The sequence below is a fragment of the Rattus norvegicus genome, chromosome 5, assembly GCF_036323735.1.
Source record: "Rattus norvegicus strain BN/NHsdMcwi chromosome 5, GRCr8, whole genome shotgun sequence".
In the NCBI taxonomy this organism is placed as follows: Eukaryota; Metazoa; Chordata; class Mammalia; order Rodentia; family Muridae; genus Rattus; species Rattus norvegicus.
This window is the reverse complement of record NC_086023.1, coordinates 162,893,507-162,965,595: the sequence shown is the minus strand read 5'-3', so window position 1 is coordinate 162,965,595 and position 72,089 is coordinate 162,893,507. Positions and strand designations below refer to the sequence as shown.

The 72,089-nt window shown below is 40.5% G+C and overlaps 1 protein-coding gene, 1 non-coding gene and 1 pseudogene across 8 annotated transcripts; 2 read left to right on the top strand and 1 right to left on the bottom strand.

Annotated features, from left to right (window-relative positions):
* Positions 1 to 13,681: 13,681 nt before the first annotated feature.
* On the top strand, positions 13,682 to 15,001 carry Envl-ps9 (MLV-related proviral Env polyprotein-like, pseudogene 9; annotated as a pseudogene).
* Positions 15,002 to 20,626: 5,625 nt separating this feature from the next.
* Positions 20,627 to 20,733, top strand: LOC120103192 (U6 spliceosomal RNA). Its single transcript, XR_005505287.1, has one exon. It is a non-coding gene; the product is annotated as a U6 spliceosomal RNA (small nuclear RNA).
* Positions 20,734 to 27,305: 6,572 nt separating this feature from the next.
* On the bottom strand, positions 27,306 to 57,997 carry Rex2 (reduced expression 2). 7 transcript variants are annotated; one of them, XM_006239358.4, is made up of 5 exons: positions 57,905 to 57,997; positions 56,103 to 56,195; positions 46,547 to 46,655; positions 29,591 to 29,717; positions 27,306 to 28,700 (listed from the first exon to the last, which is right to left on the bottom strand). In XM_006239358.4, the coding sequence occupies exons 2-5, from the start codon at positions 56,138 to 56,140 to the stop codon at positions 27,424 to 27,426; spliced, it is 1,551 nt and encodes a 516-aa protein (XP_006239420.1). In that variant the 5' UTR covers positions 56,141 to 56,195; positions 57,905 to 57,997; the 3' UTR covers positions 27,306 to 27,423. The 7 variants fall into 7 exon arrangements, with proteins under 7 accessions (XP_006239420.1, XP_006239419.1, XP_038967273.1 ...); XM_006239357.4 differs by having other exon boundaries at positions 57,825 to 57,992; XM_039111345.2 differs by lacking the exon at positions 46,547 to 46,655 and having other exon boundaries at positions 57,825 to 57,991.
* Positions 57,998 to 72,089: the final 14,092 nt, after the last annotated feature.

Below are 72,089 nucleotides of genomic sequence, written 5' to 3'. Positions count from 1 at the left end.
AAATGGAGAGAGACTTGAAGGAATCCCACTAAATCAGGGACTAGACAAGGCTGCCCACTCTCTCCCTACTAATTCAATATAGTTCTTGAAGTTCTAGCCAAAGCAATCAGACAACAAAAGGAGATCAAGGGGATACAGATTGGAAAAGAAGAAGTCAAAATATCTCTATTTGCAGATGATATGATAGTATATTTAAGTGATCCCAAAAGTTCCACCAGAGAACTACTAAAGCTGATAAACAACTTCAGCAAAGTGGCTGGGTATAAAATTAACTCAAATAAATCAGTAGCCTTCCTCTACACAAAAGCGAAACAAGCTGAGAAAGAAATTAGTGAAACGACACCCTTCATAATATACCCAAACAATATAAAGTACCTCGGTTTGAATTTAACCAAGCAAGTAAAAGATCTGTACAATAAGAACTTTAAGACTCTGAAGAAGAAATTGAAGAAGACCTCAGAAAATGGAAAGATCTCCAATGATCATGGATTGGCAGAATTAATTTAGTAAAAATGGCCATTTCACCAAAAGCGATCTACAGATTGAATGCAATCCCCATCAAAATACCAATCCAATTCTTCAAAGAGTTAGACAGAACAATTTGCAAATTCACCTGGAAAAACAAAAAACCCAGGATAGCTGAAACTATCTTCAACAATAAAAGGACATCTGGGGGAATCACTATCCCTGAACTCAAGCAGTATTACAGAGCAATAGTGATAAAAACTGCATGGTATTGGTACAGAGACAGGCAGATAGACCAGTGGAATAGAATTGAAGATCCAGAAATGAACCCACACACCTATGGTTACTTGATTTTTGACAAAGGAGCTGAAACCATCCAATGGAAAAAAGATAGCATTTTCAGCAAATGGTGCTGGTTCAACTGGAGGTCAACATGTAGAAGAATGCAGATCGATCCATGCTTATCACCCTCTACAAATCTTAAGTCCAATTGGCTCAAGGAACTCCACATCAAACCAGATACACTCAAACTAATAGAAGAAAAAGTGGAAAAGCATCTTGAACACATGGGCACTGGAGAAAATTTCCTGAACAAAACACCAATGGTTTATGCTCTAAGATCAAGAATCGCCAAATGGGATCTCATAAAACTACAAAGCTTCTGTAAGGTAAAGGACATTGTGGTTAGGACCAAACGGGAGCCAACAGATTGGGAAAAGATCCTTACCAGTCCTACAACTGATAGAGGGCTTATATCCAAAATATACAAAGAACTCAAGAAGTTAGACCGCAGGGAGACAAATAACCCTATTAAAAAATGGGGTTCATAGCTAAACAAAGAATTCACAGCTGAGGAATGCTGAATGGCTGAGAAACACCTAAAGAAATGTTCAACATCTTTATTCATAAGGGAAATGCAAATCAAAACAACCCTGAGATTTCACCTCACACCAGTCAGAATGGCTAAGATCAAACACCCATTTGAGAGCAAATGCTGGTGAGGATGTGGAGAAAGAGGAACACTCCTCCATTTTTGGTGGGATTGCAGACTGGTACAACCATTCTGGAAATCAGTCTGGAGGTTCCTCAGAAAATTGGACATTGAACTGCCTTAGGACACAGCTATACCGGTCTTTGGCATTTATCCAAAAGATGCCCCTACATATAACAAAGACACATGCTCCACTATGTTCATAGCAGCCTTATTTATAATAGCTCGTAGCTGGAAAGAACCCGATGCCCTTCAACAGAGGAATGGATACAGAAAATGTGGTACATCTACATAATGGAATAAATCTCTGCTATAAAAAAACAATGACTTTATGAAGTTCATAGGCAAATGGATGGAACTGGAAAATATCATCCTGAGTGACATAACCCAATCACAGAAAACCATACATGGTATGCACTCATTGATAAGGGTATATTAGCCCAAATGCTCAAGTTATCCTAGATGCACAGAACACATGAAACTCAAGAAGGATGACCAAATGTGAACATTTCACTCCTTCTTTAAAAGGCGAACAAGAATACCCTTGGGAGGGAATAAGGAGGCAAAGTTTAGAATAGAGTCAGAAGGAACACCGATTCAGAGCCTGCCCCACATGTGGCCCATACATATAAGCCACCAAACTAGATAAGGTGGATGAAGCAAAGAACTGCAGGCTGACAGGAACCGGATGTAGATCTCTCCTGAGAGACACAGCCAGAAAATGGCAAATACATAGGCGAATGCCAGCAGCAAACCAGTGGACCAAGAACTCAACCCCTGTTGAAGGAATTAGAGAAAGGACTGAAAGATCTTGAAGGGGCTTGAGACCCCTATATGAACAACAATGCCAACCAAACAGAGCTTCCAGGGACTGAACCACTACCCAAAGAGTATACATGGACTGACCTTGGGCTCCAGCTGCATAGGTAGCAATGACTAGCCTAGTAAGAGCACCAGTGGAAGGGGAAGCTCTTGGTCCTGCCAAGGCTGAACTCCCAGTGAAAATGATTGCTGGGGGAGGGCGGTAATGGGGGCAATATAGGGAGGGAACACCCATATTGATAGGGAGGGGGAGGGGGGATATTGGCCCTGAAACAGGGAAAGGGAATAACAATTGAAATGTAAATAAGAAATACCCAAGTTAATAAAGGTGGAGGAAAAAAAAAAAGAAAAGGAAAAAGAAATGTGGGAGAGGGCTGGAGAGATTGCTCAACAGTTAAGAGCAGTGACTGCTCTTCCAGAAGTCCTGAGTTCAAATCCCAGCAATTGCATGGTGGCTCACCACCATGTGTCATGAGATCTCATGCCCTCTTCTGGTGTGTCTGAAGACTGCTACAGTGTACTTCTATAGAATAAATAATTAAATAAATCTTTTTAAAAAAAAGAAAGAAATGCCACAGAAACTGGTGGTTAGGTCTGCTTTGATTTGTTAATTAGGCACCTCAGCATGACATCCCAGGGTTTGAATCTTAACAGTACAGAGTAGTGAGAAGGTTGACATGGTGTACATATGATCTCAAAATGTTGAAACAGGCTTTATAGTCTCATATTCTTCAGGGAATAGACATGTGAATTAAAGCATGCCTGGAACTCCTCACAACTTCTCAGTATCTGCACATTCATACAGGAAAAATTATATTTCTATTAGGCATAGTTTCATTGTTTAAACACAAACTTGGTTTCCAGGTATAAGTTCAGTTACTCATCCAGAAACTTGATTACCTTGTCCTATGTAAATGGTCAGTTTAGTCTTTCAATGATCATCTAAAGTTGATTACCTGACAGCAGGTTGCTAATGACAAGTAATGTCAGAGCAGGAAGTCTCTTACCTTCTTTTCTCCCAGTCCACTTGTGTTCTGTGAATACACCAATTTCAATGTTCCTAACTAAACTCAATTCTTACACAGGTCCTGCTTTGTTTGCAATTTCATGCAACACCCAGGAAGATTGTATGACACACAATCAGTGGTGAATTCTTCTCATAGATCATTGTGGGCCCATCCTGAGAGTAGTTGCAGGACTGTTTTCCAGGCACTGGGCAATAGAATCAGGATTAGGGATTCAAAGAAACTCTTAGCTACACAGCATGAGGAAGGTGGGGCTACATGAGGCTTTGCAGTAGAGGAGAAAAAGGAGTGAAATTTTTAGTTAATTAGAAACTCCCCCAAGTATATTTCTTGCTTTAGAGAAAATGCACTGTAAAATAATTTTATTTGCCTGAGGTTATCTTCTCTGAGGCATATACCCTCGGTTTGCTTACCTAGCCTAGTCATGAAAATTTCTATTCTGTGTAAAATCCTATCTAGACTTAGAATATATACAGATTCCAAGATCTGAGGATGAATAAGCTCACATTTCCTAGTGAAAGACCCTGGCTTAGCAGCAGTAACGCCATTTTGCAAGGCTGTACTTAAGATGACTGGTTCAGGGAAAGGTCAGAACACTGAGAACACAGCGGTTGCCAAGCAGGATGTGTGTGGTCGAGCGCCTGGCAACAGGATGATTGTGGTTAAGCGCCTGACAATGAAAATGAGGAATGTGGAAAGCCCCGGGAGAGGTGTGGGACCAAGTCAGCCGTTATGTTCCAGGAAGGCAGCTAGGGAACTTGCCCCCGGGCTGAACCCTCGCCTCATTAGAATCCACCAATTATATCCCTGCAACCATGCATCTGCTTCTGTATGCTTGCTTCTGCTCCCCAAAACCCTATAAAAAACCCATCCTTGGTTCCACTGGGCGCGGCAGTCCCCCGAGTTGACTGAAGCGCCCACAGGTGTCTGTGTATCCTGACAATAAATCAAATCCTCTTGCCGATTGCATCCTGTGGTCTCGGTCTGGTCATTGGTCTGGAGGGTCTCCTTCCCGAGGGAAAGTTCTCTGAGAGTTTTTCATTTGGGAGCTCATCCGGGATTCGAGATCCTCCACCCAGAGACCACCGTCCACCCCCAGGGAGGTAAGCTGGCCGGCGTCTGTCTGATTCTGTCTGTTCTGCCCTATTCTGTTTGTTCTATAAGCGGTCAGCTAGTTTGACTCTAATTTGGGTTGTTTTGAATCTGGGCGGGATGGAGAAGGAGCTGACGAGCTCGGACTTCTTGCCCTGCAGCCCTGGAAGACGTTCCAAGGGTGCTTGGAGCCCGGCTTTTCGGGGCTCAATCTGAGACTCTGGTTGGAGGAGAAGGATCTGGACGTACGGCACCTCTGTCTGCATTTTTGCTTTCAGAGGGCCTTCGTCACCTCCATCTGACTTTTTGCTTTCAGTTTGGTACCAAAGCCGCGCAGCATGCCTGTCTGTTGCTTGTTTAACTGTTGGGATTGTTTGTTTTCTCTGTGTTCTAATCTTCTTTAGAACTAACATGGGACAGTCTCTAACAATGCCCCTAAGTCTCACTCTTGACCATTGGAAGGACGTCCATGACCTGGCAAACAATCAGTCTGTCGAGGTCAAAAAAGGAAAATGGCAGACCCTCTGCACCTCCGAATGGCCCACTTTCAGAGCAGGATGGCCAGTGAATGGCACGTTTAATAAGACCATTATTTTACAGGTTAAAGATCGGGTCTTCCACGGACATCCTGATCAGGTTCCTTATATCATCACTTGGGAGAGTCTCACCTTGGACCCCACCCCCCTTGGGCGGAACCCTTCGTAGACCCGAATTGGCCTCCCCTCAACCCCCATCCGGTCCCCTCAGCCCCACCTGGCCCTCTGGCCACGTCTTCCTCTTTTTACCCCACTCTAACTAAATCATAGCCTTCTGAGAAACCTGTCCTCCCGGCAGATTCAAATTCCCCTCTTATAGATCTCTCTGAAGACCCTTCCCCATATCGTTTACCTACATGCCCGGTTGAAGTGGAGGAGGCAGAGCCGCCTGCCAGATCAGTTGCCGGGCCACAGTCTGATGAGGTTTTCTCCCCTGTCGCAGGGAGATTGCACAGTAGGCACGAGGTGATGCCGGATTCAACTTCCCAGGCTTACCCACTTAGACAGGGAACCGGTGGCCAGACCCAATACTGGCCGTTTTCAGCGGCCGACATTTACAAGTGGAAACAACACAACCCCTCTTTCTCAAAAGATCTGGTGGCCCTCACCGACCTAATAGAATCTGTTTTACTTACCCACCAGCCCACTTGGGATGACTGCCAACAGCTCTTACAGGCCCTCTTACCTTCAGAAGAAAAACAGAGAGTGTTCCTAGAGGCCAGAAAGCATATTCTGGGGGATGATGGGCACCCCACCCAGCTGCCTGAGGAAATTGGTGCTGCATTCCCACTCAAGAGACCAAACTGGGATTTCAATACGGCTGAAGGTAAGGGACACCTACGCCTTTATCGCCAGTTGCTCCTAGCAGGTCTCCGAGGGGCTATACTGAAAGATAAAAGTTTTAAAGTTGCCCCCCTAGACACAAAGTTTAGAGCAGAAAAAGAAAACAGGTTAGGCCCAGTATGTTCCAAGAAGCCTCTCCTAGGGCTATAGAATGGATAATTACATTGGCCAGCTCAACAGCTTTCTCCCAGAAACTAGCTGACCATAAATCTTAGAGAACAATCTTGAAAAGCAGGAAACAACTTCTCCTAAGAACTAGCGGACCATGAAGTTAAACAATCTGAGAAGTAAGAGACAGCTTCTCCTAGGAAACAATCTTGGGAGACAGAGAGTTCTTCCTTGTGATTTTTCACTGTTATTCTATGACGCTATCCCTGCCCCCTCGGGTTGTGGTTTCTCCCTTTAAATACCTCTTCTCCCAGCCTCTCGGGGTCGAACTCCACTGCCCCTGCGTGGGATACGAGTCTTGACCCCAGAGCACTGGTTGCTATCGATAAACCTCATGTGATTACAACAAGGACGGTCTTGTGTGAATTCTTGGGGGGGTTGCGTCATCCCAAGACTTGAGTGAGGGTCTCCCCACTCTGGGGGTCTTTTCATTTGGGGGCTCGTCCGGGATGGGTGACCACCCTCGTCTCCAAAGACCCACTTGGAGGTGAGATAGCGTCTGTGTCTTTGTCTGTGTCTGTGTTTTGTGCCGGCTAAACTCTGGGTCTGTATTTGCTACTCTGGGTCTGTATTTGCTCGCGAGTTCTGGAGTTCTGGTTTTGCAGTCACTCCCATCTCGGGCTGAGAGGGAGGCTTGTGTCTCAGGAGAGAAGCGAGTGTGAGTGGTAGACGTGCCTGGGGCTCACTGATTGCACTGCCCTGGGAGACGTCCCAGGAGGTGAGGAGGGACCCCAGGGACGCCTGGGAGATTCCCATCTGGGTGCTTGTGAGGATTCAGTGATTCTCCTGGATTGGAGAAAAGACCTGCCCTCCTGGCCATCTGTATTTCCAGAGTGGTTTTTGTCTGTGTGTCTTAGGTCTTTGTTTTGTGTTCTGGTTGGGAAAGAGGAGTGATGTGGAATCCGCTCCCCTTCATCTGTTTTTGGTGAGCTCACGGAAGCTCCCATCTGAATCAGTTTGGTTTTGTGGTGATCTTGCGGTGGCCACTTGTCTTTTGTTTTTGTGCACACTTTTTTTTTGTCTGTTAATCTTTTGATTGTCTTTCTGTGTGACTGAATGCTTTTGTCCTTTTTGGCAGACCTCTATTTTCTGGACTCTCTTCTTGTTTTCTCAACATCCCACTTGAGATGCTTGTTAATAGCTGTTACAGGAAATACAGAATCCAACTAGAGACCAGAAAAAAATGTTCCAGACATGGATGGAAGGCCCTCACTTCTGCCTGTTGGATTCAATATGCCTGGAGGTAGGGAGTGCTCCAGGTCTGCCCCCAGGCTCCAAAGGTGGGTCTCCGGGGGGCTGGAAAATGCCCCACCAATCTGGCTAAGATAAGGGAAAGATATAAAGAGAAAGTTACAGAAATTTAAAGGGTTAAGAAGTTAGAGAGCTAAAGAGAGATAAAAGACAAGAGAGGAACATATACTGGCCACAGTAGTTAGGGAACCTAAGAAGACAGTACCTGACAACAGAAGAGAATTCCTGGCTAAAGATCAGTGTGCCTAATACAAAGAAAAAGGACACTGGGTCAGGGACTGCCCCAGAAAGAACAAGAGGGGCCACTGGAGAGCCTCTTGGTCCTAGAGTGCTGGCTATGCGCAGAGATAGAAGAGAAGCCTGTCCAGTTGTTTTATGGATACAGAGACCCAACGCTCTGTGCTCCTATGCCCCAGTGGGCCAGTATCCAAAGACCTTGGGTACAGGGGGCTACTGGCAACAAACAATACTTATGGACTACCCGAAGAACAGTGGACCTTGGCATGGGCTGGGTAACCCACTAGCTCATGGTCATCCCTGACTGCCCCTATCCATGAAAAATTTGCTCTCCAAGATGGCTTGCGTGGGCTAAAATGGCTGGGTGAGGCCATGTGTATGCATATCTGCAGACTGTGTATGTGGAGCTTAAGACTGTCTCAGTGCACCAGTACCTGATGCTGGGAGATGTGTGGCTTAGTGCTGTTCTGCCTAGAACCCATCACTCCTGCCAGCTGGGCACTAACAACTGTCACCCAATCCAGGGTGATAGAGTGGCTGATGTTTTGCCTCTGAATAGAATGTCCCAAAAGATGGGACCACTGGTCAGCTGCCATGGACTAGATTCTCCACCGGTTGGGGGCAATCTGGTCACCTTGCTGCCCAATCCTGACCTGGAGCCACCATAGCATGAGTATCAAGTACTGGCAGAAGCCAATGGGTGGGGAAAAAGACCTCTTCAACTGGCTGATTGATCCCTGCTGAAAGCCGAGGCTACCTTGTCTACCGAAAGAAACAGTTCTCTTCATAAAGGTCAGAACAAAGCAGATAAAGTGGCTCGGGGAATAGCTATGCAGGAGCCTATCCTGCTTACAGGCCTACAAGAGACAGCCACTGGGAACTGAGATTAGACTAAGGAATGGCCTCACTTAGAATGTACAACAGAAGAAAAGGCCCAAATTGCTTATCTCCTAGTGTTTGTAGATACCTTTCCAGGAATAGATAAGCTCTAAAAGAGACCCTGACCAAATTAACCATGGAGATACTCCTTCCCTCTTGCTCTCTTCAAAGCAAGAAATCTCCCTTCTAGATTCAGCCTAACCCCCTTTGAGATCTTATATGGGGCTTCAGCTCCTCTGACTGTATTAGATGATGTTACTGAACCAACATGTCATAGTAATAATGATTTGTATGCCAGGCTAAAAGACCTACAGGTGATACAGAAAGAAATCTGCTCACAGCTGGCAACATATGCCCCGGGGACCCCTGAGACATCTCACCAGTTCCAGGTTGGAGACTTGGCTACATACAATGACACTGAGCCCAGACACTTGAGCCTCGCTAGAAAGGACCGTACCTGGTGCTGCTGACCACCCTGACAGCTGTCAAGTCTCAGCCTTCACCAGCCACACACTAGCCATTGGGGCTGAGAGCTGGGACCTAGAGAGACACTCAGATCTTCAAAAAGCTCCCTAGACTTACACATCAGAGATGGTTCGAGAGCTGGTTTAGTAGATCTCCTTGGATGACTACTCTGATATCTTCCCTTATGGGACCCTTCTTAATTTTGCTTCTGTTTCCGATTATAGGTCCCTGTGTGTTAAATAAGCTAGTTACCTTCATTAAAAAAAGATGAGTACTGTTCAGATTTTGATGTTATGTCAACAATATCATGTTTTACAAGGTTAAAAAAAAACAATATTATAAAGATACAAAAATTTAGTTCTAAGATTAGAACTAGCCACGAGAAGAAGTGGGGAATCAAAGATAAAAGTTTTAAAGTTGCCCCCCTAGACACAAAGTTTAAAGCAGAAAAAGAAAACAGGTTAGGCCCCAGAATTGTATGTTCCAAGAAGTCTCTCCTAGGGCTATAGAATGGATAATTACATTGGTCAGCTCAACAGCTTTCTCCCAGAAACTAACTGACCATAAATCTTAGAGAACAATCTTGAAAAGCAGGAAACAACTTCTCCTAAGAACTAGCGGACCATGAAGTTAAACAATCTGAGAAGTAAGAGACAGCTTCTCCTAGGAAACAATCTTGGGAGACAGAGAGTTCTTCCTTGTGATTTTTCACTGTTATTCTATGACGCCATCCCTGCCCCCTCGGGTTGTGGTTTCTCCCTTTAAATACCTCTTCTCCCAGCCTCTTGGGGTTGAACTCCACTGCCCCTGCGTGGGATACGAGTCTCGACCCCAGTGCACTGTTGCTATCGATAAACCTCATGTGATTACAACAAGGACGGTCTTGTGTGAATTCTTGGGGGGGTTGCGTCATCCCGAGACTTGAGTGAGGGTCTCCCCACTCTGGGGGTCTTTAAATATGACGCCCTACCAATTTGGCTCAGGTAAAGCAGGTTTTACAGGAAGCTGGGGAAACTCCCTCCGCCTTTCTAGAGAGACTCAAGGAGGCCTACTGTATGTATACCCCCTATGACCCAGATGACTCAGGAAAAATGACAAGTGTCTCTATGTCCTTCATCTGGCAGGCCGCACCAGATACCAGGACTAAGTTACAGAGATTAGAGAATTTGTAGGGCTATACATTACAGGATTTATTAAAGAAGCTGAAAGGATTTTTAACAAGAGGGAGACACAAGAAGAGAAAGAAGATAGAGTCCGCAGAGAGAGGGAAGAGAGAGATAAAAAAAAGAAACAAAGAGTTGAGCCGAATCTTGGCCACTGTAGTTCAGGGCCAGGAAAGGAAGGGATATAGGGTGGGAGCTCGAAAGGGGCCGAAGCTGGATAAAGATCAATGTGCCTATTGCAAAGAGAGAGGGCACTGGGCCAGAGAATGCCCCAAGAAGCCTGGCGGACCCTGAAAGCCTCAACCACGAACCTCCCTTCTGGCCCTAGATGAAGGTTAGGGAGGTCAGGGCCAGGAGCCCCCCCCCCAGCCCAGGGTAACGCTTAAAGTTGGGGGGCAGCCTGTTACCTTCCTGGTAGACACAGGAGCCCAGCATTCAGTCCTCACCCGAGCTTCAGGACAACTCAGTGCCCGGATGGCCTGGGTACAAGGAGCCACTGGCGGGAAACAATACCAATGGACTACAGACCGCCGGGTTCAGCTGGCTACCGGTAAGGTGACACATTCCTTCTTACATGTTCTGGACTGCCCATACCCTCTGCTGGGCCGTGACCTGCTCACCAAATTAAAAGCACAAATCCATTTTGAGGAAGGAGGGGCCCGAATAACTGGCCCCCACGGAACTCCCCTTCAAGTTCTAACCCTTCAATTAGAGGATGAATATAGACTATATGAACCGGGATAGGACAATTCACAATCCCTAGAAATAGACACTTGGGTCACGAATTTTCCACTGGCTTAGGAAGAGACTGGTGGAATGGGGTTGGCGCTCCAACAGCCCCCCTTAATTATCCAGTTAAAGGCCACTGCAACTCCAGTCTCCATAAAACAATACCCTCTGTCACATGAAGCTTATCAAGGCATGAGACCTCACATCACGAGGCTCCTGGATCAAGGCATCCTAGTCCCCTGCCGGTCGCCTTGGAACACGCCTCTTCTGCCTGTTAAGAAACCCGGCACTGGAGATTATAGGCCAGTACAAGATTTGAGAGAGGTCAACAAGAGGGTAGAAGATATCCATCCGACTGTCCCAAACCCTTATAATTTGTTCAGTACACTGCCCCCTACACATACTTGGTATACAGTTTTAGACCTGAAGGATGCCTTCTTTTGCCTTTGGCTGAGCCCAAAAAGCCAACCCTTATTTGCCTTTGAGTGGAAAGACCCTGAAATAGGGCTTTCAGGACAATTAACTTGGACAAGACTGCCTCAAGGTTTTAAAAACAGCCCAACGCTCTTTGATGAGGCCTTACATCGGGACTTAGCTGACTTTCGAGTTCAGCACCCCACCCTCATACTCTTGCAGTATGTAGATGACCTCCTCCTAGTTGCCACTTCTGAAACTGCATGCCACCAGGGAACCGAATCACTTTTACAGACTTTGGGACGATTGGGCTATCGAGCCTCTGCCAAAAAGGGTCAAATTTGCCAGACCCAGGTTACTTATTTAGGATATCAGCTACGGGATGGACAGCGATGGCTGACCCCAGCCAGGAAACAGACTGTGACCGGCATCCCTGCCCCCAAGAATGGCCGACAGCTACGGTAGTTCTTGGGGAAGGCGGGATTCTGCCGCCTCTGGATTCCTGGGTTTGCTGAGATGGCAGCCCCTTTGTACCCCCTCACTAAACTGGGGGTGCTCTTCCAGTGGGGACCAGAGCAACAAAAAGCATTTAATAACATCAAATAGGCCTTATTGTCCTCCCCTGCCTTGGGTCTCCCTGATATTACCAAACCCTTTGAACTGTTCATAGACAAGAAACAGGGGTATGCTAAAGGGGTCCTAACACAAAGGTTGGGACCCTGGAAGCGCCCTATAGCCTACCTGTCTAAGAAATTGGACCGTGTGGCCTCTGGCTGGCCACCGTGCCTGAGGATGGTGGCAGCTATTGCCGTCCTGACCAAAGACGCTGGAAAATTGACCTTGGGACAGCCACTCACCATCCTGGCACCCCATGTAGTGGAAGCCTTGATAAAGCAGCCCCCGGACCGCTGGCTCTCTAATTCCCGCATGACCCACTACCAAGCCTTGTTACTGGATGCAGAGCGAGTTCAGTTTGGGCCCATAGTCGCTCTCAATCCTGTCACCTTGTTTCCTCTACCAGAGGAGGCAGAACAGCATGACTGCCTACAAATACTTGCAGAAGTACATGGAACCAGGCAGGACCTATCAGACCAGCCTCTTCAGAATGCTGACCACACATGGTACACGGATGGCAGCAGTTTCTTGGCAGACGGGGAGCGAAAGGCTGGAGCCGCGGTCACTACGGAGGACAAAGTGATTTGGGCGAGAACCCTGGCTGCTGGTACCTCTGCACAACGGGCTGAACTCATCGCCTTGACTCAGGCGCTCAAGATGGCAAAAGGTAAGAGGCTAAATGTGTATACAGACAGCCGTTACGCCTTTGCCACGGCACACATCCATGGGGAGATCTACCGAAGGCAGGGGCTGCTCACATCCGAGGGTAAGGATATCAAAAATAAGGCCGAAATGCTGGCCCTCTTAGAAGCCCTATTTTTGCCCAAAAGACTGAGTATTATGCATTGTCCAGGACACCAGAAAGGGCACAACCCAGAGGCACGAGGAAACCAGCTGGCTGACACCACGGCGCGAGAAGTGGCCATGAGCAAACAAACTCTGCCCTTAAAAAGCCCAGATCAACCCACGTCCCTACCGGTGAGACAAACCAGTTGGGTTTATACCCATTAGGATATAGGGCTCCTAGAAAAAATGGGGGCCATCTACTATCCTCAAGTAAAACAGTGGGTCTACAAAGGAAAGACAGTTATGCCAATAAATATGACTTTTGAATTGATCTCCTTCCTACATAAATTGACCCATTTGGGGTTTAAGAAGATGAAAACCTTACTAGATCGAGAAAAGATAAACCTGTGTTTTTTTGAATAGGGACAAAGCAATACAAAAGGTGACTGAGAGTTGCAAAGCATGCGCTCAGGTTAACCCGGGAAGGACCATGATTGGACAAGGAGTTCGTCCTAGGGGACACCGCCAGGCATCCATTGGGAAATTGATTTTACTGAAATTAGACCAGGTATGTATGGATACAAGTATCTTCTAGTGTTGGTAGACACCTTCTCAGGATGGGTCGAAGCCTTCCCCACAAAGCACGAGACTGCAAAGATGGTCACCAAGAAGCTCCTCAAAGAAATCTTTCCCAGGTATGGCATGCCTCAAGCGTTGGGGTCGGACAACAGACCCGCTTTCGTCTCCCAAGTAAGTCAGTTGGTGGCCAAATTACTGGGGATTGATTGGAAACTACATTGTGCCTATAGACCCCAGAGTTCAGGTCAGGTACAACGCATGAATAGAACAATTAAGGAGACTTTATCCAAACTTATGCTTGCAACTGGCTCAAAGGACTGGGTGGCCCTCCTTCCCCTAGTTCTATATCGGGCCCGGAACACCCCGGGCCCCCATGGTCTAACTCCCTTTGAAATAATGTATGGAGCACCACCCCCATTTGTCCATTTCTTTGATTCAAACATTGCTGATTCTGCTGACAGCCCTTCTCTGAGGGCCGATCTGCAGGTCCTACAGATCGTGCAGAGAGACATCTGGAAACCTCTGGCTGCTGCTTACCAGGACAAGCTTGAGCATCCAGTGGTGCCACACCCGTTCCAGATTGGAGACACCGTGTGGGTGCTCAGACATCAGACCAAGAATCTCGATCCACGGTGGAAAGGACTCTACACCATCCTCCTGACTACCCCGACAGCCCTAAAGGTGGACGGGATCGCGGCCTGGATCCACGCGTCACACGGCAAGGCAGCCCGGTCTGAGGAATAGACTAATTACAACACTACACCCCAGACATGGAAAGTTCAGCGCACCCCAAACCCCTTAAAGTTAAAACTCCTACGTGGCTCCTCCTAGCCCTTTTGTGGCCCGGAGTCAGTAGGGGAATAAGCCCCCACCACATTTATAACATTACCTGGACAGTCACTAATCTCATGACGGGAGGGATGGCTAATGCTACCTCCATAAGGGGGACGCTGGCCGATGCCTTCCCTCCCTTATACTTTGACCTTTGTGATGTGGTGGACTACAGGTGGGAGCCTGGCACTACCCATAATTGGCATCCCTCAACCACTTACTATGGTTGCGGCCTGGCGTCCCACGGCAAGGAGATCTACGTTTGCCCTGGACACAGAGTGAGCCAGGAGTGCAGAGGGCTGGGGAGTGGATACTGTGCCCAGTGGGGATGTGAGACCACTGGGGATGAGTATTGGAAGCCATCCTCCTCTTGAGACCTGATCACTCTGAAACGAGACGGTCGTTCTCCTTACACCTCGTGTAAACAGGGCAGGAAATGCAATCCCCTCATCCTCCACTTCACCGACTCAGGTAGGAGAGCGACTTGGGATGGGCCCAAATCTTGGGGCCTGCGCTTATATGTCACAGGGACCGACCCGGTGGGCCTGTTCTCTCTAAATAGACAGGTTTCTCCCCTGGCCACTTGACCCATTGGACCCAACCTAGTTCTACAAGATCAGAAACCTCCCTTGCTCCCAGCACAGGCCCAACCCCCGTCATTGCCTAAAGTCACTCAGGCCCCTGGTAACACCCCTACAAACCCCTTCTCTACGACGGGGGGCTCCACCATTCTGACCTCCCCGTCGCCAGGCACCGGGGATCGACTATTCAATTTGGTGACTGGTGCATATCTGGCTCTCAATTATTCAGACCCTTCTAGGACTCAGGAGTGCTGGTTGTGCCTCGTTTCTGGTCTGCCATATTATGAAGGGGTGGCAGTCATTGGAAACTATACCAATCTGACCACTGCCCCGGACAGCTGTGCCAATACCCCTAGCCACAAACTAACTCTGCCCGAGGTATTGGGATGAGGGCTTTGCTTGGGGAATGTACCCCCCACACACCATACCCTCTGCAACACCACTCAGAGGGTTCCCACTGGGACCTACTTCCTGTCAGCATTAGAAAAGTGCTTGACATTGTTGTCTGAGGTAGTCCTCCAAAACAGACGGGGGCTAGATATGCTGTTCCTCCACGAGGGTGGATTGTGTGCTGCTCTAAAAGAAGAGTGTTGCTTCTATGCAGACCATAGCGGAATAGTAAGAGATAATATGGCTAAGCTTTGAGAATGCTTGGCCCAGAGACAAAAGCTGTTTGATTCCCAACAAGGGTGGTTCGAGGGGTGGTTTAACCGATCCCCTTGATTTGCTACCCTCCTGTCTACTTAATCTTCTCCTAATTCTCCTTTTTGGACCCTGTATCCTTAACAGGCTGGTACAGTTCATGAGGGATAGATTTTCAGTCATTCAGACCCTTGTACTGACCCAGCAGTACCATAGGCTGAGACAACTGGAGACAGAGATTTCTTAACCAAGTCGAGTGAAAGATTTCACTCAAAGTTAGCAAAAAAATGGGGGAATGAAAGACCCCAGCTTAGCAGCAGTAACGCCATTTTGCAAGACTGTACTTAAGATGACTGGTGCAGGGAAAGGTCAGAACACTGAGAACACAGTGGCTGCCAAGCAGGATGTGTGTGGTTGAGCGCCTGGCAACAGGATGATTGTGGTTAAGCGCCTGACAATGAAAAAGAGGAATGTGGAAAGCCCTGGGAGAGGTCCCACACCCTGGTGGGGGGCCAAGTCAGCCTTTATGTTCCAGGAAGGCGGCTAGGGAACTTGCCCCCAGGCTGAACCCTCGCCTCATTAGAATCCACCAATTATATCCCTGTAACCATGCATCTGCTTCTGTATGCTTGCTTCTGCTTCCCAAAACCCTATAAAAAACCCGTCCTTGGTTCTGCTGGGCACGCCAGTCCCCCGAGTTGACTGAAGTGCCCACAGGTGCCTGTGTATCCTGACAATAAACCAAATCCTCTTGCACCTCTGATTGCATCCTGTGGTCTCGGTCTGGTCATTGGGCTGGAGGGTCTCCTTCCCTAGGGAAAGTTCTCTCTGAGAGCTTTTCACTAGTTATTCCTGACCTTTTGCTGGCTGCTCAACTCAGCTATTCAGCTAAAAATCCTTCTACACACCAACTGATTTAACTCTGCTTGGTTTCTTTCTTTCTTTCTTTCTTTCTTTCTTTCTTTCTTTCTTTCTTTCTTTTTTCTCTCTCTCCCTATCTATATCTCTCCGTGTGTGTGTGTGTGTGTGTGTGTCTATATTGCTTACTTCTTCCCTTCTCTCTGTTCATGTCATATTCCTCTTTTTCTTCTCCTCCCTGCCTACCTCTCACACACTGGTTACTTTCCTGAACTCAGTCTTTGCTGAAGGTGAAGTTAAAAGATAAAAGTTTTAAAGTTGCCCCCCTAGACACAAAGTTTAGAGCAGAAAAAAAACATGTTAGGCCCCAAAATTGTATGTTCCAAGAAGCCTCTCCTAGGGCTATTAGAATGGATAATTACATTGGTCAGCTCAACAGCTTTCTCCCAGAAACTAACTGACCATAAATCTTAGAGAACAATCTTGAGAAGCAGGAAACAACTTCTCCTAGGAACTAGCGGACCATGAAGTTAAACAATCTGAGAAGTAGGAGACAGCTTCTCCTAGGAAACAATCTTGGGGGACAGAGAGTTCTTCCTTGTGATTTTTCACTGTTATTCTACACACTTTCCAATGACGCCATCCCTGTCCCCTCGGGTTGTGGTTTCTCCCTTTAAATACCTCTTCACCCAGCCTCTCGGGGTCGAACTCCACTGCCCCTGCGTGGGATACGAGTCTCGACCCCAGTGCACCGGTTGCTATCGATAAACCTCATGTGATTACAACAAGGACGGTCTTTTGTGAGTTCTTGGGGGGTCGCGTCATCCCGAGACTTGAGTGAGGGTCTCCCCACTCTGGGGGTCTTTCAAAGTCATCCAAGAACAGCTTCCCAATAACCTGGCACTTAATCTAATCTAGTCTTTCTTGAATTGGTTCATTTCACTGAAAGGAAAATTATACAGATTTAAGGTTCAAAAATATAAAATTAAAAGAGTAAGTTTCAAAATCCACAGACTCAGGGCTAAACACTGTCCAGGCAGGGCGGGGCCCACCCTGCAGCCCGGACTGACAGGCCATAAAGATGCAGAAGGGCACCTCCCCCAGCTTACTCAGAGTCACACCTTAACCAGATGTCCTTCAAACCCTGATAAGCCCCTAGCTTCTAAAATCCTGTACTCTCCAGTCAGCACGTACTCTTCTGCTGCTGTAATCTCACTGCCATGTTTGAATGAGCCAATCACTTATAGCCGTGCCAGAAATTAGCCAATTGTGTGTAACTACGCCAAACACCCTAGCCTTCCCTATATAAACCCCTGACTTTTGAGCTTCGGGGTCGACACCTCTGTCTCCTGCATGGGATACATGTCGGCCCGGAAATCCCCGTAATAGATCTCCGTAATAAACCTCGCCTTTGCTTATGACATCCAAAATGGTCTCTCTGTGTCTGGGGTCCTTGATTTCCCAAGACTTGAATAAGGGTCTCTCTCTTCAGAGATCTTTCATTTGGGGGCTCGTCCGGGATCGGTGTTTCCTGGGGTGCGCCATCCTGAGACTCGAGGTAGGTTCTTTCATTTGGGGGCTCGTCTGGGATCGGTGTTTCCTGGGGAGCACCATCCTGAGACTCGAGCTAGGTTCTTTCATCACCAGCAGAGAACATATAAATTACCAATGGGGATTGGTGTACTAGCAGGGTGTCTGGTCCAGGGAATAACTAGAATTTAATCAGACTACACAAGGAGCCACAATTGTCTACTGCAAACCACACCAGCTCCTGAAGCTCAACAGTCTGATCTACCCAGATATGGGCAATTACCCTGTGCTCCCCATGTTCAGTTTTGAAGCTTGCTTGAGCTTGCCTCTAAACACCAAGCATTCACTCTTTAAATGAGGATGGATAGCTTGCATCTGTAATTCTCAATTATAACCTGGCTGCCTCCATGGTACAGGAGGCACATAACTTCCTGGAATGCTGGGAATTGTAGTTCTTTAAGAATAACAGAGGCTCAAGACCTCAAAAAATGTTCAAAGTCCTTAGTGATCAGAGAAATGCAAATAAAAACGACCCTGTGATTCCACCTTACCCCAGTTAGAATGGCTAACACCAAAACCACAGGTAACAACACATATTGGCAGGGATGTGGAGAAAGAGGAACACTCCTCCATTGCTGCAGGGAATGCAAACTGGTACAACTACTCTGAAAATTAATTTGAAGATTCCTCAGAAAATTGGAAATAGATCTACCAAAAGATCCAGCAATACAACTCTCGGGAATATAACCAAAAGACGCCCACGGTGCCATAGGGGCACATGTTCCACTATATTCAGAGCAACTTTGTGATAGACAGAAGCTGGAAAACAACCAAAATGTCCCATGACAGAAGAGTGGATACAAATATGTGGTTTATTTACACAATGGAATACTACTCAGCTAATAAGAAAAAGGACATCCTGAAATTTGCAGGCAAATGGATGGAACTAGAAAATATCATCCTGAGTGAGGTGTCTCAGCCCTACAAGTTCTTGTTAATGTGAAATCTTAGGTTTGAATGAAAAATGAAGACTGGATTGCAGAAAGGTATGGCTGAAGAGGTATGGACTTTGATGACATGGTACACGGGGTTGTATAACCCATTGTAATTTCCCATGAAGCTTTACTATTTTCCAAAACATGCAACCTGCAGCATTGCAAGAAGGTACCTGGTCTAATGATGAGATTAATATTTGGCACTACAATCTGAGGAAGAAAGCATTCAGAGTTATCTGGTTGTGTCCAGACTGAACCAGGAGCATGAGGTTTGGGGGAGGGGTATTGTGGACTAGAAGAGAGGATAGATGGGATGGCTAAGGGAGAACCAGGATCCAAGAAAGCACCTAGGCCACATTGTCTGCATTGATATGTTAATAGGCACCACATTTAACCATTCCTCCTGAATTCCTTTGAGTCCTTCCCAGGGTCAGTCCAGCATGCTGAGAGGGGATGATATCAGGCCATATTTTTAAAAGTAGAAAAGTTACTCTAGATTAAGGCAGAATTAGACAGCACCTTTTCAATAATTATGATTGCTCACTTACTTAAGAATAATGTCCCCTTATATCATGAAAAGCACTCTGCCTATGCACGTTCATGGTTTGTTGAATTCTGTAATGTGAACTACTTGCAGGTGTGGGGATGATTAGACCCTGCACTTAGGGCTTTTTTTCAGAGACATATAGTTGGAGAAGTTAACAATCTGCACTCCGTGGGTCACAATAGTTTTCTTAAAGTCTTTTTTACTCCTCCTCAGTTTTGCTTCTAAAAGGACTCTGAATGTATGTTAACTGTGTGACCAACTCTTACATCTCAGAGACTAAACTGAAATCCTCAGAGAAAAGAGATATTTTCATGATGTCTCCACTTTACTTCATGTTTATTCTTTTGCCAGGTGTTGGCTCTTTTTGTTGGTTTGAATTTTTCTGGCCTACCTGATTGATTGTTCCTTTGTTTTGATGTTGTCTTTTTCTTAAACTCATCTGATCATTCAGGTGTACCCACCCTCCCCATCTGGAAACCACTCCTCCAACCCTGTTGCAGTCTGTCTAACATGCAACTGCAGCTGTCAGGATGCCCAGGACCTACTCTGTACAGCTTCCCCTCAAGGTGCTGATAGACTAGACCAGAACTAGATGTAGTAGGATACTGCACCTGGATTCTGAACACTTCATACACAAGTTTTCCTGCCTAAGTTCTCACATTGTGAGTATAACCCACTGAGCTAATGATATTGACAGCAATTCCTCTGAATTCTGATGCTCAGAATATATATCCAATACAAAGTAAAACAAAGATAAAGTGCACTTGGTTGGAACCACAAACCATATATCCCATTAGGAATGCAATTTACATGGCAGTTAAGATAAAGAATTAAATACCCAGAGTCAAAGCTTGTAAACCAGGGAAATCAACTCAAAGAGGACAGGAACAAAATGATTCTTGGGCAAGAAAATAATAGCAGATGCCTAAAGGAAACGTGGACTACAATGTAGGATAAGAACAGTAAGTTCAATATGAGGTTAGAAACATCAAAATTAAGACCCTGAAAGGAAAATTCAGTAAGGCAAGTAAAAATAACTCATAGAGAACCTGTAGGAGACAGATTATCAGACTTGAAGAAAAGGTTAGAGTAGCTGGATGCTGCATATGTAGCAGACAATGGCCTTGTTGGGTACCAATGGGAGTAGAAGCCCTTGGTCCTGCCAAGGCTGGAACCCCACCCTGTTGTATGGGAATGTCAGGGTGTGGAGGTGGGAAAGGGATGTTGTTGGGGAGGGGAAACACACTTCTAAAAAAGGGAGGGGGATGGGATAATGGGATTATGGAAGGGAAAATGTGAAAGGGAATAACATTTGAAATGTAAATAAAAATATCCTTTAAAAAAAGAAGTAGGCATCTAATTTCAAGGAGTTGGACTTTACCAAAGATAAAACAAATGATGAAACGGTTTAAATGTATAGGACCTGAAGGTCAGGGAGGAAAACTGAAGCCATATATGGTTGATATAGTCATTCATTTATGGAAAAGAGATCTGCTACAGCAGCGGAAGATAAAAAAGCACATCCCCACAGTTTTAGAATCTGACCATGAAACCAGTCAGCCTCCTAAAAAATATTAAATTCATGCTGGCTCCAGCAGCATATATCCTAAAATTGGAACTATACAGAGAAGATTAACATGGCCCCTGCACAAGGATAACATGCAAATTCATGAAGCATTAAATATTTTGAATCCCTTAAAGAGGAAACACAGAAATCCCTTAAAAATTAGAGGAAAACACAGCCAAACAGGTGAAGCAATTGAACAAACCTATCCAAGATCTAAAAATGGAAATATAAACAACAAATAAATCACAAAGGGAAACAACCTTGGAGATAGAAAACCTAGGAAACAGTCAAGGAGTAATACACACAAGCATCAGCAACAGTATACAAGAAATAGAAAAGAGAATCTCAGAGGCAGAAGATATCATAGAAACACTAACACATCTGTCACAGAAATTGTAAAATGCAAAAAGATCCTATCCCAAAACATCCAGAAAATCCAAAACATTATGAGAAGATCAAACATAAGGAAATAGGTATAGAAGAGAGTGAAGATTCCCAACCTAAAGGGTCAATAAATATCTTTAACAAAATTATAGAAGGAAACTTCCCTAACCTAAAGAGAGAGATGCCCAGAAACACGTTAAGAAGCCTACAGAGCTCTGAATAGATTAGACCAGAAAAGAAATTCTACCCATCATATAGTAGTCAAAATACCAAATGCACAAAAGAAAGAATATTAAAAACAGTAAGAGAAAATGGTCCATTAACATATAAGGGCAGACCTATCAGAATTACACCAGTCTTCTCACCAGAGACTATGAAAGCCAGAAGACCCTTGGGGAGATGTCATACAGCCATGAAGGTAAAACAAATGCCAGCCCAGGCTACTATAGTCAGCAAAACTCTCAATTAACATAAATGGAGAAACAAAGATATTCCAATACTAAAACCAAGGTTACACAATATATTTCCACAAATCCAGCCCAACAAAGGATAAAAATGGAAGACTGCAACACAAGGAGGGAAACGATACCCTCAAAAAAAGCAAGAAAGTAATCTTGCCATCATCCCAAACGAAGAGAGACACTCAAGCATAATTCCATCACTAACAACAAAACCAACAGGAAACAGCAATCACTATTCTTTAATATCTCTTAACATCCTTAATTGAGGACTCAATTCCCCAATAAAGAGACATAGACTAACTGACTGAATACATAAAGAGGACTCAGCATTTTACTGCACACAGGAAACACACCTCAGTGACAAAGACACAATAACTCACAATAAAAGGTTGGAAAAAATTGTCCAAGCAAATGGTCCGAAGAATCAAGCTGGAGTTGCCATTATAATTTCAGGAGCCTGATTTATCTGTCTCCTGAGAGTCTCTGCCAGAGCATGATAAATGCAGAGGCAAATGCTAGTAGCCAACCTTAGAACTGAAAACAGGGTACTCATTGGAGGAGTTAGAGAAAGGATTGAAAGAGCTGGAGGGGATTGAAACCCCATAAGAACTACAATAACAACCAATCAGTTCTCCTAAGGACTAAACCATTGCCCAAAGACTACCATGGACAGACCCATGGCTCCAGCTGCATATGTACCAGAGAATAGTTTTGTTGGGAACCACTGGGAGAAGCCCTTGGTCTGGCCAAAGCTGTACCCCACAATGTAGGTGAATCTCAGGGAGGGGAGGTAGGAAGGGGTAAGTGGTTGGGTGGCAGAACACACTCATTAAAGAAAGGGTATGGGATATGGGGTTTATGGAAGGGAAACCAGGAAAGGGGATAACATTGAATAAAATGTAAATGAATAAAATAAATATAATTAAAAAACAAAAAGAAAAACATTTTCAATAAAAATACTTTTAAAAGAAAAACAAATCTCATTCGATGCCAAAAACATGTTTGATAGAATCCAACCCCCTTTATCATAACTCTTGGAGAGAAAAGGGATGCAAGGGGCATACCTAAATAAAATATTGGCAACATACTGCAAGCCAATACCCAAAATCAAATTAAACAGAGAGAAACTTAAAGAACTTTCCATAAAATCAGGGACAAGGCAAGGGTGTCCACTCTCCCCATAACTCTACAAAACAGTACTAGAAATTCTAGCTCAAGTGATAAGGCAACTAAAGGAAATCAAAGGGATATAAATTGGAAAGGAAGAAGTAAACTTATCACTATTCGCAGATGATATGATAGTATGTATCTACAAGTGAAATCAAAAATTCTACCAGAAAACTACAGTTGATAAAAATTTTAGCTAAGTGGCTGGATAAACAATTGACATGAAAAAAATCAATAGCTCTCCTCTACAAATTCAATAAACAGACTGAGAAAGAATTTATGGAAACAGAACCCTTCACAAGTGACACAAATAAAATGAAATACTTTCATTTACCTCTCACCAAGTAAGTGAAAACTTGTCTGACAAGAACTGCAAGTATTTGCAAAAAGAAAAAAATAACTGAGATGCCAGAGGCAGAAAGATCTACCTTGCTCATGTATCATGAGGATTAACATAATAAAAATGTGCATGTTACCAAAAAAGAAATCTACAGATTCAGTGCAATTTTCATCAAAATTTCAACCCAGCTCTTCACATATTTTGAAAAAATAAAACCTCCATCTCACTATCAAAATAAATAAACAAAAAATAAACACAGGATAGATAAAACGATCCTGTACCATAAAATACTTACCGAGGTGTCAATATCATTGACTTTAATAAACACAGGATACATAAAATGATCCTGTACCTTAAAAAAAAAAACTTAGAGGTGTCAATATCATTGACTTTAAGCAATAGTGCTAAACAATAGTAATAAAACTTGCTTGTATTGGTATAGATACTGAGAGGTGGTTCAATTCACTACAGCTGTAGATCCAAAAATAAATCCATGTATCAATGTACACTTGATGTATTGAAAAGGAAGCTAAAACCATACAATGGAAAGGAGAGACTATCTTATATGAATGAGGCTGGTACAACTAGATGTCTTCATGAAGAGGAATGCAGATATTTATTATCCTGCAAAATACTCAATATTTTGATCCAAATGGATCAAAGATGTCTTTACAAATCCAGATGAAATCTAAGAACACAGAAATTGGAGAATAGCCTTGAAAATATGTGAACAGGAGGAGAGAACTTCCAAAAGAGAACACCAATGGCTCTGGATCTAAGGTCAAGAATTAATAAATTGAAACGTGTGAATGTGAAAAGCTTCTGTAAGTCAAAAGACACCATCTTCAGGATAAAAATAGGTGAAAAAAAGATCTTCACTAACTACATCCAATAGACAGGGACTTGTGCTTCTAATGGAAATGGGGTAAAGAATTCAGTTAGGGGTACTGGGAGGAGAGGAAAGGTTGTGTACTTTTATTTTTTTAACTTTTTTTTTATTAGATATATTTCTCTTTTCCCCAATCTTTATAAAATTGAGTACTTCTTACTTACATTTCAAATGTTATCCCCTTTCCCCGTTTCCAGGCCAACATCCCCATAACCACTACACTTGCCCATCAATATGGGTGTTCCTCTCCCCATCCTCCCACCATTACTGCCCTCCCCCCAACAATCCCGTTCACAGGGGGTCCAGCCTTGGCAGGGCCACGGGCTTCCCCTTCCACTGGTGCCCTTACTAGGCTGCTCATTAACAACCTATGCACTTGGAGCACACGGTCAGTCCATGTATAGTCTTTAGGTAGTTGCTTAGGCCCTGGAATCTCTGGTTGGTAGGCATTATTGTTCATATGGGGTTTCAAGCGCCTTCAGCTCTTTCAGTCCTTTCTCTGATTCCTTCAACAGGGGGCCCGTTCTTAGTTCAGTGGTTTGCTGTTGGCATTCACCTATGTATTTGCCAATTCTGGCTGTCTCTCAGGAGAGATCTACGTCCAGTTCCTGTCAGCCTGAACTTCTTTGCTTCATCCATCTTATCTAGTTTGGTGGCTGTATATGTATGGGCCACATGTGGGGAAGGCTGTGAATTGGCGTTCCTTCAGCCTCTGTTCTAAACTTTGCATCCCTTTCCCCTCCTAAGGGTATTCTTGTTCCCCTTTTAAAGAAGGAGTGAAGCATCTGCATTTTGGTCATCCTTGAGTTTCATGTGTTCTGTGTGTCTTGGGTAATTTGAGCATTTGGGCTAATATCCACTTATCAATGAGTGCATACCATGTGTGTTTTTCTGTGATTGGGTTATCTCACTCTAGATGATATTTTCCAGTTGCATCTATTTGCCTATGGTTTTGATAGTCACTGTTTTTGATAGCTGAGTAGTATTCCATTGTGCAGATGTACAACATTTTCTGTATCCATTCCTCTGTTGAAGCGCATCTGGGTTCTTTCCAGCTTCTGGATATTATAAATAAGGCTGCTATGAACATAGTGGAGCATGTGTCTTTGTTATATGTAGGGGCATCTTTTGAGTATATGCCCAAGAGAGGTATAGCTGCATCCTCAGGTAGTTCACTGTCCAATTTTCTGAGGAACCTCCAGACTGATTTCCAGAATGGTTGTACCAGTCTGCAGTCCCACCAGCAATTGAGGAGTGTTCCTTTCTCCACATCCTTGCCAGCATCTGCTATTACCTGAGTTTTGGGTCTTTTCCATTATGACTGGTGTGTGGTGGAATCTAAGGGTTGTTTTGATTTGCATTTCCCTTATGACTAAAGATGTTGAACATTTCTGTAGATGCTTCTCAGCCATTCAACATTCCTCAGCTGCGAATTCATTGTTTAGCTCTGAACCCCATTTTTTCATAGGGTTGTCACACTGCAGTTTAACTTCATGAGTTCTTTGTATATTTTGGATATAAGCCCTCTATCAGTTGTAGGAGTGGTAAAGATCTTTTCCCAATCTGTTGGTTGCCGTTTTGTCCTAACAACAGTGTCCTTTGCCTTACAGAAGCTTTGTAGTTTTATAAGATCCCATTTGTCGATTCTTGATCTTAGAGCAGAAGCCATTGGTGTTTTGTTCAGGAAATTTTTTCCAGTGCCCATGTTTTCGAAATGCTTCCCCACGTTTTCCTCTAATTTGATGTGATGGTCCTGGATCCACTTGGACTTAAGCTTTGTACAGGGTGGTAAGAATGGGTCGATTTGCATTCTTCTACATGCTGACCTCCAGTTGAACGAGAAGCATTTGTTGAAAATGCTATCTTTTTTTCCATTGGATGGTCTTGGCTCCTCTGTCAAAAATCAAGTGCCCATAGGTGTGTGGGTTCATTTCTGGTTCTTCAATTCTATTCCACTGGTCTATCTGCCTGTCTCTGTACCAATACCATACAGTTTTTTATCACTATAGTTCTGCAATAGTGCTTAAGGTCAGGGGTGGTGATTTCCCCGGAAGTTCTTTTATTGTTGAGGATAGTTTTAGGTATCCTGGGTTTTTTATTACAGATGAATTTGCGAATTGTTCTAAGTCTATGAAGAATTGGATTGGAATTTTGATGGGGATTGCACTGAATCTATAGATTGCTTTTGGTAAAATGGCCATATTTTCTATATTAATCCTGCTGACCCATGAGCACGGAAGACCTATACATCTTCTGAAATCTTCAATTTCTTTCTTCAGAGACTTGAAGTTTTTATCATACAGATCTTTCACTTGCTTGGTTAAAATCACACTGAGGTGTTTTTGATTATTTGACACTATTATGAATGGTATTGTTTCTCTAATTTCTTTCTCAGCCTGTTTATCTTTTGCGCACAAGAAAGCTACTGATTTGAGTTAATTTTATACCCTGACACTTTGCTGACATTGTTTATCAGGTTTAGTAGTTCTCTGGTGGAACTTTTGGGGTAATGTACATATACTACATATCATCTGCAAATAGTGATATTTTGACTTCTTCCTTTCCAATCTGTACCCCCTTTATCTCCTTTTGTTGTCTGATTGCTCTGGCTAGGAGTTCGAGAACTATATTGAATAAGCAGGGAGAGAGTGGGCACCCTTGTCTAGTCCCTGATTTTAGTGGGATTGCTTCAAGTTTTTCTCCATTTAGTTTAATGTTAGTGACTGGTTTGCTATGTATGGCTTTGACTATGTTTAGGTATGGGCCTTGAATTCCTGATCTTCCCAGGACTTTTATGATCAAAGGGTGTTAAATTCTGTCAAATGCTTTCTCAGCATCTAATGAAATGATCATGTGATTTTTATCTTTCAGTTTTTTTCTATCGTGGAGTATCTTGATGGTTTTCCATATATTGAACATACCTGCATCCCTCGGATGTAGCATACTTGATCATGGTGGATGATCGTTTTGATGTGATCTTAGATTCGGTTTGCAAGAGTTTTATTGAGTATTTTTGTATCAATATCCATAAGGGAATTTTGCCTGAAGTTCTCTTTCTTTGTTGGATCTTTGTGTGGTTTAGGTATAAGAGTAATTGTGACTTCATAGAAGGAATTTGGTACTGCTCCATCTGTTTCAATTTTGTGGAATAGTTTGGACAGTATTGGTATGAAGTCTTCTATGAAGGTCTGATAGAATTCTGCACTTAACCCTTCTAGACCTGGGCTTTTTTTGGATGGGAGACTTTTAATGTCTACTTCTATTGCTTTAGCAGTTATGGGGTTCTTTAAATGGTTTATTTGTTCCTGATTTAACTTCAGTACCTGGTATCTGTCTAGGTAATTGTCCACTTCCTCCCGATTTTTAAGTTTTGTTGAATATAGTCTTTTTATTAGGATCTGGTGATATTTTTAAATTCCTCTGATGCTGTTGTTATGTCTAACTTTTCATTTCTGATATTTGTTAATTTGGCCACAGTCTCTATGCCCTGTGATTATTCTGGCTAAGTGTTTATCTATCTTGTTGATTTTCTCAAAGCATCAGCTTTCGGTTCTGTTTATCTTTGTTTCTTTCAAGTATGAATTCTCTGATGAATTCTCAGACTACTTTTGTAGCCAAAGCATTTGTCACATTCATTGCATTTGTAACGTTTATCTCCTGTATGTACTCTCTGGTGAATACTACGATGGCATTGTAGGCGAAAACATTTGTCACATTCACTGCATTTATAAGGTTTCTCTCCGGTATGAATTCTCATATGGCTTCTCAGAGTGCCTTTTTCAGTAAAGCATTTGTCACATTGACTGCATTTGAAAGGTTTCTCTCCTGTATGAATTCTCTGATGAATACTAAGATGGGATTTGTGGCCAAAGCATTTGTCACATTCACCACATTTGTAAGGTTTCTCTCCTGTATGTATTCTCTGATGAAATCTCAGAGTACCTTTTTCAGTAAAGAATTTGTCACATTCACTGCATTTGTAAGGTTTCTCTCCTGTGTGAATTCTCTGATGAATCCTAAAATTACATTTGTAAGTAAAGTATTTTTCACATTCACTGCATTTGTAAGGTTTCTCTCCAGTATGAATTCTCTGATGAATGTTAAGATGGAATTGTAGGCGAAAGCATTTGTCACATTCACTGCATTTGTAAGGTTTCTCTCCTGTATGAATTCTCATATGTCTTTTCAGAGTGCCTTTTTCAGTAAAGCATTTGTCACATTCACTGCATTTGTAAGGTTTCTCTCCGGTATGAATTCTCATATGGGTTCTGAGAGTGCCTTTTTCAGTAAAGCATTTGTCACATTCACTGCATTTGTAAGGTTTCTCTCCGGTATGAATTCTCTGATGATGCCTAAGATAGGATTCTCGGGCAAAGGATTTGTCACATTGACTACATTTGTAACGTTTCTTTCCTGTGTGAATTCTCTGATGCAAATGAAGATCCCTTGTTTTGGTAAAGCATTTCTCACATTCACTACATTGGTGAAGGTTCTTACCATTAATGTTTTGTTTCAGTGTCAGTTTATCTTCATGGACAAAATCCTTATCAAATTCTTTATTGTGCTCTTTGTTCTCTATGTGAATTCTGGAATTTACACCAGCGATAGCACATTCATTTGAAAACTGTACACAGTCTTTATATTTGTAAACTTCTCTGGTTTTTCCAGCTTTAAGGGTGGGATCTCGGAGATTAGTTTTATAAGGTGTACTTTGGGTGGATTCAAGAGTCACTTTGCTAATTTCTTCCCATTTACAAAACTTCTCTTGGATATTCACATGCTCATCGACAACGCACTCTGTGTCTCTATCCAATACCTTACCATGTTTTTCACATATCACATAATTTTCTGAAAAATAAAAGTACAATTAGGGATGACAAGGGTTACTCCACTGGGCAGAAAGAGATTCAATAATGGGTGTTTGCTGAATTATCTGGTAAAATAGACCATCTCAAGGATTTATTTTCTCAAAATTGGTTTTACTCTTTTTATAATCATTCCTTGGATCCTCAGAAACACCCCAATTCTGATCTATATCAACTGAAAGGAATCAAAATACCTTAATATTTTCTTAAAAATTGTACCTTGCAGAAGCTAAGAAAAATAAGTCATCAATCAATATTGAACATACACAAAGTAGATCTCTGAATAACATCTCTAATTTTTTTATTACAATTTGATTCAGAGTGACATTGTATACATGTAATTAGCTACAAATTCATAATTATAAATGAATCCTATACATATGCTTATGTCAGTATCCAAAATACTGAAAATAAAGAACATGCTGTGTGAATACTAAACTCAGAGACCACATCTCAAAATGCAAAGAAATAGTCAAAATTAAAATTCTCCAAACCAACAGCTCTATATTTACTTAAAACCTTTTGCATTATTAAAAATCACAATTAAAGAGATTAATGTAATAATAAAATGAATGTGCTACAATTATTATGTGTCCAGAAATATAATTCCTTGTTCTGAACATTATATTTTTTAACTCACAAATTCCCCTAAAAGCTAGATAAGATGTGTTGGAAAGATCTCGAAGACTATAACACTGGTTACTCCTCCAAAGAAAGCAGAGAAATATAAAGAAAATACCATGGAAAAATTATCATGCTAAGAGGGACATCCCTTATCCTAGTGGTTTCCAGACATTTCAGAGAGTTTACATAAATGCAATGTAGGAAAATTCAAAGTAAGACTCAGGAATTCTACAAAAAGTGCATTCTTACCCAAAGACAATAGATTGTAGTAAGTCTCCAAAATTACATCCATGTACAGTGCCCGCTGAGCAAAACTGAGACTTTCCCATTCCTCTAGTGTGAACTCTGGAGCCACATCCTTGAAGGTTAAGAAACCCTGTAATAGAAAATTACCTATTTGTTCCTTTACAAAATTGCTTTCCTACATTATAAAATAGGTAACGAATTGGAGATAATTTGTTATATACATTAGGAAAGGAAAATATTGAAGGGCAAATATTTTCTCAAAGTTTCACAGATATGAGTCTAAAGTTATGAATTGCTATTCTTCCATAGACAATCTACCGAATGATTTACAATAATGCTCTCATGTAATGAAGGCTTTCACATTCATGAATTTTCTGTGGTTTTTTTGAGACCTTAGCAGCAAAAGAAAGATTTGCCTCCATCAGTACATTTGAATTTTTTTGTGCACTTTGGATTGTATAATAACTTTTTAAGTGCTCTATTATGAAATTTGTTTAACTTCAGCCCCATGGTACTACAGATGTGTTTTTATACTCATTTCCTTAAAATCAATGATCTCTGGTGAAGACTTCTGGCAGGAAGAATATACAGCAAATATGCATAATTTCAGACAACTGTTACCAGCATACATTATAAAATAAAAGACATTAAATATAAGTTCAAAATATAGGTATTAAAATAGTCATATATTTCCTTGTACTTACATCTCTCTCAAAATGAATGATATAAGCATCTCAAAAGCTGTAATCTTTTACAGAACATAATATGTTCATTTGATTTCTGGATACAATAATATACCTATATGTAGTATAGGTTGATATCAAACAGAATCCTAATGTCAGATCACAGATGGTCAAGTTAAGATGAGGAAAAATATGCTATCAATTCTACAATATCTACACCATACAATATGGACAATATGCTAAATCCTGTGTGCAGCTGGGCCTCACATGCCTGTATTATAACATATGTCTTTGACATTCTGAAGTCTAGCTTCAATGCTAGAAACTTTCCATAAGGAAGAAGTAGAGTATTAAATGGAGAATTAATGAGTCAAAAGTTAGAGTTTTTTCTTTAAACAGAAAATGAGTGCAACATCAGGACATATATTAAACATTCCAAGTGACACACAGAATCAAATACTTAGGGCAATTATTTTATGTAAGTATCTTCATAACCAAGAGAAAAATGTTACAAGGAATTAAATTATTTAAAGTTCTATAAAACCTAGCACAAGCAATACATATAACACAGATTTCATATGTTCCATATGATGTTTCACAAAAGAATATTTAAGATATGTATGTTAAAATGAATGCTGTATGTGACAATGCATGTCAATGAACTAGAATAAGTTTCTTTGATTAAATCTTTTTAATGATAGGGATAATTATCCTAATTTTCATAAATATGAATACATTATTCCTCATGTGATTGACTTAATTGAAAACTTCAATGTTGTAAATTTTAGCTTTATCTTTTTCTCTTTGCAATATAATCTCATTTGAGTATCAGAATGGACATGTGTGCAGATAAATGTGATGTACAATTCGTTCTTTTTTTATCAAAATTATAATACTCAGGTTATATATTATTTCTACTACAAATTGGCATCAGATATATAAACCTGTGGCATGAGAAAATGACTAAGAGATAAAGACATTTGCTGTGACTTCAATCTCAAGGGTTTGGTGCTGAACTAAGGGACAAAGAGGAATAATTTATCATTCAGTGCATCTAAAAATATGCAGATCAACACTTACATACTTAAAGAGAAAAATATTGGAAAGAAATAAACATGGTCAAAACCCTTCAGTTTTTCTGTATGTATAACATCATTTCAGGTTAGAGGAAAGAGAACAGGTGAACCATTCTTCCTGCCAAAGAAAAGAAGAAACAAAATGGGGAAAAATTCGAAGCAAATAGTCTCATGAAACAAGCTAGAGTAGCAACGCTAATATCAAATAAAACTGACTTTCATCCAAAAGTTATCAAAAAATATGAGGAGGGACACTTCACACTCATCAAAGAAAATAAAAATCCTAGATGAACTGTCGTTTCTGAACATATATGATCAGAAAGGGCACATTGATAAAAGAAATGATACTGAAGCGTAAAGCACACATTGATCCTCACACAATAATACTAGGAGACTACAACATCCACTCTCACCAATGGACAGATCATGGAAACAGAAACTAAACAGAGATAGTGAACATAACAAAGCTTATGAATCATGTAGATTTAACAGATATTATAGAGTATTTTATCCTAAAACAAAATAATATACCTTTTTCTCAGCAATTCACAGTACCTTTACTAAAATTGACCATATAATCAGACATAAAACAAGCCTAAATCGATACAAAACAACTGAAATGATTCCATATATTCTATCACATCACCACTGACTAAGGATGGTCTTCAATAAAAGCAAACAGCCCACAGACATATGGAAGCTGAATGATTCTCTACTAAAGTGGTCAGGGAAAAATGTAAGAAAATTGAGGATTTTTAGAATTTCATGAAAATGAAAAAACAATATACCCAAACTTATAGGACATCATGAAAGCACTGCTAACAGAAAAATTCAGAGATCTGAGTGCCTCAATAAAGAAATTGGTGAGATCATACACTAGCAGCATAACAGTGTATCTGATAATTCTAGAACAGAGAGACGCAAATACACCTAAGAGGAATAGCCTGTAGGAAATAATCAAATTCAGGGAAAATATTAACTGAGAAGAAACAAAGGAAACTATCCAAAATCAACAAAACCAAGAGATGCTTCTTTGAGAAAAATAACAAGATGGATATACCCTTAGCCAGACTAACCAGAGGACACAGAGGCAGTATACAAATTAAAATAAGAACTGAAAATACAGACATAAAAATAAAAACTGAAGAAACTCAAAAAATTATGAGATCCTACAACACAAGCCTATACTCTACAAAACTGAAAAACCTAGATGTAATGGATGACTTTCTAGACAGATGCCAGGTAAAAGAGGAATCAGGATCAGATAAACTATATAAACAGCCACATAACCTCTAAAAAATAGAATAAGTCATTAAAAGACTCCCCACAAAAATAACCAAGGACCAGATGGACATAAGACCTGCAAATTTAACTAATACCAATGCACTTCAAAATAGTCAACAAATAGAATCACAAGTAACACTACCTAATTCATTCTATGAAGGCACAGTTATGCTCATACCTAAACCACCAGAAGAAACAAAAAAGAAAGCTAACATCAGACTAATTTCCCCAATTAATATCAGTGAAAAAGATTCAAATCGAATCCAAAAGTAAATCAAAAATCATCATTTGCCATGATCAAGTAGGCTTCTTCCCAGGGAAGCACAGTTGGTTCAATATACCAGAAACCACTAGCATAATCCACTATATAAACAAACTCAAAGAAAAAGAACACATGATCAACTCAGTGGGTGTTCAAGAGGCCTTTGACAAAGCACTCCTTCATGTTAAAAACATTGGAAAGATCAGGAATTCAATGTGTATATCAAAATATAATTAAAGCAATAAACACTAAACCAATAGCCAATATCAAACTAAATGGAGGGAAATAATGAAACAATCCTACTAAAATCAAGAAATAAATAAGGATGCCCACTTTCCCCTATCTATTCAACACAGTACTCAAAGTTCTAGCCAGAATAATTAGAATAAAGAGATCAAAGGGACACAAATTAGAAAGGCAGAAGTCAAAATAACACTATTTGCGATTGATATGGAAGTATACCTTGTGACCACAAATAATCAATCAGAGAACTCCTAGAACTGATAAATAACTTAAGCAAAATATCTGGGTGTGAAATTAACTTCAAAAAATTAGTAGCATCCCTCTACTCAAAAGAAAGAAGGGTGGGAAAGAAATTGGAGAAATGACACCCTTCAAAATAGTCACAAACATTCATAAATATGTTTGTGTGACCCTAACCTATAAGTGAAAGATCTATTTGACAAGAATTTCAAATTTCTGAATAAAGAATTACAAGACTGCAGAAAATGGAAAGAAATCTCAGGCTCAGGGATCAGCAGGATTAACAGAGGAAAAATGGCCATCTTATCAAAAGCAGTGTACGGGCTCAATGCAATACCCATTAAAATTCCAATGCAATTTTTTAGAGGGAAAGAACAATTCTCAAATTCATCTGTAATAACAAAAAACCCAGCATAGCGAAAATTATTCTTGAAAATATAAGGATTTCAGAGGTAATCACCATTCCTCACCTCAAGCCCTACTACAGAGCAACAGTAGTAAAAAGGAAAAGTATGGTATTGGTAAAGACACATGCAGGTAGATTAATGAGCTAGAATTGAAGAAGCAGAAATAAAGCCATACACCTACAGTCATGTGATCTTTAACTAAGATGCCAAAACCATCCAGTGGAAAACAAACAAGATATTCAACAAATGGTACTGGTTCAAGTGGCAGTCTCCATTTAGAATAATGCAAATTGATCCATTCTTTTTTTTCTTACACAAAGCTCAATTGCAAATGCATCTAGAACTTCCACATAAGAAGAGATACATAAAATCTGATAGAAGAGAAGTGGGAAAAATCCTCAAATACACCAGCAATTGAGGAAATTTGCTGAACAGGATACCAATGGCTCAGGCTCTAAGATCAACTATTGACAAATGGGACCTCATACAATTGAACATTTTCTGTAAGACAGAGGATAGTTAATAAGACAAAACAGCAACCTATAGACTGGGAAAGATCTCTACCAAGCCTATATCTGATAGAGAGTTAATATCCAATAAATACAAAGAATTTAGAAAATTAGACTACAGAGAATCAGATAACCTTATTTAAAAAAAATGGGGTACAAAGCTAAATAAGGAATTCTCAACTGAGAGATCTGGAATAGCTGAGAAGCACCTATAGACATGTTCACATCCTTAGTCAACAGGGAAACACAAATTAACAAACTTTAGATTCCACCTCATAGGAGTCAGAATGGCTAGGATCAAAAACTCGGGTGACAGCATATGATCGCTGCAATGTGGACAAAGGGGAACACTCCTCTGTTGCTGGTACAATTGCAAGCTGCTACAACCACTCTGGAAAAGTATGGTCGTTCCTCGGAAAAGTGGATATAATTTTACCTGAGGACTCAGCTATACCACTCCTGGGCGTATGACTAAACACTGGTCAAAGGTAAATGTTCCACTATGTTCATAGCAGACTTATTTATAATAGGCAGAATCTATAAACAATCTAGGTGTTCCTCTGATGTAGAATAGGTAAAGAAAATATGGTACATTTACACAATGGAATATGACTCAGTTATTAAGAATGAGGACGTGATGAGCTTAGAAGGCAAATGAATGGAATGAGAAAATATCATCCCGAGTGAGGTAACCATTCACACAAGAACACACAAGGTATGAACTCACGGAAGAGTAGATATTAGAACAAAAGGTTTATGTACCCATGATAAAACTCACAGACCACATGAAGCCAGACAGGAAGACCAAACCATGAATGCCTTTGCCCAAACCATGGATGTTTAAGACCTACTTCAAAGGAGTAACAGAAAATCACAGGAGGGATAAAGGAAGGAGGGACCTAGGAGGGAGAGAGGACGGAAGGGCAGGATCTGGTGCGGGAGGAGATTGGGAGATGTACAGAGGGTAGGAAATTTAACAGATGTGTGTGGCAATAGAGGTGGGAAACTGGAGGTAGCTATTACAAAGCTCCAGATACCTGAAAAGCAAGGGGTTCCCAGGACACAACACAGATGTTGTTAGCTGAAATACACAACAAAGCAGGAAAAGAACCTGTAGTAACCATATCCACTGGATAGGATCAGCTCCCAGTTCAAGGATGGTGACACCTACCCATCTCTAAAATATCAACCCAGATTAGTTCCTGTCAAATGAAAAGCAAGGATAAAGAGTGGAACAGACACTGAAGAAAAGGCCATTCAGAGACTACTCACCTAGGGATTCATCCCATCTCTAGGCATTAAACCCAAACAGTATTGCTGATGTTAAGAAACCCTTGCTGTGAGGAACCTGGTACAGCTATGCACTGAGAGGCTCTGACAGTGTCTGACCAATGTAGATGTGGATCTGATGCTCAAATGGAAGAGTTAGTCAAAGGACTGAAGTAGTTAAAGGAGAATGCAACCCATAAGTAGAACAACAGTATCAACTAACCAGATACCCTGAGCTCCCAGGAACTAAACTAGCAATGAAATAGTATAACCAGAGGGACCCAAGTCCCCAGCAGCAAGTGTAGCAGAAGATTTTCCTATCTGGCTTCAAAGTGAGTTGAGGACCATGAGGAGGCTCAATGTTACAGCGTAGGAGGATGCTAGGGTATTCAGGCAGCAATGGTTCCAGGACTGGGGGACTATCCTCATACATGAAGGGGGAAGGGAGCAGGGAATAGGAGATTTGAAGAAAGGGACCTGGTAATTGGGAGAACATTTTGAATGTAAATAAATACAATAACCAATAAATAAAGCAATGTAGAACCATCCTCACATCCCTTCAGTATGTCACTATGTGAAACATAGTTCGTAGAACAGGAAACAAAGAGTAGATAAAGCACTCTACCTTCTAAAGAAAAGAAGAAAACAAATTAGAAAGGACATTTATTTAGGATTGAAAATTTATATATCATGTACAACACCACGCTATACGCCCCAGAAAAGTTTTACTAATATACTAAATTGGGAAAAAATAGAACATAGGACTTATACTACTTTGAAATGCAGAACAAAAGACAAAGGGAAATAACAATTTCTATATTGAGAATTTACCACACAGCACCATACTGGGCAGTATGTGTCTTGGAAGCTCTATGGAACAAAAAGATTTCATGTATATAGACACTCATAATCACCATGTGACATAAAATGCCAAGAAAATTTGCATACTGAATTCTGCATTTCCTCACAAACACATCTATTATGCTACTGCAAAATAAAGACACATATAGCTCCCTGTGCCTCTAAAGAGCTAATATATTTACTATTGATTCAAGACAGTGAATCCCTTATAATTTTATTCTTCTCCAAATTCTTCTCTTCCATATATTGCTCAGTGATATCAGAATCCACATAATTCCATATCCACATTCACAAGCTTTTTTCTGGAACAGTGACCATCTCTGAAATGCACCTTCTATGACACATGGGACCTTCCTTCCACACTAATATAATAGCACACAAATCCATCCAATGTACAAATTAGCCATCACTATACTTTTTGAGAATCATTTTCAATATATTCTTCTTAAGACCTGTATGTATATAGTCCTTGAAAACTGTATGTCTCACAGTAGAAATAGAAAATCCAGTAAAAATTTAATGGTTTCATATATGTGAAAAACCTAAATATTAAATTTTCATTATCCCAGAAGAAAATGAAATTATAGAAAATAAGCCCCCTTTTTCTGCAACAAGCGACCTGCCTGGCAGACTCAGGACACACAGAGGCAAAATTCCTCTGGGACCGGACACTTCCCAGTTTTAGCTGGAGCCCAAACCTTGCTGATCCTGGCCCACAGCTCCCTGCTCCCAAACCCCTTGGGAGAGAGAGCTCACTGCCCGGACAGGTGGGCACTCCTGAGACTGCAGAGCGGGAGAGACCACCAATACTGCCCATCCCTGACCACATCCCTGGCCAAAGAGAAAACTGTATAGGGCCTCTGGGAATCGGAAGACAGGGGCACTGGAGTGGCAGGTCCCCCGAGGTCCAGAACACCACCCAGACCTGATCAATAGCTCTCTGCACCCAAATCCCATGGGAGGGAGAGCTAAACATTCAGAGGGGAGACACATACCTGGGAGGCCAGAAGAGACTATGCTCTGCCCACATTTCTGACTCCAGAGGAAAACACCTAACGCCATCTGGGACCCCGGTACACGGGGGCTCCAGGAAAAGGCTGCACAGGCCCACCTGGTTGCCGCCCTCACAGAGAGCTCAAAAGCAGCCCCCCACCAGCAACTTGAGCCTCAGGACCAACTTTTCTGCTCCAGGCGACCTGCCTTCTGGACTCAGGACACACAGGGCAAAATTCCTCTGGGACCAGACACTTCCGTTTTTAGCTGGAGCCGCAGCCTCGCTGATCCTGGCCCACAGCTCCCTGCTCCCAAACCCCTTGGGAGAGAGAGCTCGCCGCCCTGACAGTTGGGCACTCCTGAGACTGCAGAGTGGGAGAGACCACCAATACTGCCCACTCCTGTCCACATCCCTGGTCCAAGAGGAAACTGTATAAGGCCTCTGGGAACCAGAAGACAGGGGCACTCGAACTGTAGACCCCACGCAGTCCAGACACACCTGGACCTGAAGGGAATCAGTCAACAGTTCTCTGCACCCAAATCCCTTGGGAGGGAGAGCTAAACCTTCAGAGAGGCAGACATGCCTGGGAAGCTAGAAGAGACTACACTCTGCCCATATTTCTGACTCCAGAGGAAAACACCTAACGCCATCTGGGACCCCCCTGCACGAGGGCTCCAGGAAAAGGCAGCGGAAGCCCTCCTGGTTGCCGCCCTCACCAAGAGCTCAAAAGAAGCCCCCCACGAGCAACTTGAGCCTCGGGACCACAGGTAAGAACAACTTTTCTGCTCCAAGCGACCTGCCTGGTGGACTCAGGACACAGGCCCACAGAAACAGTTGAAGACCAGTAGACAGGAAAGACTACACGCTTGAAAGCAGAACACTCTATTCTCATAACTGGCTGAAAAAAAAAAAAAAGGAAAACAGGTCTACAGCACTCCTGACACACAGGCCTATAGGAAGGTCTAGCCACTGTCAGAAATAGCAGAACAAGGCAACACCAGAGACAACCTGATGATGAGAGGCAAGCGCAGGAACCCAAGCAACAGAAACCAAGACTACATGGCATCATCTGAGCCCAATTCTCCCACCAAAGCAAACACTGAATATCAAAACACACTAGAAAAGCATGATCTACACTTAAAATAACATTTGATAACCATGCTGGAGGACTTCAAGAAAGACATGAAGAACTCCCTTAGAGAAACACAGGAAAACATAAATAAACAAGTAGAAGCCTATAGAGAGGTATCACAAAAATCCCTGAAAGAATTCCAGGAAAACATAATCAAACAGGTAAAGGAGTTAAAAATGGAAATAGAAGCAATAAAGAAAGGACACAGGGAAACAACCCTGGATATAGAAAACCAAAGGAAGAGACAAGGAGCAGTAGATAAAAGCATCATAAACAGAATACAAGAGATAGAAGAGAGAATCGCAGGAGCAGAAGATTCCATAGAAATCATTGACACAACTGTCAAAGATAATGTAGAACGGAAAAAGCTACTGGTCCAAAACATACAGGAAATCCAGTACTCAATGGGAAGATCAAACCTAATGATAATAGATATAGAAGAGAGTAAAGACTCCCAGCTCAAGGGACCAGTAAATATCTTCAACAAAATCGTAGAAGAAAACTTCCCCAACCTAAAGAAACGGATACCCATAAACATACAAGAAGCCTACAGAACTCCAAACAGATTGGACCAGAAAAGAAACTCCTCCCGTCACATAAGAGTCAAAACACCAAATGCACAAAATAAAGAAAGAATATTAGAAGCAGTAAGGGAAAAAGGTCAAGTAACATATAAAGGCAGACCTATCAGAATCACACCAGTCTTCTCACATCAAACCAGATACACTCCAACTAATAGAAGAAAAAGTGGGAAAGAATCTCGAACACATGTCCACTCGGGAAAATTTCCTGAACAAAACAACAATGGCTTTTGCTCTAAGATCAAGAATCAACAAATGGGACCTCATAAAACTACAAAGATTCTGTAAGGCAAAAGACACTGTCAGGACAAAACAGCAACCAACAGATTAGGAAAAAAATCTTTACTAATTCTATATCTGACACAGGGCTAATATACAAAATATACAAAGAATTCAAGAAGTCAGACTCCAGAGAGCCAAATAACTCTATTAATAATTGGGAACAGAGCTAAACAAAATATTCTCAGCTGAGGAATATCGAATGGCCAAAAAGCACCTAAAAATGTTCTACATCCTTATTCATCAGGGAAATGCAAATCAAAACAACACTGAAGTTCCACCTCACACCAGTCAGAATAGCTAAGACTAAAACTCCAAAACTCAGGTGACAGCACATGTTGGCGAAGAAGGGGAGAAAGAAGAACACTGCTCCATTGTTGTTGGGATTGCAAACTGGTAGAACCACTCTAGAAATCAGTCTGGAAGTTCCTCAGAAAATTGGACATTCCATTACCTGAGGAACCAGCTAGACCTCTCCTGGGCATATACCTAAACGATGCTCCAACATACAGCAAATACACATGCTGTACTATGTTCATAGCAGCCTTATGTATAATAGCCAGATGCTGGAAAGAGCCCAGATGCCCTTCAAGAGAGGAATGGATACAGAAAATGTGGTACACCTACACAATGGAGTACTACACAACTATCAAAACCAATGACTTCATGAAATTCATAGGCAAATTGAATGAACTAGAAAATATCTTCCTGAGTGAGGTAACCCAATCACAGAAAAATGCATTTGGTGTACACTCATTGATAAGTAGATAGTAGCCACAAAGCTCGAATTACCCAAGATGCAATCCATTAAAGAATGACCAAAATGCATATGTCCTCACTCCTTCTTAAAAGGGGGAAAAATCCATAGGATATGGAAGCAAAGTTAAGAGCAGCGACTCAAGGAACGGTCATTCAGAGCCTGCTCCACATGTGGCCCATATATATACAGTCACCAAAACTAGATAAGATTGATGAAGCTAAAAAATGCATGCCAAAAGGGACAGGATATAGATCTCTCCTGAGAGACCTATCCAGAGGATGTCCAATAGAGAAAGGTCAATGATAGCAGCAAACCACTGAACTGAGAACAGGGCCCACTTGGGGGGAATTAGAGGAAGGATTGAAAGAGTTGAAGGAGCTTGCAACCCCATAAGAACAACAATGCCAATGAACCAGAGCTTCCAGGGCTAAACACCTATCGAAAGAATATACATGGACTGACCCAGGGATCCAACTGCCTATGTAGCAGAGAATAGCCTTGTTGGGGCACCAGTGGAAGGGGAAGTCCTTGGTCCTGCCAAGGTTGGAACCCCAGTGCAGTGGAATATGGGGGGTGCGGGGGCATTAAGGGGGGTGGATGGGGGGAAACCCAATGGGGGAAGGGCAGGTGATGGGGGTTTATGGACAGGAAACCGGGAAAGGGAATAACATTTGAAATATAAGTAAAGAAATATATCTAATTAAAAAAAAGCAACTGCTAACAAAAAATTTCATAACTCTGAGTGCCTCCATAAAGAAATTGGTGAGATCATAAACTAGCAGCATAACAGTGTATCTGATAGTTCTAGACAGAGAGGGGCAAGTATACCTAAGAAGAGTAGTCTGCAAGGAGTTATCAAATTCAGGGAAAAAATTAACCCAGAAGAAACAAAGAGAACTATACAAACAATCAACAAAACCAAGAGTTGAATCTTTGAGAAAAATAACAAGGTGGGTATATCCTAAGCCAGACTAACCAGGGGACACAGAGGCAGATTCCAAATTAAAATCAGAATTGAAAATAGAGATATATCAATAAAAACAGGAGAAATTAAAAAAAAATTATGAGATCCTACAGCACAAGCTGATACTTTACAAAACTGGAAAATATGGTTCTAAAATCCCTAAAGAAATAGAATAAGACATTAAAAGACTCCCCACCAAAAAAGAATCAAGGGCAAGGTGGTCATACTGCAGAATTCTATCAGGCCTTCAAAGATTAGTTAATATCAATACGCTTCAAAATATTCAACAAATAGAATCACAAGGAACACTACCTAATTCATTCTATGAAGGCACAGTTATGTTCATACCTAAACCACCAAAAGACCCAACAAAGAAAGCTAACTTCAGACTAATTTCCCCTATTAATATCAGTGAAAAATATTCAATATAATTTTATAAAACTGAATCCAAAAGCACATCAAAATGATCATTCAATATGATCAAGTAGGTTTCATCCCAGGGAAGCACAGTTGGTTCAATATATGGGAAACATTCAACATAATCCACTATATAAACAAACTCAAAGAAAAAACTACATAATCACCTCATTGGATGTTCAAGAAGACTTTGACAAAATACAACACTCCATCTTAAAAACACTGGAAAGATCACGAATTCAATGAGCATACCAAAATATAATAAAAGCAATGAACACTAAACAAATAGCCAGTATCAAACTAAATGGAGGGAAACATAAGCAATCCTATTAAAATCAAAAAATAGATAAGGATGCCCACTTTCCCCTATCTATTCAATATAGCACTCAAAGTTCTCGCCAGAATAATTAGAATAAAGAGGAGGTCAAAGGAATAAAAAGTGGAAAGGAAGAAGTCAAAATATCACTATTTGCCATTGATGTGGTAGTATACCTAGGTGACCCAAAACATCCATCAGAACTCCTACAGCTGGAAAATAACTTAAGCAAAATATCTGGGTGTGAAATTAACTCCAAAAAATCAGTAGCATTCCTCTACTCAAAAGAGAGGAGGATGGAAAAGGAATTGGAGAAATGACACCGTTCAAGATAGTCATAAATATTCATAAAATCTTAGTGTGACTAACCCACAAGGGAAAGATCTTTTTTTTGTTGTTAATTTTTTTTTTCCCCCAGAGCTGGGGACCGAACCCAGGGCCTTGCGCTTGCTAGGCAAGCGCTCTACCACTGAGCTAAATCCCCAACCCTGGGAAAGATCTTTTTGACAAGAATTTCAAATTTCTGAATAAAGAATTACAGGAAGACTGCAGAAGATGGAACGATATTCCAGGCTCAGGGAACAACAGGAATAACAGAGGAAAAATGGCCATCTTATCAAAAGCAGTCTACAGGCTCAATGAATACCCATCAAAATTCCAATGCAATTTTTCAGAGGGATAGAAAGAGTAATTCTCAAATTCACCTGGAATAGCAAAAACCCTGGCATAGCAAAAAGTATTCTCAACAATATGAGGATTTCCGCATTAATCACCACAAGTTCTACTACAGAGTAATAGTAGTAAAAAAGAAAGGTATGGTTTTGCTAAAGACACATGGAGGTAGATTAATGAGATAGAATTGAAGAAGCAGAAATAAACCCATACAACTACAGTCATTTGATCTTTAACAAAGAAGCTGAAACCATCCAGTGGAAAACAAACAAGATATTCAACAAATGGTACTAGTTCTAAAAGACCCTCAGAATGAGGAGACTCTCACTCCAATCCTGAGGAACCCTCCCCCTCCCCAACACGTGGGACTCGCATTTTGATGCAAAAGCAAGAGGTTTACTTGGGATACCAGTGCACTGGGGCTCAACATGGTCCTCACGCAGGAGGGATGTGAACAGCCCCGAACAGAAGGAACATACAGTCTATATAGTCACCACAAGGTCACACAGCTTCATTAGCTCAGCTATTTCGGGGGCAAGGATATCTGACTAGGCAGATGGTTCTCGTCCTGGAGTTCCCGGGACAAGGCCGCAACCATATCAGTGCAGCTCTTCCAGTATCAAGGACATCTGACTTGACAAATGTTTTCCCATCCTGGAGTTCCCAGGACAAGGACCAAGGATATCTGACTTGGCAGATGGTTCCCCTCTTGCAGTTCCCAGGACAAGGCCACAGCTATATCATCTGTTCTTGTGCCCGGGTAGCTTCCTGGAGAGTGGGTGGGAATGTGCTTTCTGTACTTTCTGGTCTAACGTCTAGGGGCTAAGCAGAGGCCAACTTAAAATTTTTTATTTTTAAGAAATGGCTGCACTAATGTTAAGCGGGATCTTTCATTTCTGTGGCAGTCTCCCTTTAGAATATGCAAATTGATCCATTCTTTTTTGTTTATACAAAGCTCAAGTGCAAATGCATTTGGACTTCTACATAAGACCAGATACATTGAATCTAACAGAAGGGAAAGTGGGGGAAAAAAATCCTCAAATACTCCAGCAAATGGGAAAATTTCCTGAACAGAATACCAATGGCTCAGGCTCTAAGATCAACCATTGACAAACAGGACCTCATACAATTGAACATTTTCTGTAAGGAAAAGGATGCTGTTAATAGGAAGAAACAGCAACCTACAGACTGGGAAAGATCTCTACCAAGCCTATATCTGATAGAGAGCAAATATCCAATATATAAAAGAATTCAAAAAGTTAAGACTACAGAGAATCAGATGAAATTATTAAAATTGGGGTAAAAAACTAAAGAAAGAATTCTCAACTGAGAGATGTGGAATAGCTGAGAAGCATCTAATGACATGTTCACATCCTTAGTCATCAGGGAAACACAAATTGATGAACTTTAAATTGCACCTCACAGGAGTCAGAATGGCTAGGATGAAAAACTCAGGAGAAGCATATGATTGCTGGGATGTGGACAGAGGGGAACACTCCTCCATTGCTGGTGCAAATGCAAGCTGCTAACACTCTGGAAAAGTATGGTGGTTGCTCAGAAAAGTGAACATAGTCCTACCTGAGGACCCAGCTATACCACTCCTGGGCATATGCCTAAAAGATGGTCCAACATATAGCAAAGATAAATGTACTGTGCTCGTAGCAGCCTTATTTATCATAAGCAGAAGTTGTAAACAATCTAGATGTCCTTCTGAGGTGGAATGGATAAGGGAAATATGGTTCATTTACACAATGGAATATGACTCAGCTATTAAGAAGGAGGACATCATGAGGTTAGACGGCAAATGGATGGAATGAGAAAGTATCATCTTGAGTGAAATAACCATTCACACAAGGTATGAACTCAGTGATGAGTGCATATTAGACCAAAAGTTGTGAATACCCATGATAAAACTCACAGACCACATGAAGCTCAACAGGAATCCCAAACCATAGATGTTTCTGCCCAAACCATGGATGCTTCAGTCCTACTTAAAAGGACTAAAACAAAAATCACAGAACGGAAAGGGAAGGAGGGACCAAGAAGGGAGAGAGGAGGGTGAGAAAAACGGAGAGTAGGATCAAGTGTGGGAGGAGACAGGACAGATGTATAGAGAAAGGGTACGATATTTAACAGATGTGTGAGACAGTGGACGATAGGAAACTGGAGGTAGCCATTATAAAATCCAGATACCTGGTAAGCAAGAGTTCCCAGGACACAATAGGGTTGATTTTAGTTGAAATAATCAAAAAAAGGGAGAGAGAACCTATAGTAACCATAGGTACTGGATAGTCACAGCTTGCAGGTCAAGGATGCGGTCAACCACCCATCTCAAAAATATTAACCCAGAATGTTTCCTGTCTAAATGAAAAGCAAGGACAAAGAATGGAACAGAGACTCAAGGCCATCCCAAGACTACCCACCTAGGGGTCCGTCCCATCTACAGACATCAAGTCCAAACATTATTGCTGATGCCAAGAAACCCTTGAGGTCGGGAAGCTGGAACAGCTATCCACTGAGAGGCTACGACAGAGTCTGAGCAACACAGATGTGAACTTTATCCCTACAGCTAACCATTGGACTGAACAAGGAGACCAAAATGGAAGAGTTAGCTGAAGGACTTAAGTAGCTGAAGGGGATTGCAACCCTATAGGTAGAACAAGAGTATCAACTAACCAGATAACCCAGAGCTCCCAAGGACTAAACTAGCAACCAAATAGTACACATGGAGGGGCCCAAGTCCCTAGCAGCATATGTAGCAGAAGATTTTCCTACCTATCTTCAATAAGAGGGGAGGTTCATTATACGTTGGAGGTCGCAGCATAGGAGGATGCTATGGCAATCAGCCAGGAATGGTTCTGAGAGTGGGGTGGCATCCCCATTGAAGAAAGGAATAGGGAACTGGAAATTGGGAGAACATTTAGAATGTAAATAAATATATAAACTATAAATAAAGAAATGTAGAAACAGTATCACAACCCTTCATGATGTCCCTATGTAACACAGAGTTTGGTAGAACAGGAAAAAAAGGGTAGATAAATCATTCTTTTAGTTTGGTAGAACAGGAAAAAAAGGGTAGATAAATCATTCTTCCTTGTAAAGAAAAGAAGAAAACAAGTTAGAAAGGACATTTATTTAGGATTGAAAATTTATACATTATGTACAACACCAAGGCTATATGCTCCAGGAAATTTTTATTAGTATAATTCCTGTGAAGAAATAAAAAGATGGAGAACACAGGACTCATACTACTTATAAACGTGGAACAAAAGACAAAGGGAAATAACAATTTCTACATTGAAAATTTACCACACAGCACCACAATGGACAGTATGTCTCTTGGAATGTTTCTTGGAACAAACAGATTTCATGTCTAAACACACCTATAATCATTATTGTACATAAAATTCCAAAAAAATTTGCATACTGAATTCTGCACTTGCTCACAAAAAAGAAAGATACATTCCTCCCATCACCAGTGCCTCTAAGGAGCTAATATATTTACTATTGGGGCTCAAAACAGAGAATCCCTTATAATTTTATCCTTCTCCAAATTTTTCTCTTCCATACATTGCTCAGAGATATCAGCTTCCACATAATTCCATATCCACATTCACAAGCTTTTGTCTGGAACCCTAACATCTCTGAAATGCAACTTAGGTGACACATGGGACCTTCCTTCCACACTAATACAATAGCACACAAATCCATCTAATGTAGAAATTAAGCACTGATACAGTTTTTGAGAATCATTTACACTAGATTCTCTTTGAGATCTGCATTTCTTCAGTCCTTGAAAATTTCTATGTACTCACAGTCGAAAACCCAACAAATATTTAATGGTTTTATATATGTGAAAGACCTAAACATTAAATTTTCATTTCCTAGAAGAAAATGAAGATTATAGAAAATATGTCCTTTAGACAATATTATAACATATAGATAATAAAATTATTAAATGGTTGGAATACAAAAAAGATTTTTCAAAAAAATGTGGACAGCACACAGACCTGAAGAGTGTTTCCCAGAGCCACACTCATTCTTTTTGTTGTTCTTCTCCCAGATTCAAATATTGGAAGTGTTCTTGAAATTTCACAACCGCATTTGAAAACTACAAATCTGAAATTAATACAACTTCGTTATGGACAATGCTAAACCACATGGAAGGATATTAAAAACAAAATATGAAGAATGTTGTCAACGTTTCTACAGAAATGTGAGCATGGAGTCACATATTTAGTGTGTAGGGAATATGAGTATAATCTGAGGTCTATTTTAACATCAGTAGACACCAGGCACAAACACAGAGCACATGAATACCTGCTGTAAAACACGATTACTCAGGGTTATTACTGAGAATTTATCTCCCTGGGTCTACAGTCAAGGACAAATGGTTAGTGGCTACCTTGATTGATGACCTAGACTTGAATGGTGTTTCATTAGCCATCACAATCAAATATACTATCTAACACTTAGGTGAAATTCAACTACTTTCTACCAAGCAGATACAGTATATCTATTTTCCATGTGTATCCTATTGTCTTGGAGTACAAAGATTCTATCTACCAAATATTATGGGTTCTGCAAAAGAGTAAGTTGTCTTCATATTTAGTTATAGCCATTTTCTTCAGCATCTACGAAGGCTTTCAATAGTTCATGACATGAAACTTCTATTTCCAACTTACTTCTCCTTTCAATTATCCCGTTTGCTAATTTGCATGACATATTTGTATGCATTGATCTTGATCCCTTGACATCTCCATGTATACATTAATATGTAGAATATTACAATTAAAGCCAGAAATGTCTTCAAATAAACTTTACTATTCTAAAATTTTAGGCCATTTGTTCTCCAATTTTCTAATGGTGTGGTAAACCTTTAGTATAGTTCCAGAAACTCATAAGTTGCTGTATCTACATGTTTCAGACCCACATGCAGATTGATAACAGGAGTGGTGTATGAGTTCCCAAGACCACAAAAAATATGGGTTTTATGATGGTCAGGCTTTGACAAACCTGTGAAAGTGTGAATGGACCACAAAGAGGTCACAACTCAAGGCTTAAGAACAAGGGTTCTAGGCAATGTCAAAACAAGATCAAGAAGGAGGTATGGTAGAATTCACTGATGGCTTCCAGGGGGGAGGGGAAATAAACACACACACACACACACACACACACACACAGACAGACACACACACACACACACACACACACTCACACACACGAACATACACAAACACATATACACACAGGGATAAAATGAACCATTTCAGGCCATGCTTTTGGAATGATTTCCTCATTATATCAAATCTGCTAAAATACTATCACTGTTGGAATACCTTCCTGAACATGCATATATCTACATTGTGCAACTGTTCCAGGCAGTTCTCAGGTTCCCAATCACTAATAAATATGAATACAGTGAGCTTCTTGGAGCTGTGCTGTTAAGGCTTTCATCTCTGGCAAAACCTCTTGTAGGTTCAAGAATGTGTGATATGGATCTTCTGGAATATATACCAATACATATACATACACATACATGCATATATACATACATATGTTTAGGGATAGATAAAAACGTAAGAATTCATCCTTAATGTCAAGATACTATTAGTACACAAATTTTTCATGACCCTGGATTCAGCAAATATACAACATTTTTTGTATGACATTGACCTTATGTCTTTCATGTCAGATACCTCTCCTGGCATTTAATGGATATATGAATGGCCTCTTTCGATGCCCCTGCCTCAGAAGTTTAGAGTGACACTGGGAAAATGCAGATGATGGAGTATCATGAAAATCATATATAATTAATAAGAATTGATGAAGAAGATAGTCATTTCCTAAGGAACAAGTAAACAAGTAAACATTCTATACCACAATACTAGGCCAAACAATAATCAAGTGCAGAACCTAGGCCCTCAGTGTTCCTTCTAACACTATCTGAGGAGTAAATAGATGCAGCACTGAATCCACACATTTCTTTAGAAAATCCCACAATAATCTTGCACAGTGAATATTGAAGACTACAGAAAGAAAGAGAATATGGTACAGTCATCACACAAAGCTGACTTTACCTGGATCCAAAAGCAAATGAACATAAAAAATATGCACAAAGAAAATAATAGCAGTCCAAGTACACCAGTGTACATTGAAAAAAATGTTTCTGACTAATGGATGCGAAAAGTGAACTGGACTTGGTTTCATGACAGATATGCAAGACAGTTTTAACCAGAACAAACCACACAACCCACAGCACAAGCTACATACAATCAGTGAGAGAAGGCTCACAGCCTTCTCAATAGATCTAAGAAAGGCCTAAGGCAAAATATCACAGTAGATCACTACGACAGTTCTGAAGAATGTGGAACAGAAGGAGCATCATTCAGACTAATGAAGATAATAACCAACATCCCAAACCTATCATTACATAAACTGAAGTTAGCTGTCATTATTCCACTCTACTCAGAAGAGAAACAGGGGACTTGGAGAGATGGCTCAGTGGTAAAGAGCACTGACTGCTCTTCCAGAGGTTCTGAATTCAATTCCAGCAGCCACATAGTGGCTCACAACCTTCCTTGATGAGATCTTATGCTCTCTTCTGTTGTGTTTAAATATAGCTACAGTGTACTTATAAATAATAATAAATAAATAAATCTTAAAAAAAGAAAGAGACAAGGAAGTGTAAAGCCTCCACACTAACCTTTCACAGAACAGCAGTGCTTACAAAGGGCAAGTAAGACTTACAATATTTTCAATGTTCAAACAATGATATGAAGAAGGCAAGTTTTCTCAAATTATAAGAAACAGAAGTCTTCATCTCAGGACCTCCAAATATCCCAAGAGAATGTACCAATCTGATAATTCATTTGATAATCTATAGAAAAAATACAAGAATATATTGAACAGGAAGATAGGAGCAGTTAAGCTGCGGAGCCCTGCAGTCCAGAATTCGCCCGGATCTCAACGTACCTGGTAAAACAGCTCCCTGCACACAAATCCCATGGGAGGGAAAGGTACACCTTCAGAGGGGCAGACACGCCAAGGAAACCAGAGGAGACTACTCTCTGTCCACGTTTCTGACTCTAGAGGATAATGCCTAGCGCCTTCTCGGACCCTGGCACACAGGGACTCAGGAGAAGTAGGGGCAGGCCCTTCTGGTTGCTGCCCTCACAGAGAGCTAGCTGATAGCCAGAAATGAGAAAAGACTTCAGGCCCTATACCAGAGGTAAGGCCAACTTTTCTGCTCCAAGTGACCTGCCTGGTGGACTCAGGACACCCAAAGGCAAAAATTCCTTTGGGACCGGACACTTCCGGTTTCTAGCTGGCACTGAACCTCACTGATCCTGGCCCATAGTTCCTTGCTCCAAAACCCAGGAACCCAAGAGAAGTAGGGGCAGAACCTTCTGGTTCCCGCCCACAGGGACAGATGAAAGCCAGTGGAAATGAACAACTACATGCCTGACAGCAGTACGCTCTGTTCCCATAACTGGCTGAAAGTAAACAGGTCTACAGCATTCCTGAGACATAGGCCTATAAGACACTCAAGCCACTGTCAGAAATAGCAAAACAAGGTAACACCAGAGACAACCTGATGGCAGGAGGTAACCACAGGAACCCAAGCAACAGAAATCAAGACTAAATGGCATCATCAGAGCCCAATTCTCCCTCCAAAGAAAACACTGAATATACAAACACACCAAAACAGCAAGACCTAGATTTAAAATCACATTTTATCATAAAGATGCAGGACTTTAAGAAGATCATAAATAACTCCCTTAAGGAAATACAGGACAACACAAGTAAACAACAAGAAACCCTTAAAGAGGAAACACAAAAATCCCTTAAAGGCCTACTGGAAAAAACAACAAAGCAGGAGAAGGAAATGAACAAAACCAACCAGGGGTAAAAAATGGAAAGAGAAACAATAAAGAAAGAAAAAAGGGAGACAATCCTGGAGATACAAAACCTAAGAAAGAGATCAGGAGTCACAGATGCCAGCATACCAACAGAATACAAGAGATAGAAGAGAGAATCTCACGAGGAGAAGATTCCAAAGAAATCATCTACACAGCTGTCAAAGATCATGTAAAATGAAAAAAGCTACTATCCCAAAACATACAGTAAATCCAGGACACAATAAGAAGATCAAACCTAAGGATAATAGGTATAGAAGAGAGTGAAGACTCCCAACTCAAAAGACCAGTAAATATCTTCAACAAAATCATAGAAGAAAACTTTCCTAACCTAAAGAAAGAGATGCCCATAAACAAACAAGAAGTCTACAGAACTCCAAATAGATTGGACCAGAAAAGAAACTCCTCCCGTCACATAACAGTCAAAACAAAAATGCACAAAACAAAGAAAGAACATTAAAAGCAGTATGGGAAAAATGTCAAGTAACATATAAAGACAGACCTATCAGAATTACATCAGACTTCTTACCAGACACTATGAAAGCCAGAAGATCATGGACAGATGTCACACAGACCGTAATAGGACACAAATGCCAGCCCAGGTTACTGTATCCAGCAAAACTCTCAATTAACAGAGATGGAGAAACCAAGATATTGCATGACAAAACTTAATTTACACAGCATCTTTCTACTAATCCAGCCCTACAAAGGATAAGAAACGGTAAAGCCCAACACAAGGAAACAAGCTACACCCTAGAAAAGGCAAAAAACTGACCTCTTTACACCAAAATAAAGAGAAGTACACAAACATAATCTCACCTCCAAATACTAAGATAAGAGGAAACAACAATCACTATCCTTAATATCTCTCAACATCAATGGACTTAATTCCCCAATAAAAAGACACGGATTAACAAACTGGATACACAATGAGGACTCAGCATTTTGCTGCTTACAGGAAACACACCTCAGAGACTAAACAGACACTACCTCAAAGTAAAAGGCTGGAAAATAACTTTCCAAGCAAATGGTCTAAAGAAGCAAGTTGGAGTAGCCATTCTAATATCGAATAAAATAGATTTTCAACCAAAAGGTATAAAAAAAAAAAAAAGGAAAGACACTTCATATTCATCCAACAAGATGAACTCTCAATCCTAAATATTTATGCTCCAAATACTAGGGCACCTACATCATAAAAGAAACCTTACTAAAGCTCAAAGCACACATTGCACCTCACTCAATAATAGTAGGAGATTTCAACACCCCACTCTCATCAAGAGACAGATCATGGAAACAGAAATTAAACAGGGACAGACTTAGAGAAGTCATGAACCAAATGGACTTAACAGATATTTATAGGACATTCTATCCTCAAACAAAAGGATACACCCTCTTCTCACCACCTCATGGTACTTTCTCCAAAATTGACCAGATAATCGGTCACAAAACAGGCCTCAACAGATACAGAAAGATATAAACAATCCCATGTGTCCTATCAGACCACCATGGGCTAAAGCTGGTCTTCAATAAAAATAAGGCAAGAACAATAACAGATACATGGAAGTTGAACAATGCTCTACTCAATGATAACCTGGTCAAGGAGCAAATAAAGAAAGAAATAAAAGACTTCTTAGAATTTAATGAAATGATGTACAACATACCCAAACTTATGGGACACAATGGAAGTTGTGCTAAGAGGAAAACTCATAGCTCTTGAGTGCGTGCAGAAAGAAACAGGAGAGAGCATATATCAGCAGCTTGACAGCAAGTCTTGAAGCTCTAGAACAAAGAGAAGCAAATACAACAAGGAGGAGTAGATGGCAGGAAATAATCAAACTCAGAGCTGAACTGAACCAAGTAGAAACAAAAAGGACCATACAAAGAAACAACAGAACCAAAAGCTGTTTCTTGGAGAAAATTAATAAGATAGATACATCCTTAGCCAGAATAACCAGAGGATACAGAGAGTGTGTCAAAATTAACAAAATCAGAAATGAAAAGGGAGACATAACTACAGAATCAGAGTAAATTCAAAAAATCATCAGATCCTACTACAAATGTCTATATTCCACAAAACTTGAATTATCTGGAGGAAATGTACAATTTCCTAGACAGATACCAGGTACCAAAGTTAAATCAAGACCAAATTGAACAATCCCATAACTCCTAAAGAAATAGAAGTAGTCATTAAAAGTCTCCCAACCAAAAAGAGCCCAGGTCCAGATGGGTTCAGTGCAGAATTCTATCAGACCTTCATAGAAGACCTCATACCAATACTATCCAAACTACTACACAAATTTGAAATAGAAAGAGCACTACCAAATTCATTCTATGGAGCCAAAATTACTCTTATACTAAAACCACACAAAGACTCAACAAAGAAAGAGAACTCCAGACCAATTTCCCTTATGAATATTGACGCAAAAATACACAATAAAATTCTTGCAAACCGAAAAAAAGAGCACATCAAAATAATCATCGATCGTGATTAAGTGGGCTTCATTCCAGGAATGCAAGGATGGTCTAATATACAGAAAACCATCAACATAATCCACTAAATAAACAAACTGAAAGATAAAAACTACATGATCATCTCATTAGATGCTGAGAAAGCATTTGACAAAATTCAATGCCCCTTCATGATAAAAGTCCTGGAAAGAAGTGGAATTCAAGGCCCATACCTAAACATAATAAAAGCCATATACAGCAAACCAGTAGCTAACATTATCCTAAATGGAGAGAAACTGAAAGCAATCTCACTAAAGTCAGGGACTAGACAAGGCTGCCCACTCTTTCCCTACTTATTCGATATAGTTCTCGAAGTACTAGCCAGAACAACCAGACAACAAAAGATCAAAGGGATACAGATTGGAAAGGAAGAAGTGAAAATATCACTGCTTACAGATGATATGATAGTATATTTAAGTGACCTCCAAAAGTTGCACCAGAGAACTACTAAACCTGATAAACACCTCCAGCAAAATGGCTGAGTATAAAATTAACCCAAATAATTCAGTATCCTTCCTCTACACAAAAGAGAAAAAAGCTGAGAAAGAAATTAGGGAAATGATACCCTCCATAAGGGTCCCAAATAATATAAAATATCTCGGTGTGACTTTAATCAAGCACATGAAAGAAAGATCTATATGAGAAGAACTTCGATTCTCTGAAGACAGAAATTGAAGATCTCAGAAGATGGAAAGATCTTCCATGCTCATGGATTGGCAGGATTAATATAGTAAAAGTAGCCATGTTACCAAAAGTGACCTACAGATTCAATGCAATCCCTATCAAAATTCCAACCCAATTCTTCGCAGGGCTAGACAGAACAATTTGCAGATTCATCTGGAATAACAAAAAACCCAGGATAGCTAAAACTATCCTCAGCAATAAAAGGACTTCCAGGGGAACCACCATCCCTGAACTCAAGAAGTATTACAGAGCAATAGTGATTACAAACTATATGATATTGGTACAGAGGCGGGCAGATAGACCAGTGGAATAGAATTGAAGACCCAGAAATTAACCCATACACCTATGGTCACTTGATTTTTGACAAAGGAGCCAAAACCATCAAATGGAAAAAAGATAGCATTTTCAGCAAATGATGCTGGTTCAACTGTAGAAGATGTAGAAGATGTAGGTCAGCATGTAGAAGAATGCAGATCTATCCATGCTTATCACCCTGTATAAAGCTTAAGTCCAAGTGGATCAAGGACCTCCACATCAACCAGATACACTCAAACTAATAGAAGAAAATGTGGAGAAGAATCTCGAACACATGGGCACTGGAGAAAATTTCCTGAACAAAACACCAATGGCTTCTGCTCTAAGATCAAGGATTGACAAAGCGGATCTCCTGTCATTACCACGGAAGATGGAATTATGAATATATGACAGAGTGGATACCTATGCAAAACCTGCTTCAGAACATACAGGAAACACAAGGATATAATGAAAACATGAATAACAAGAGATGGGACAGAGAATGAAGACAGGCTAACTGTGGAAGTGCACTAGGTCACGTTGGATGCAAAGGCCATTCCTCCAAAAATGCAAGTACTAGGGGATTTAGACAACACAGATTAAAGGAAATTCTAGGAGCTCTGAATATCAACAATATCAAAGAAAACAGATAATGCAAATACACTACCAGATTGTTTCTCTCTAAATATTCTAACAATTGTAATAAGCATGAAAAAATGAACCTAATCCCTAGTTTATATGATAGCAAAGTTACTGACAACAGGAATTTATGTACCACAGAAAATGGAGATGCAGGGAAAAATATAATGCTGTCATAAATTTTAAATATGTAAGACTTGAGGCCCCGGGCATTTGAAGACAGCATCGAGTGGGTAATAAAAGGTGGGCGTAGGAATCCATGAATTTCCATGGAGTAATCAGGGAATTTTTGCAAGGCATGTTACTTTATGATTTGTGCCTGTGACACAGGCTGAGCATGGTTTTCATTTCTAACAGCAATAGATCATAAATTCCTGGTCCAGTGATAGACGCTGGGCTTTAGCTCCAACAATAGTGAATACAGAAAATGAATGTGTGTCATGGAACTATTTTGTCTATGTGTAAAACAGGAAAAGTACATTTTCCATTTCATGGAGACAGAGCAAGAGCTCATTCTAGGATGGGAAGGATAGCCCATGGTTTTGCATCCTTCCATCATGAAGTCATCATCAACACTAGGGCTTCAACTTTAAACCTTGGAACTGACTTTTCCTCAAATACACACCTCATTCTGAAAAGACATAATTCTGTATTTCAAGCCTTTCAGTCAAAGTTTACTGTCACTTGTTTCACCACAGTCTTTTTAAAGTAGATAAACTCAAACAGCAATGTGTAGTGTTCAGATACTGGGACTCTTAAGAACATAGCATTCTAGCCTAGCATTCCCTAGGAAAATATTAAAGAGATTGACTTCCTCTACTCCCAGATGTATCTGGCTATTGTCATATCTAAGAGCTGTAACAATGTATATCTCTTTCCAGTTGTCCTATCCCTTAATATCAAAAGAGGGGACGTTATAATAGCATACAGTAGTAAAAAGTTATGCATAGATTAAAATCAGGAGAGCATGGAATAATATTTTTCTGGTTCTGAGAAAAATAATTGGCAATTGTAGTGTTGAATTCAGAAAAGTAGCTGCAAGTATTGACAATAGATAAGGTACAGTTGAATGTCATTATTCATTAAGACATGTTTTTTAATCAAAATCCTACATAGACAATAAACTGAATAAAACATGCACAAAAGAATACTACATACATTTTTCATGAGGTCATAGGAAATAAAACTTTTCTTGGGAAGAATGAATGAGTACCTGAAAACTAGGAATGATTCCTCATGAACAACACAGTAAAGCTCTAACCCACACTAGGAATGGAGAACAATGTGAACCGTAAGTTCCTACTCACAAGGCCAGCAAAACATTCCAAATTAAAAATCCTAAGGAACACAACCTCACAACCAGCAAAATTTCATTGAACAATCTTCAAAGAAGTTCACAATGAAATCCTTGCTGGAAGTGAGAACAGATGAAAACGGTATCTACATAATGAAGCATATTTTTTGTGAATCTTGGTTTTCAGTTCAGGAAGAAGAAAACTGACAGTGTATTCTGTGGTGATACCTGCATCCTTTGTTAGAAGTCTCTTTGGCCTTTACCATCCAGTACTCTTAGTTTCGATTTATAGTTATGCAGATTTGCTGAACATATGAAGACCTGAAAATGGGAAAATATTGTTGAGAAAGAACCTGGAACTTTTCATGGGAGAAACATGAAAGGTGAAAACAAGTAGCAAAAGGATAAGTATGAAGGAAAGAGAAGATATCATGAAAATGCCTCTTTTCTCTGAGGATTTCAGTTTTCCTATGAGATGTAACAGGTAGTCACAGTTAACATTCACTCAGAGTCCTTTTCCAAGCAACATTGAGGAAGAGAAAGAAACACTGCCAGAATGTGGCCCACAGAATCCAGACTGTTGAACTCCTCCAAGGAGAGGGCTCTGAAAAAAGCCCTGAGGGCAGGGACTAAGCATTCCCACACCTGCAAGAAGTGAACATTGCAGAACTCAACAAACCATGAATGTGCATGGTCAGAGAGCTTTTCATGAACCAAGGGGACATTTAACTTAAGTGAGGAATCATAATTATTCAAAAGGTGCTCTCTAATTCTGTCTCAATCTACAGTAAATTTTCCACTTATAAACATACCTTCTCCTGATAGCATCCTCTCCCTGGACTGAACCTTGGAAGGATTCAAAGAAATTCAGGAGGAATAGACAACTGTGATGCCTATTAACATATCAATGCACACATTGTTCCCTAGGTGCTTTCTTAGTTCTTGGTTCTCTCTTTGCCAACCCCTCTATCCTCCCTTCTAATCCTCAACAACTCTCCCACCACCCAATGTCAAGGTGTGGTTCGGTCTGGACCCAACCACAAAACTCTGACTGCTTTCTCCCTCAATCTTAAAAAGTCAAAAATTGACCTCACCACTACCCAAGACCCAAGTATCTTCTTGCACTGCTATATGTTGCATGTCTTGGGAAAATAATGAAGCCTGGTCAGAAATTACAATGGGCTATACAACCCCCTGTAGCATGTGACCAAAGTACATCACTTGGTCAGGATGTAATATTTAAGAAAACTTGTCCACACGGTTGAATTGGATTTTCTCTGGCAACACTCAGGGTTAACAGAACCTACAATATGTCTTCTCTTCAGCCATTCCTTGCTACAATCCTGTCCTCATTTTTCATACAAACCTAAGGTTTAATATTAATAACTAAGTCTATGAAATCACACTTCTGAAATGCTGTGTTTACATCACAGCGTGCATATACCTCAGTGTAAAATTAATGGAGAGTATAACTTTACTCAGGAAATGTTAATATTTAAGTCACATTATGGGGCTTTATAACAAATATTTTCTAATTCAATCAAATCTGCACTGGTTCTTCATATGTCAAACATCTACAAAGCTCTCTTGGAATACCTGTTCGGTCCGCTAGAGAAAGGGAAATGGAACGGCAAACGGAGGAACAGGGGAGTCAAGAAAGCATCCAGGAATTTCAACCCGAAGAACTTTACTAAGGCTTTTTGAAAGAAAACCCTGCTGTACAAACTACGGATGCAGCCAAGAATCTACGAGGTTGTTTTAGAAAAAATATTCTGGCCACCACCAAATTAATTAAAGCATCACTTAAAACCCCAATTCAAAGATCTCAAACTTCCTGACAGCGCTAAGATATCCACGACAGAATTATAAGAGTGGAGGCAGAAAATGCACCCCCGCTCCACAGCGCTGCTCCGCTCCTGCCTGTTTCCCGGTCGCAGCAGCTCCTCTGACCTGGCAGGGTGACAGGACCAGCTGATGAATGTCCTAGGAAGCCGGCACAGCAACTGCAGCTTAAAGAAGTTTTCAGGTACCTCTAGGTCTCCGGGACGAGTCTCCCACCAGGACTTCCTGAATGTGAGGAAGCCAAGACAGGGAGAGAGCTGGAAGGGCGGAACTTCCTGTCACTTCCGCGGGTTTCTCGCAGCAACTCCTTCTGGACCCGCCTAACATTCAGCAGCTTCCTCTTACATAATTCTTCTAAGCTCACCTATTTCGGAACATTTTAATTATTTCCCGTCCAAATTCTGCACAGATTTTTTTTATCGGTTTGGATTTTTGCTTCCTTGCTTCCTTGATTTTTCCTTTGTTTTTATTTTGTCTTTTTCTTAATCTCATCCGATCAGGCAGGTGTGTCCCCGCTCCCGATCGGAACCACTCCCCCAACTCTGTTGCAGTCTGCCTTCCACACAACTGCAGCTGTCAGGAGCGCAGGACCTACTCTGCACAGCTTCGCATCAAGCTTGCTGCCAGTCTAGACCAGAAGTGGATGTAGTAGGACACTGCGCCTGGGTTCTGACCCACTTACATCCAAGGTCTTCTGCCTAACAGCTCACATTGTGAGACTAGTGTGCTAGGCTAAAGATACACAAAATATAGCAATTCCTCTGAATTCTGATGCTCAGACAAGTACCCCCCAAAACTAAGACGAAATTAAAATGCCCTTGGGTTAAACCACAAACCTTATATGAACTTCGTACTGAAGGTGATTTACATGATATTCAAGATAATGAATTGAATACCCAGAGTCAAAGCTTGTAAACCGGGAAACTCAACTCAAAGAGGACGAGAACAAAATGATTCGTGGGCAAGAAAATAAAGCAGATGTCTGAAGGAAATGAGGACAGCAAAATAGGATATGAAAATTAAGTTCAATAGGAGGTTACAAAAACCAAACATAAGACCCTAAAAGGAAAATGCAATAGGAAAAATAACAATAACGCATAGAGAAGCACTGGAGACAGATTATCAGACTTGAAGAAAAGTTTGAGGAGCTGGACGCCTCAGTCAGAGAAAATGAAGAATTAAAATGACATTAGGTTAAGGTACAATATTATTTACTGCTTGATGGGTGAGGTGAAAAAGAGAAATTCCTTTTGAAAACTGTCTAGATTTTTGTCAAAAAGGAAAGTGAGAAGGAAGATAGAAATAGAACTATAAAACATATGGCATTCTTTAGCCATTTGGTCATAGATACTTTCTAGATTGGTCCCTACAATTCATTATATAAACCCGTCCACATTTGCATATGCTGGGGAAAGGAAATACTCTAGAATTATCCAAGTCTCTTTAGAGAATATAGCTAAGAAATAAACACTTTTCATGATTATAATGAGTTCTAGGATTCTCAGAAGTCTCCTGTCATTCAAAAACTGTTGTGATGATTATGGCAAGTTAAAATGGATTCCAGCTAAGCATAGGAGAGAGAGCTCAGAAACACAACCACAGACTCGGGTGTCTGTCCTTAAATTACAGGGTTCTGAGCCCATGGACACATAGGAAAGGGCAGAGCTACATGTTTTCCATTGTGGTGAGTTTTATTCTTTCCCACATAAGGCTGGTATACAACAAAATAACTTCCACAGCTAACTGATTCTGCATATGTGAATACATTAAACATAATAGTCATTAATAATTCATCTGAGACTAGTTAAGAAAGAAATAAAAGAATTTCCTCAGATGCATTTATTTTTTATTATTTACTTTATTTACATTTCACATATTATCCCCCTTCCCAGTTTTCCCTCTATAAGCCCTGTATACCTTACTCCCTTCCCCATCCACATGACTTGCTCCCCCTCTCGTCCACTCACTCCTACCTCAGTGGCCTAGCATTCTTCTATCCTGTGTCATCAAACCACCAAAGGACAAAAGGGTCCTTAGCATGTGATACCAAATAAAGCAATCCTCTGTTACATATCCAGCTGGAACCATGGGTACCCCCTCTGTACACTTTAGTTGGTGGTTTAAGTCCTGAAAGATTTGGGGGGTCGTTTGGTTGATACTGTTGTTCTCCCTTTGAGGTTGCAAAACCCAACAGCTCCTACAGTCCTTGTCCTAACTTCCACATTGGGGTCCCAATTCTTGTTCCAATATTTGGCTGTGTATATCCCCATCTGTATTTTTCTGGGACTAACAGAGCCTCTCAGAGCACAGCTATACTGGGCTCCTATCATTAAGCACAGGAAAATACATTCAAACAGATAGCCACATTAAGAGATGACACAAATAAATAGAAAGATGTAAAGAAAAACACAAACAGGAGAAGGCTATGAAGAAACTGTCCAAGGCCTGAATGGGAAATGGAAGCAATAAAGAAATGTAACTGCAGCAATGCTAGAAATGTAAACCTAGGAAAGAGAACAAGAGCTACCGTTGTAAGCATCACAAAGAGAATCCAGGAGATGGAAGAGAGAACCTCAGGTGATGACTGATTGGGTCAGAAAAGAAATAAAGATAGACATTGAAGACTTTCCAGAAGTCAATGTAAATGTGAGGATAGCACATCCAGACTTTTGAGACAATAAGAAAGCAGAGCTAAGAAGAGAGTTCATAGCACTAAATTCCATCATATAGAACTTGAGTGTTCTCACACTAACAAATTAAAAGTATACATGAAGGTTCTGCTAAAAAACAGAAGCAAAAAGAACTGGGAGGGATACACAGCAGGAGATAAACAAACTCATGCTCAACAGTCTGAAGATGAAACCTGAAGTGACCATGCATGACAGATAGAAAGGGACTCCATGTGGAGAGATAGTGTCAACGACCCAGCTTCAAGGAGCAGTAGGGAATGGAAGCCCAAAACAAAGTCCAATGCTGTCAACTAATCCAGAATCCTAGGACTTCCCAGAGTCTACTCTTCCAACTAAAGATCTTACAAAGGTTGGATCCAGGCCCAATGAACATGTGTAGAAGAGGACCTACGTTTTTGGTCTCAGTGAAAGAGGATGCGCATAATCATAGAGGAACTTGATGGTAAGAGAATGGGGACACCTGGAGGGTTGAGGGAAGAAGGAGGGAGCCCTCTCTCAAAGCAAAGTGAAGGAGTAAGGAAATGAAGAAATCTGGGAAAGAGGACCAGGAGGTAGGGCAACATTTAAAATGGAAAGATTAAAAGTAAATTTGAAATAATTACTGAAACATTTATTAAAATATTACTGAAAGGATGACTAAGGATGTTGAACGTTTCTCTTTTTTTATGTGCAATCTTCAGTTTTACTGAGTTTCTGTGAGGTTTTCTCCTTGTGACAATAAGAGCAGTTTAACACTTCCTACTACCAGTGGACAAGCTTACATATAGGATGTCAAACTGTCCAGATAGCTTATAGAACTGCAGCAAATTTATATATTCTCTTTGAGACCTTGTAGCTAATTGTGAGGCATGGTATGTGGTGACAGAAGTCCATGGTGATATGTAGTTCTTGAAGCATGAATTGCTCACCTTGTACATGTTGAATATTTCTTTAAATGCTTCCTGGCCAGTCAAGATTGCTCTTTTAAGAATTCTATTTAGCTCCCCAATTATAAATTGTATTACATGGCTTTCTGCAGTTTAACTTTTGGGTTCCTTTTATATTTTGCAGTATTTTGTATATTAGTCCCATATTGGATGTAGGCTTAGGGAAGACCTTTTCCCAATTTTAAGGTTTCAAATTTCTCTTATTGAGAGAGTATTTTGCCTTACAAACCGTTTTTAATTTCATGAGGTTTCATTTGCCCACTATGGATCTTGAATCCTGACAAATTGGTGATCTGTTCAAGAAATTTTTCCCTGTGCCAATATGTTTGAGGATCTTTACCACTTTTTTTTCTATTAGATTCAGTGTATTTTCTTTTACATTAAGAACCTTGATCCATTTGAGTATGAGCTTTGCATATGGTGATAAATATGGATCAATTTGCATTGTTAAACATGCAAAACACCAGTTAAACTGCCATGATTTGTTGAAGATACTTTCTTTTTTCCACTGTATCATTTTGGCTTCTTTTTTCAAATATCAAGTGTCCATAGTTGTGTGGGTTTATTTCGTGTTCTTTGATTCTACTCCACTGATCTAACCATCTGTCTCTGTACCAATACCATGAATTTTTTTTAATCACTATTAATCAAAGGTACAGGTTGAGGTCAGATGGTGATTTACCAAGAAGTTCTTTTATTGGTGAAAAATTGTTTTTGCTATCCTAGGTTTTTTGATTATTCCATATGAAGTTGAGAACTGATCTTTTGATGTCTGTGAAGAATTGAGTTGAAATTCTGATGGGGATTTCATTTAAAATCAGACTGATTTTGGTAACATGGCTGTTTTTACTATATGGAGTCTAATGATCCAGGAGCATCTGAGATCTTGCTATCTGGAGGTCTTCATCCTTTTCTCTCTTCAGAAACTTAATGCTCTTGTCATACAGGTCTTTCACTTCCCATGGTAGAGTTATACCAAGATGTTTTACATTATTTGTTACTAGAAAGGTGTTGTTTTCCTAATTTCTTTCATGGTCCATTTACCCCTTGTGTAATGTAAGGCTATTGAAATCTTTGAGTTAATTTTATACCCAGCAACTTTGAAGAAGCTGATTAGCACATGTAGGGATTCTCTGGTAGAATTTTTGTGATTGCTCATATATACAATCATAGCAACCACAGAGAGTGATATGTTGACTGCTGCCTTTCAAAACTGTATCCGTTTAATGTCTTTTTGTTGTCTAAATACTCTAGATGGTGAGACTTTGGAGAAAGAGAAACAGTTCTTCATTGCTGGTAGGATCGCAAACTGGCACAATCACTCTGGAAATTAATCAGGCAGTTCCTCAGAAATTTTGAAATAGTTCTACCTATAGAAGTAGCTATACCACTCCTGAGTATAAACATAAAAGATGTTCACCATACCACAATGGCACATGCTCCATTGTGTACATAACTGGCTTATTTGTAATAGTCAGATGATCGAAACAACCCAGATGTCCCTTAGGAAAGGAATGGATGGTGAAAATAGTATTTTTAACACATGGATACTACTCAGCTATTAAAAATGGAGACACCATGAAATTTACATGCAAATGCATAAAAATAGAAAATATCCTGAGTGAGGAACCCAGGACCAAAAGAATGCATATCATATGCACTCACTGATAAGTAGATATTAACAAAAAATTTACAATATACATTATATAGCTCACAGGTCATATGAAATATAAGAAAGGATCAAGAATGGATACTTAAATTCCACTTAAAAGGGAGAAAAAATAATCACAGGAGGAAGAGGAAGAGAGGGACCAAGTTGAAAGAGGAGGAAGGAAGGGAAAATGGGGGAAAATCAGGTGTGGAAGAATCAGGTGAGAAGCCCAGAGGTCCATGACAGAGAATAGAAATATGCAACAGTTTTGGAGTGGGGACTGGGCAAAACTCTAGAAAGTTCCAGACATGATGGATGTAGGAGGATCCCAGGAACCAGAGGTGATGACCTTAGCCAAAATGTCCAACAGTAGGTAGATGGGATATAAATAGAGCATATCCAGTAGACAGAAATGGCCCCCTTGGCAGAATGGTGATACTTGATCATCTTCAAAAATTTGACCAGAATTTTTCAAGTCAAAGGGCATACAGTGTTAAAGGGCATCTGAGACTGAAGAAAAGGCTATCCACTGACTGGCCCAACTTGGGATTCATCCCATGCGCTGGCACCACACCCTGACACTATTATTGATGCCATGTTGTGCTTTCAGAAAGGAGAAGGCATGACTGTCATCTGAGAGACTTTACCAGCAGCAGACAGAGAAAGATACAAATACTGCCAACCACTGAGCTGAGGTGAGTGACCCACCTGGAAGAGTTAGGAGAAGAACTGAAGGAGATGAAGGGATTGTAACACCATAGGAAGAAAAGCAGCATCAACTAACCCAGACCCTCAGAGCTCCCAGAAATTAAGCCACAAACTAAAGAGAATATTTGGGCTGGTCCATTTTCCTCAATAAATATGTAACCTATGACTGCCTTATTTGGCCTTGGTGGGAAACAATTATCTTAATTCTGTAGAAACTTGATGCCCCAGCTATGTGGGATGCTAGCAGTGTGAGGTAGGAGTCAGTGTGTGGGATGAGCACTGTCATATGCAAAGGGAAGATAGTTATGCAGTGCAGAATTCACGGAAGGTAGACCAAGGAGATAGACAACATTTGTAAAATAAGTAAATAAAACGATTAATTTAAAAAATGAATAAAATGATTAAGAGCAAAAAAAGTAGAAAGAAAGAAACAAACAAACAAAAGAAAGAATCAAAGTAACAATGAGCTGGTTTTTGACAAAATCAACAAAGACAGAAAAAACTTTAGAAAAGTTAACTGAAAGCCAGAGAGACTGTAACCAAATTACGACAATTGGAAATGGGGGAAAAAATACAGGAATATGGATGCTCATGTCATTCAAAAAATCACTAAGTCTCTCTTCAAAAACCTATATTCCATAAATTTGGAAAATATAAATTACATGGATTATATTTCTAGACAGATAACAATTGCCAAAACTAAATCAAGAACAGGTAAACTATCTGAGCAGTCTTATAATCCTGCAAAAAATAGAGGTAGTCATTAATATTCTCCCAACAACAGCAACAATAAAAATCCTTGGCCAGATGGTTTTAGTGCACTATTCTAACAGGTTTTCAAAGAAGAGATAATGCCAATATTTCCAGGCATGCACCCATGTTTCAATATACAAAAAATCCACCAATTATCCTATCAATGGAACCCAGTGAATGGGAAAGTCAAGCATCTAACTCATTCCCGTGAGGCTAGTTTTCTCATCTGTATTTCTGTATAACCTGGAGTCTCCAAGAAGTAGTTTCCAACAGATGTGTGTCAAGTAAGTACAAGCAGGTGAAGAAAAGTGAGACTTCTTTCTTCTATCATCATTATGCAGGCCTACATCAGTAGGTATGCCCAACCTTAATGATGTGCACAACCATGCCTTGTTTTGAAATTTGCTCTGTGCCAGGCTGGCCTAGATCTCAGAATTCTGCTTGCCTCAGATTCCTTTGATTAAAAGTAATTACTTCCTTGTATAGTCATCTCATGGCCACTATGACTCAAGATCTGGGTCAAAACTATGTGTCATTCCATGTTAAGATGTGGATCAGAAGCCTGTTTCTTAAAGACACAGATCTAGATAACAAGTGTTCCCTTCATTACTGGATGGCAGTTTATTCCTGATGTAGACAGGAGGCCAACAAGATATAGACATCATAATAATGCACAATGTAAAAAACTGAAAGAAAAACCCCATATAAATATCTCACTAGACACCAAAAATATGTTTGATAAAATTCGACATGTCTTTATGGTAAGTTTGGAGAGATAAAGGATACAAGGGGCATACCTAAATAAAATGTAGGCACTATACTGCAAGCCAATATCAAAAATCAAAATAAACAAAGAAAAACTTCAAGCATTTCCACTAAAATCAGGTATAAGACAAAGCTGTCCACTCTCTCCACATTTCTTCAATATAGTAGCTGGAAGAACTAGCAAAAGCAATCAGGCGACTGAATGAGACCAAGGGGATACAATGTAGAAAGGAAGAACTCAAACTATCACTGTATTCAGATGATATGTGACCAAAACTGTAGAAAATTACAGTTGATAAACATTTTAGCAAAGTGGCTGGATACACAGTTGACCTGAAAATAGAAGTAGACATCCTCTTCTCAAGGCAGTAAACAGGATAAAAAGTAAGTTATGGAATAACCACAAACAGCATAAAGTAAATTCATTTACCTCTCATCAAGCAAGTGAAAGCCTGTATGATAAGAACTTAAGGTTTCTGAAGAAGAAGAAGAACTAATGAAGATACCAGAAGGTAGAAATTTCTCCATTGCTGATGATATATCAGTAAAAATAACATAATGAACATCTCAATCTTACCAAAATCCATTCTAAAGATTCAGTGCAGTTTCCATCAAATTTCCAACATAATTCTTCACAGATCTTGCAAGAAACATTCTCGACCACATACAAAAATGAAAAACAAAATTCTTAACACAGAATAGATAAAATGGTACTGAAAAACATATAAAGAACTTCTGGGGGATCAATATTCATGAGTTTAAGCTGTACTGAAGAACTACAGTAATTAGAAATTGCATAGTAGTGTTATATAAATAGATAAGTGGATCAATGGAATTCAATTTAAGTACCAAAAATAAACCCCCAAACCTATTGACACTTGATTTTTGACAAAGAAACTAAAAACTACGATGGAAAGGGGAGAGTATCTTTTACAAATGATGCTTTTCTAACTGGATGTCTTCATGAAGAAAAATGTAAATAGATCCATATTATCACCCTGTATATTACTCAAGTCCAAGTGAATCAAAGACCTTGTTATAAATCTAAATATATTTAATCTAATAGAACAAAAAGAGGTGGACAGCTTTGAACTTGTTGGAACAGGGGACAACTTCCTAAACAGAACAGCAATGCCTCTGACACTAAGATGAAGAATTAATAAATAAAACCTCATGAATATGAAAGCTTCTGCAAGTCAAAGACACGATTGTCAGGATACCTACAGGTTAGGAAAAGATCTTTAGTAGCTCTACATCTGACAGATGGGGACTTCTGATTCTAAGGGGAAGGGGGTGACTTGTGTAAGTGGTCACTGGGCAGAGAGGAAGGGTGATACTGGGAAATAATGTGAATGGGTAATTTCAATCAAAATGAAACTCATTAAGGAAAGAAGACATTCACTGACATGGAAAACAGAAGAACAGAAATTTGACAGGTGAACATGCACATATTATTGCATCAAGAAGTGATGGGTGTCTAAAGAACTCTCTAGATATTTCAGACAAAAAAGCTAGAAACACGAATTTTCCTAATTTTTAAATTATGACAAATTATTTAGTACCTTTATTGACATACACAGAGATATGAATAGAATGATGTCATCATCATTGACATGTACAGTTTGGTAAATTATAATTTCCCTAATATTAACTTTTATATTGAAAGTCAATCACACGGACATTAGGAAAATCTTGAAACTAATAAATCTTGAAATAGGAAAATAATATTTAAAATGATTTCATGCAGAATCAATAATAAAGATGGAATCAATTAGAAAGACAGAATGTGAAGAACAAATTTGTAATATATTTGCTCCCATACTTCTTCAATGGATTTTTTAAAAATTTTAGCTTAGGTTACCTGTTTGTAGACCATATGTGTTTATGCTCTGTGTGTGTTGCCAACTGGACTCATAAAAGGCATCAGATGTCCCGAACTCACATTTAGGATGGTTGTCAGCCACCATGTGGCTTGAGCTTTGAATTGATCATCTATTACCAAAAATAACAACCATATTAACTGGTACACCATCACAATACCCCTCCAAGGGAATGCCCTTTCAGTCCTAGGTTCCTTAAACCCAGATCATCCCTATCCACAGACCTGAAAAAATATCTGGTGTGTTTGCCATAGTCTCTTTTCACCGCACCTCACAAGACTCTTAGTTCTGGGCCTCAGTTGAAATAATCATGCTTATCAGTGAGCCCTGCCCCTGACGATTATATTCTTCAGAAAGAACCTGGACTTCTAACATGACTTGGCTCAAAGGATAAAGATAAAACATTGCAGAAGATCCTATATAAGCTTCCTCAGCTCGTAGAGAGTTTCGCATTAGGGAAAATCCTTATGGAGCACTTTAAGTTAGCTTAACTTGAGTCTCAACACTTTTAATCACAGGTCAATAATATACCAAGAGTATAAATGGGACTAAATCATTGAGATGACACTATTATATAACACTGAGTTCCTAAAATTTTCGTGGAATAAAATGTGAAGGATGGCTTACACCCCCAGTAAGGAATAACATAAAGAAAAGACAGAGGATCATGTAATGTTCTCTTCTCTTCTGAAGATCTCAGTTTTCTGATGGATATGTAACATTCATTTACAAAATGCTCCTACACTTGCAAGGTAGTTTCCTCAAAAACCAGAAGGAAAAGCAAGACATGAAGCAATATACCTATTCTCACTTAAAAAACCACAGAGTTGCAGCTCTTCAGCACCCAAACTCACTACAAAACAAGATGAACAGGGTCTAAATATTGACCCTCCACTTAAGAGGAGTTCATAGTCACATCCACGACTGTTTAAAAATCTTAAATGTCAAGAAGAGAAGTAACTATGCCAGAAATATTCTTGCACCACTTGAACACAGTACTAAGAAAGGAGAATCAGACAGATGCTTCTTGAGATATTACTAGGTTTACAAGCTGACTTCTTATTAAGACAGGAAAAAGAAGCTTATTGAACAAAACGAATCAAATCACTCAACAACTTGCCACCTTAGCCATGTACATAGGGCAAAAATGCACTGCTTGGATGCAGACAAAAGACACAGAATTTTTCAGTGTTACCAGATTAGGATTCTTTAAAATTTGATATTTATTTTTATTATAATTCAGAATGCATTTTCAAACTACAAAAACATGTGGTCACTTACCATCCCATAGCATCATACACAGTGTGTTTTTTTTCAATGTCTAAAGTATAACATTAATAAATCAGTATGTGAGGACACATTTCTGAATGCTGTATTCATGTCTGACAGTTCATACATTTCAGATAAAAATTTAACATGGACTGTTTCATTGCTTAATCAATGTTTATATAATTATAAATTTAAAGAGAACAAAAACTTAAAAGAATTGATAAAATATGATTTAAGATTCAATCAAACTTCCATCGGTCCTTAAGGGACCAATATCTGAAAAGTTCCCTAGGAATGCATAATTTCCAAAGGCAAAGGTCTTCAGTCAGACAGTGATTAAAAGCAAAGTCAGAAACCATGGAAGGGGAGAGCTCAAAAGCAGCCCCCAGGAGCAACTTCAGCCACGGGACCAGAGTTAAGAACGACTTTTCTGCTCCAAGTGACCTGCCTGGTGGACTCAGGACCCACAGAGGCAAAATTCCTCTGGGCCTGGACACTTCCAGTTTTAGGTGGAGCCGGAACCTCGCAGATCCAGGCCCCCAGCTCCCTCCTCGCAAATCCCATGAGAGAGAGAGCTCACCACCCAGACATGTGGGCACTCCTGAGACTACAGCGTGGGGGAGACCACAATTACTGCCCACCCTTGTCCACATGCCTGGCCCAAGAGGAAAATGTATAGGGCCTCTGGAAACAGGAAGATAGGGGCACTCAATTGACAAGTCCACTGCAGTCCAGACACCACCCTGATGTAAAGGGACATGGTCAACAGCTCATGCACCCAAATCCTGAAGGAGAGAGAGCTAAACCTTCAGAGGGGCAGACATGACTGGGAAGCCAGAAGAGACTACACTCTCCCCACATTTCTAACTCCAGAGGAAAACACCTAATGCCATCTGGAACCCCTGTGCATAGGGGTCCCAGGAAATGGAGGGGCAGGCCCTTCTGGTTGCCGCCCTCACAGAGAGCTCAAAAGCAGGCCTCCAGGAGCTACTTCGGCCCTGGGACCAGAGGTAAGACCAACTTTTCTGCTCCAAGCGACCTGCCTGGTGGATTCAGGACACATGCCCACAGGAACAGCTGAAGACCAGTAGATAGGAAAGACTACATGCATGAAAACAGAACACTCTGTTCCCACAACTGCCTAAAAGAAAACAGGAAAACAGATCTGCAGCACTCCTGACACACAAGCCTACAGGACAATCTAGCCTGTCAAAAATAGCAGAACATGTAACACCAGAGACAACCTGATGGCGAGAGGCAAGCGAAGGAACCCAAGCAACAGAAACAAAGACTACAAGGCATCATCAGAGCCCAATTCTACCACCAAAGCAAACACTGAATATCCAAACAAATCAGAAAAGCAAGATCTTGATTTTCAATCACATTTGATCATGATGATGGAGGACTTCAAGAAAGAAGTTCTTCAAGAAAGAACTCCCTTAGAGAAACAGAGGAAAATATAAATAAACAAGTAGAAGCCTATAGAGAGGAATCACAAAAATCTCTGAAAGAATTCCAGGAAAACACAATCAAACAGGTGAAGCAATTAAAAATGGAAATAGAAGCTATAAAGAAAGCACAAAGCGGGACAATCCTGGATATAGAAAACCAAAAGAAGAGACAAGGAGCCGTAGAGACAAGCATCAACAACAAAATAGAAGAGATAGAAGAGAGAATCTCAGGATCAGAAGATTCCATAGAAATCATTGACACAATGGTCAAAGATAATGTAAAACGGAAAAAGCTACTGATCCAAAACATACAGGAACACAGGACTCAATGAGAAATCAAACCTAAGGATAATAGGTATAGAAAAGAGTGAAGATCCCCAGCTCAAAGGACCAGTAAATATCTTCAACGAAATCATAGAAGAAAACTTTCCTAAGCTAAAGAAAGAGATGCCCATAAACATACAAGAAGCCTACAGAGGAGAGAGACCTCACCACCCAGACAGGTGGGCACTCCTGAGACTGCAGAGCAGGAGAGACCACCAATACTGCCCACCACTGCCCACATTCCTGGTCCAAGAGGAAACTGTATAGGGCCTCTGGGAACCGGAAGACAGGTCCCCTGTGGTCCAGACACCGCCCAGACCTGAAGGGACCAATCAACAGCTCTCTGCACCCAAATCCCGTGGGAGGGAGAGCTAAATATTTAGAGGGGCAGACACACCTGGGAGGCCAGAAGAGACTACACTCACCACATTTCTGACTCCAGAGGAAAACACCTAATGCCATTTAGGACCCCGGTGCCCGGCTGCTCCGGGAAAAGGCAGCGCAGACACTCCTGGTTGCCAACATCACGGAGAGCTTAAAAGCAGACTCCCATAAGCAACTTGAGCCGGGGTAGCACAGATAAGACCAACTTTTCTGCTCCAAGTGACCTGCCTGGTGGAATCAGGACACAGGCCCACAGGAACAGCTGAAGACCAATAGGCAGGAAAGACTACACGCCCGAAAGCAGAACATTGTTCCCACAACTGGCTGAAAGAAAACAGGAAAACAGGTCTACAGCACTCCTGACAGACAGGCCTATAGGAAGGTCTAGCCACTGTCAGAAATAGCAGAACAAGGTAACACCAGAGACAACCTGATGGTGAGAGGCAAGCATGGGAACCCAAGCAACAGAAACCAAGACTACATGGCATCATCAGAGTCCAATTCTCCCACCAAAGCAAACACTGAATATCCAAACACACCAGAAAAGCAAGATCTAGATTTAAAACCACAAGTGATCATGATGCTGGAGGACTTCAGGAAAGACATGAAGAACTCCCTTAGAAAAAAACGCAGGAAAACATAAATAAACAAGTAGAAGCCTATAAAGAGGAATCACAAAAATCCCTGAAAGAATTCCAGGAAAACACAATCAAACATGTGAAGGAATGAAAAATGGAAATAGAAGCAATATAGAAAGCACAATGGGAAACAACTCTGGATATAGAAAACCAAAGGAAGAGACAAGGAGCCACAGATACAAGCATCAGCAAAGGAATAGAAGAGATAGAAGACAGAATCTCAGGAGCAGAAGATTCCATAGAAATCATCAACACAACGGTCAAAGATAATGTAAAATGGAAAAAGCTACTGGTCCAAAACATACAGGAAATCCAGGACTCAATGAGAAGATCAAACATAAAGATAATAGGTATAGAATAGAATGAAGACTCCCAGCTCAAAGGACCAGTAAATATCTTCAACAAAATCATAGAAGCAAACTTCCCTAACCTAAAGAAAGAGATACACATAAACACACAAGAAGCCTACAGAACTCCAAATAGATTGGACCAGAAAAGAAAATCCTCCCATCACATAATAGTCAAAACACCAAATGTACAAAATAAAGAAAGAATATTAAAAGCAGTAAGGGGAAAAGGTCAAGTAACATATAAAGGCAGACCTATCAGAATCACACCAGACTTCTCACCAGAGACTATGAAAGCCAGAAGATCCTGGACAGATGTCATACAAACCCTAAGAGAACACAAATGCCTGTGCCCAGGTTACTGGATCCTGAAAAACTCTCAATTAACATAGATGGAGGAACCAAGATATTCCATGACAAAATCAAATTTACATAATATGTATCTACAAATCCAGTGCTACAAAGGATAATAAATGGTAAAGCCCAACATAAGGAGGCAAGTTACACCCTAGAAAAAGCAAAAAACCAATCGTCTTGGCTACAAACCAAAGAGAAGAAAAGCACATAAACACAATCTCACATCCAAA

Bases quoted from the DNA above. Each gene is read 5' to 3' on its own strand.
- Rex2 (XM_006239358.4), bottom strand. From the start codon at position 56,140: ATGGTAAAGGCCAAAGAGACTTCTAACAAAGGATGCAG. The intron at 46,656-56,102 runs GTATCACCACAG...TATTAATTTCAG, and splicing joins ACTTCTAACAAAGGATGCAG to ATTTGTAGTTTTCAAATGCG. The intron at 28,701-29,590 runs GTAAGAATGCAC...TTTATTTTTCAG, and splicing joins CTACAATCTATTGTCTTTGG to AAAATTATGTGATATGTGAA.